General features: G+C 32.5%; 4 protein-coding genes across 4 annotated transcripts; 2 read left to right on the plus strand and 2 right to left on the minus strand.

Annotated features, from left to right (window-relative positions):
* Positions 1-16,613: 16,613 nt before the first annotated feature.
* On the minus strand, positions 16,614-19,452 carry LOC120076028 (putative UDP-arabinopyranose mutase 2). Its single transcript, XM_039029813.2, has 4 exons — positions 18,758-19,452; positions 17,510-17,760; positions 17,238-17,406; positions 16,614-17,147 (listed from the first exon to the last, which is right to left on the minus strand). The coding sequence occupies exons 1-4, from the start codon at positions 19,079-19,081 to the stop codon at positions 16,815-16,817; spliced, it is 1,077 nt and encodes a 358-aa protein (XP_038885741.1). The 5' UTR covers positions 19,082-19,452; the 3' UTR covers positions 16,614-16,814.
* An 8,539-nt stretch (positions 19,453-27,991) lies between these two features.
* Positions 27,992-30,301, plus strand: LOC120075220 (cytochrome b5). Its single transcript, XM_039028430.2, has 3 exons — positions 27,992-28,189; positions 29,800-29,866; positions 29,947-30,301. Exons 1-3 carry the CDS (start codon positions 28,103-28,105, stop codon positions 30,186-30,188), a joined length of 396 nt encoding a protein of 131 aa, XP_038884358.1. The 5' UTR covers positions 27,992-28,102; the 3' UTR covers positions 30,189-30,301.
* A 23,999-nt stretch (positions 30,302-54,300) lies between these two features.
* On the plus strand, positions 54,301-56,588 carry ATE1 (ATPase E1). The gene is made up of 2 exons (XM_039028480.2): positions 54,301-54,706; positions 56,120-56,588. The coding sequence occupies exons 1-2, from the start codon at positions 54,406-54,408 to the stop codon at positions 56,332-56,334; spliced, it is 516 nt and encodes a 171-aa protein (XP_038884408.1). The 5' UTR covers positions 54,301-54,405; the 3' UTR covers positions 56,335-56,588.
* Positions 56,589-69,462: 12,874 nt separating this feature from the next.
* On the minus strand, positions 69,463-71,827 carry CYP78A5 (cytochrome P450, family 78, subfamily A, polypeptide 5). Its single transcript, XM_039030359.2, has 2 exons — positions 70,781-71,827; positions 69,463-70,425 (listed from the first exon to the last, which is right to left on the minus strand). The coding sequence occupies exons 1-2, from the start codon at positions 71,762-71,764 to the stop codon at positions 69,793-69,795; spliced, it is 1,617 nt and encodes a 538-aa protein (XP_038886287.1). The 5' UTR covers positions 71,765-71,827; the 3' UTR covers positions 69,463-69,792.
* Between the last annotated feature and the right edge of the window lie 262 nt (positions 71,828-72,089).

The raw sequence follows: 72,089 nt of genomic DNA on the forward strand, positions 1-72,089 counted from the left end.
GACTTAGATCATAATCAGTAGCCGGATTGTCTAGGTTAATAAACCCCTAGGTAGAAATTCAGTGTGAGGTTCTTGGGGCATTTGATGTTTCATTTTCACCTCTCGCGTTTCTCCCTCATAGTCTACACCGTGAGATTTACCCTCGGCCTCGAGGCATCTTTGGGTAGGTCAATATCAAGGTGGATAGAGAGAGTGTTCATAGTAAGTGGGAATGGGAAGTGCGACAGCATATCCCTCGATCTCCCTCGTTGGATTGAATAAAGTTTCTGCACATCACCTCGTGGCCTCCTGTGTGTGTCCCCCTATAGGATGGTTTTTTTGCGCGTTTCTTTATTTGATCTCCTGTAAGAGGATAAGGTTACTTAGTCTCTTGTCCTAATCTGTTTTTACCCTATGGTAAGCGCATTAGAGCAGGACTCTGGGGCCGAAATGAGGGGTTACACTTACGCGGGATTGTTAAGGGTTAACTATTCTGGACCGAACAAATGGTGGCTATTAGGTTTAATTCTAAGAGTTGGTTTTGGCTAATGAATGAGATTGTCTCATCCCAGTGAAGGGTCATCCGATCACCCTACCGATAACGTTTGTCCTGCCTCATAAGGGCATCATTGCAAAATAGAAGTCTTTTCACTTAAGGTACTTGGAATCTGTTTTGCTAAAAATTAATTGGTTAATTAAAAAGTGGTTTTTGTAAAGTCTTATAAAAGGTTATTCGTTTTTTTTTTCAGCAACGGTTTTTTAATGGCATCAGCCACTATCAATTTGTTTAACGCCGAAAAACTGAATGGCTAAAACTATTCAAGTTGGAAACATATGCTCATGATGATACTCATCATCGAGGATCTGAAGTTTGTCCTTACGGAGGAATGTCCTCCTATTCCACCTTAGAACGCTACTTGAAATGTTTGAACAGCATACGAGCATTGGATATGGGCAAATGAGAAGGCCCGAGCCTATATTCTGGCCAGTCTAAGTGACGTTTTGGCCAAGAAACACGAGTCCAAGGTCTCAGCTTGTTAGATCATGGAATCCCTGCGGAGAATGTTCGGACAGCTGTCTAGACAGCTCAAGCATGAGGCTCTGAAACACATCTTCAGCTCCAAAATGGAGGAAGGCACCTCTGTTCGTGAACACGTGCTAAATATGATGGTCCACTTTAACGTGGCAGAAATGAATAGGTCTAAAATCGATGAGGGTAGTTAGGTTAGCATTATCCTGCATTCATTGTCGGAGAGTTTCCTCTACTTTGTCAGCAATGCGATTCTTAACAATGTGGAATACTCCCTTACCACTCTCCTCAATGAGTTGTAGACTTACCAATCCTTGCTAAAAAGTAAGGAGAAAAAGGGAGGTGAGGCAAATGTTGTCTCGTCCTCTAAAAGGTTCTATCGAGAATCGACCTCAGGAACAAAATCTGCACCTTCCACTTCTAACTCTGGAAAATGGAAAAAGAAGAAGGGTGGTAAAGGGAAAGGGAATGCACCTGCTAACCCGCCACCTATCGCCCAGAAGAAGCGTCCACCATCAGTTGAAAAAGGAAAATGTTTCCACTGTAACTAGGACGGACACTGGAAGAGGAATTGTCCTCGTGATCTGAAAGAAAAGAGGCTGCCAAGGCTAAGGCCAGGGCAGACAGAGGTAAATATGATTTATTTGTATTAGAAACTTGTTTAGTGGAGAATGATGATTCTACTTGGATATTAGATTCGGGCGTCACTAATCATGTATGATCTTCTTCTTAGAAGGTTAGATCCTGGCGACGGTTGGAGGCTGGTGAGATGATGATGTGAGTAGGCAGCAGGGCATGTCATCTTAGCTGTAGCAGTGGGAGATATCCAGTTTACTTTACGAAATAGGTTTCTTATATTAAAAGATATCTTTGTAGTTCCTGAAATTAAAAGGAACCTTATTTCAGTAAAGTGTCTGTTACAATACAATTACACTATTGAATAAAGTGTTTATTCGTAAGGATGATGTTGAAATTTGTACAGCTATACTGGAAAATAACTTGTATGTGCTAAGAACTTTAGCCGTAAGTTCCCTCCATAACATAGAGATGTTTAAAACTATCGTAACTCAATCTAAATGTCAACGAATTTCTCCAGAACCTTGTTGGACATGGTTTGTTCGATGATGAGTTACGCTTCCTTACCAGACTCGTTTTGGGGTTTCGCAGTGGGGACTGCAGTATACATTCTTAATTGTGTTCCTTCTAAGAGTGTTTCAAGAACACCTCTAGAGTTGTGGAACGGATGTAAAGCTAGTTTGCGTCACTTCCATATATGAGGTTGCCCAGCACATGTACTTAAGGCAAATCCCAAGAAGTTGGAATCACGATCGAAGTTGTGCCTCTTTGTACACTACCCCAAAGGTACACGAGGAGGTTACTTTTATGATCCATCTGAAAACAAGGTGTTTGTTTCCACAAATGCTACTTTCCTGGAGAATGATCAATTCAGGGAGCACAGTCCACGTAGTAAAGTCGTACTAAATGAGCTTTACAAAGAAACTACTGTAACTTCAATAAGAGTTGTTGAAGGACCTGATTCATCAAATAGAATTTTCGATGATAGTTCATCTAGTAGGTCGGTTCCACCTCAAGAGTTGGGGAACCTCGACGCAGTGGGAGGGTTATGATGACGTTAGTTCTAAGCTTGATGACTAAAATTAGTGGGATGCAATATGCGATGCATATCTTAAGCTATACGTTGGTTCTCATACATCGGTGGTCATGCGTTGAACTATGCAATATGCGATTATAAATGTATGTGATGACCATGCATTCCTGTCACAAGTTTTCTTGCGCTCACACCAAGTCTAACGCGGATGCAAGTTTCTCGAGTGATCCGAGGTCGAACTAAGGGACTTGTAGCTAAATGTATGCAGTGATGTGTTTACGGCAGATGAATAAAAGAATGATGGGGGTTGTAATCTATAAACTACTCCTACTCCTAACTAGCAGAGTAAGCGGTGAGAATATGATTGAGAGGTAAAGACACGACAACTGTTGACGCGTAGTAAATGTATGGAAAATATATAAAATTTGTGGATGTCTTCATCGCAACCCTAAGCTTGACCGCAAGGGAAACCCCAGCCAATGGAAACTAATGCGATCATGCCATACACGCCCGCCGCAAATGCACGTGATTTGTAATAGCAAACGGAACTTATTCCTAAGTCTTCATTCTTGCTCATGCGAACTTAATCTAGCTCTCCCGAGCCTCGATTCTAACCTAGCTCTCTCAAGTCTTAGGCTCTTTCTTTAGACTTTCTCTCGAGTAGCTCTAAAGGTGTGATGGACGCATACATAAGACAAGGTAACCGCAAAAGCCTGGTTGACATAAGATTATTCATATCTCTAGTGAACACTTACTTACACTGCTTAATGCGACCAACCACTTACCCTCCCAAGCAGTTAGTTGTTGCTGATTTTACTTATAGACAAGCATTGCGTCAGCTTATAGACAAGCGTTCCTACAGCTTCACACTAAGCAAATAAGGTTTTCTCACACACTCACGCAACGCACACCTCTCGATGGGTTGCTACATGCTTCATATTCCTATGCCGCATGATTAAGTATGTGATACTCTAGCAATCTTACTTAATGATGCAATGAAAGTTAAGGATGATAAGTAAAGGAAGATGGAGATGAAATTGAAGGAAATATAGAAATGCATTGATCATAAAATGTATTAATTCCTTAAGCCAAAATGTAATACAATACAATATAAGGAAAGAAGAGGAAATGAAAGGACCAGCTAGAAGCAATGTCTTGCTTCCAGTAGATGTGTGTCAAGGCTGCCGATGGTGCCATGGAAGGGCGGTGGAGCAGAATCTCTTGAGCTCTGACTCCGATGAAGGCTCATATCGTCACTCGGAATGGATGAAGGAGATGAAGAACTCTCAAGCTTTCTTCTAATGCTTCTGGTATGGATCATAAGGATCCACCCTCGGGCAGAAAACCTTGGATGAAATGAAATTCTGCCCGTCCGCTTCTATTTATAGAGCTTGATCGCCGATAACATTAATGGACCTGCTCTGATTCTGACATTCGCGGCGCGATGGTCCTTTTCTGAATCTTTGCTGCTAATAGCGTGGTAGGTGAAATGTCAACATCATCTTTTAATTCTCCTGAGATATGCATTCATGTTTCCATTCCACCAACCTTGCGTTCATCCTTCTATTATGGTTATCATCGTGTAGCCGCAATCTTGCGATGATCGCATTCGCTTGATGACCGCAACTTCTACGCGATGACCGCAATCGCTTGGCGATCGCAACTTCTATGCGATAGACGCATGTGGTTGATGGCCGCAACATCCATGCGTCGAACATATGTGTCTGCCTTTGCGATGGAGAAATTCTCCACATGCAATCGTATTTGCGATAGCCCGACTTCCGCGTATGCGTTCGCTTCTTGCGTTAGCTACAAAGATAGACAATTGAATGCATAATAATGGGTTAGCCGAGATTCTTAATGCCAAACAATGCAAACTCATTTTCTCATGAATTCGTAACATATTCGTCGCATATTTCACTTAATAATCCTCATAATTCTAAATAAAAAGCCTAAGATGACGTGCATTTGTGCCCGTCATCAAGTTACGAACTCGCCTGATCTTATTTGGGTTTCACAAAAATCCTAGCTATGGTGACAGATGGCGACGTTAAGGATCCGTTGTCCTATAAAAAGGAAATGGAGGATGTTGATTGGGATGAATAGGTCAAAGCCATAAATCTTAAGATGAAGTTGATGTACTTCAACTCGATATGGGATCTTATAGATCAGCCTGATGGGGTAAGACCTATAGGTTATAAATGGATCTATAAGTGCAAACGGGGTGTTGATGGGAAAGTGCAAACCTTCAAGGCTCGACTTGTGGCAAAGGGTTATACCTAGGTGGAGGGAGTCGACTATGAGGAGACTTTCTCACCTGTTGCTATGTTAAAGTCGATCCGCATGATAGTGCATCGAGGTGGCGTGATCGTCACGAAGATCACCTCGGAGAAAAATGTTGCTGATTCGTTTACGAAGGCTCTCACGGCTACAGTGTTTGAGAGTAACCATCAGAGCATGGGTCTACGGGACCGCCTGCGGCTGGACTAGGACAAGTGGGAGATTTTGTTGTACTGGGTTTTTATCCCCTAGTTTATTGTTTTGTGCCTATTTACTTATACTCCCCACTTCGCTTTAGGACAAGTGGGAGATTGTTGCATTTTGTGCCCTAAAGTCTCGTGTCCAGTAGTTTGTAAACAACTTTGTACGAATATTTGTGATGTATAATATAAATGATATTTACTTTACTATTTGACTTTGCACATTAAGATGTTTTTCATTTTACCACAAACCAATAAACTTAAAATCCCTAGTTATCTGTATGTAACTTAAGCATGTTTGTGGTAACATACAAGTGGATCATGTCTTGAGTGATAACCAAAATGGTCTATAGTATATGGATATAGGAGGGAAACCTTATCCTGGTAACGCTATGAATGCGACCCGCTTTTTGGAATGGTCGCAAGTGTTGTGACTTATCACAGATGATCTGATCCTGATCATTCGTGTAGGGGAGCGGGGGCGTCCTATACAAAGAGTTTGTATAAGACCTTACCACGAAGTGTTAATGTCTCGTTATATAACACTGTTCATAACTGAGACTTCACTTCACTAGGATGGTCATAGGTAACATGACCCCAATCCTGAGTGAGTTGGGAGCTTCTGCCATTGAAGGCGGTCCTTTGATTTGCATGGGTGCGAGTGGCTAGAACACCGACTCAAACCTACCATTTTAGGGTTTCGTCTAATTTGGGAGCTGGAAACTCAGCCACACAAGATGAAATTCACTCCTTCCCCGAGGTAGGGGTAAGTAGACAGATAGCTCCCTTAGGGGCTGATTCCAGAGCTTGAACTATATGGTGCCACATACCTTCTCTTGGCCCGAGAGGTGTTCACACATAGTTGGACTATGTTGTACTGTTCATTAGAGGGATTAGTGGTACTTAAGGAGGAATATGTAATTACAGGGGCAAAACGGTAAATTGGCCTGCTATAATTACGAGCATCTGTGAAGGGTCATCGTACTAATATTTGGTTATATCTAATGGATATAGAAATATCTATGGCAAGAAGAGTTCAATTATCAGTCTTTAGTGGAATGCCTGGTAGTTAACGGATGGTGGATATCGTAACTAAAGAGTTTAGTCAGCTATTCACGTACCGTTGAAGCTTCGAGCCATAGGTCCATAAAGTCCCCTTGGTAGCTTGGATACAAGTTGAGAGTCAGTTTTTGGGTCAATTTGAAATGTTCAAATTGACAAGAGGGAGTTCGATTAGATATGATATAATTGAACGAGTTAATTAAATATGATGTAATTAACTTTATATATGAGATACATTAATTTGGAGGAAATTGGATATAAATATGATTTATATCTAGTAGAGGAAAAAAATATTATAATTAATATTTGATATTAATTTATAAGTTATGAATGTGATAAGATCACATTAATTGGACGGTTATAAAGGAAATGAAAAGGCGCCTCTTCGTTTAAAATAACGGAGGAGTGCATTATAAATAGCAGACAGTATGTTGATCTCGGGGTGCGCGAGTATTATGAAAAAGATAGTATCATCATTTAGAAAATTAGTACCTATATGATAGGACTGATCGCTTATATATACGATATTGCTAAGCGATCGCACACCAATTGCACCATCGTGCGCTATTATCTAAACGAATGTTTACCTTTTTCCTAAGCGATCGTTTAGCTCCTAGTATTTACTAAACGATCATATAGACAATCGCTTAGTTTTTCCTACGCGATCGTTTTGTACGATCACTCACCCTTTTCCTACACGATCGTTTACTTTTACTACAGGATCGTATACTTTACCTAAACGATCAAACATATTGTCTATGCGATAGACGACCACATCTCCCACTTGCTTAATCGTTGTGTACAGTCGCTCTTCCTCCTTCCCTCTACCAAATCCGAACAAAGTCCACACTTTGGATTCTCACTCCAAGAATACTGAAGGCTCTAAGTGGTGTTGTCTTCTCCGATTCCTTCTGTTTGAATGATGACTATTCGAGGTAGATGGTTGGGCTTCAGATTCGAGAAATCTTCATCTGGTATGATTTCTTGATCCCTTTAGCATTATAAAAGTATGTTTGAATGTATATGCTGTAATTCTGTCACAATGAATTAGAAAGATCCGTTTCCGCTCGTAGGTACTCTTGAATAAGAGTTCCTTCAAAACAAGCATCTAGATTTTGGAATATAAGATTTGGCTTTCATCAGAATATTGATGAGCCTTTGTGTTTACAAGAAAATCATCAACAACTCAGTAGCTTATCTTGTGCTGTATGTGGATGATATCCTACTCATTGGGAATCATGTAGGTTTTCTTACTGACGTTAAGAAATGGCTAGCTGCCCAATTCCAAATGAAAGATTTGGGAGAGGTGTAGTCTATTTTAGGGATCCAAATCATAAGGGATCGTAAGAACAAAAGGTTGGCCTTGTCTTAGGCATCATACATTGACAAGATGCTTGTCTGATATTCGATGCAGAATTCTAAGAAGGGTTTATTACCTTTCAAGCATGGAATTTTTTTTGTCTAAGGAACAATGTCCTAAGACATCTCAAGAGGTTAAGGAAATGAGACGGATCCCTATGCATTGGTTGTTAGTAGTCTTATGTATGCAATGTTATGTACTAGACCTGAAATTTGCTATGCAGTAGGGATTGTCAGTCGATATCAATCTAATTCAGGATTAGATCACTAGACGACGATCAAAACGATCCTCAAGTATCTTCAAAGAACGAGGGACTATATGCTCGTGTATGGAGATAAAGATCTGATCCTTACAGGATACAGAGACTCTGACTTTCAGACTGATAGAGATTCTCGAAAATCAACATTAGGTTTAATGTTCACTCTTAATGGAGGAGCTATAGTATGGCGAAGCATCAAGCAAGGATGCATCGCGGACTCCACTATGGAAGCCGAATACGTAGCTGATAGTGAAGCTGGTAAAGAGGTTGTTTGGCTTTAGAAGTTCCTTATTGATTTGGAAGTTGTTCCAAATATCTCCTTGTAATCTCATAGTTTGTAACTCTGTAAACATATTGTTATTAATAAAATAAGTGTTATTTTATAAGCATTTATTTAATCCAATAAACTAAGATCCGAGGTTATTTTATGTAAATTTAAACAAGTATGTAGAGACATACATGTGGATCTTGTTTAAATAATAACCTAAATGGTCTTTAGTATATGGATAAAAGAGAGATACCTTATCTTGGTGATACTACGAATACAACCCACTTTGTAGATGTTACAAGTGTTGTAAAGTGCTACAAATTATCTGATCCTGACCATTCATGTGGAGACATGCGAGTGGGGTATCCTATACAAAGAGTTTTTATAAGACCTGACCACGAAATGATTAGTCTCTTTATATAACACTGTTGATAATAGAGACTTACATTTCACTAGGATGACCATAGGTAATATGACCTGAATCCTGAGTGAGTTGGGAACTCCTGCTCATGAAGGCAATCCTTTGATTTGTATGGATGAGAGTGGCCAGATTACCAACTCAACAAGCCTACCATTTTGGGGATTCGTCTGATTGGGGAGCTGGGAACTCAACTACACTAGACGAAATTCACTCATTCCTCGATGTAGGGGTAAGTAGATAAATTGCTCCCTTAAGAGCTTATTCCGGGTTTTGAACATAGTGGCCACACCCTCTCTTGGAAAAGGATGACTCAGTCATAGTGGGACCGTGACTTATTGTTCATTAGAGGAATCAGTGGTACTTAAGAAGTTAGATGTAACTACAGGGGCAAAACGGTAAATTGACCTAGTTGTACTTATGAGCGATTTTTGAAGAGTCATCACAATGTTGGTTGGTTATATCTAATAGACACAGAAATATATCTATAGTTCGAAAAGTGCAACTGTCGGTCTTTAGTGGAGTGCCCGACAGTTAACGGATGGTGGATATCGTGATTAAAGAGTTTAGTCAGTTATTCACGTACTGTTGGAGCTTCAAGCTACAGGTTCATAAGATTCCCTTGGTAGCTCAATGGATTCAAGTTGAGAATCAGATTTTGGGTTAGTTTGAAGTGTTTAAATTAACAAGAGAGAATTTAATTATATATAATATAATTAAATTGATTCAATTATATATGATATAATTGATATGATGTATTTGATACATTATTTGATTGGAGGAGTTAATATATATATATATATGATTTATATTAAATACCATAAAATTGAAAAAGAACTATGGTTTATATGTTGCATATGATGCACTATTAAAACTATAGGTTATAAATATAATATGATAAGTTAGTTATAAATATAATATGATAAGTTAGTTATTATATGTATTTATAATTTATTAATTATATGATAATTATTATTTCTTTTTCTCAATAACCAACCTTGGTGGATGGTTATACACGGTTTTATGGTAACTGTGAGATAAAAGGAAAAATTATTTTTCAAATCATTCGGTCAAATCATCTCATAGAAATCGCTATCGGATTACTCGTCGAGTGACTATGCGATAGCACCGAGTATACTAGACGATAGCTTGAGAGACTACATGATCGAGTATCAAGTCTATACGATAGACTTCTTCTTCTATGTGATCGAGTATCAAGTCTATATGATAGGCTTCTTCCTCTATATGATTGTTCATCGCATACTCGATCGTTTTCTTCCTCCATCCCTCTATCCAAAATCATATAGAGCCCACAACCCCTGAATTCTCACACTGAGAATACCAAGGTAACCTTGTGGTGGTGTCTTGTTCTGTTCGTATTAGAAATGTCCTAGAATTCATAGTTCTTAAATTTTATGTTAAACATTCTATTTATCAATAAAATATTATTGAGTATCTTATTCAATAAAGTAGTTGATTGCATTCTATTATGAAAATCCAATAAACATATCCGTGGATATAGTATGAATACTTTAACTTTATTTGGTGACATAAACAGGATCAAGTTAATAGTATATAGCATAAATGGTCTATAAGTATATGGATGAAATTGGGTATCTCATCCTAGTAACACTATTGGATGTGGTCCATTTTTTATAGGTAATACAGATGATGTGATCCACAGATCATTCATGTAGAGACGTGTGAGTGGAGGCATCCTATGCAATGAGTTTGCATATAGACTGGACCACGAAATAGTCAGTTTTCTTTATAACGACTGTTAACTGCTAAAACTGACTATTTCATACTTAAGTAACCTAGGATAACTCGATCTTAATCCTAAGCTAGCTATGAACTCCTGTTTATTCGAGATTATCCTTTGATCTACATAGGTGAGAGTAGTCCAGCAGCACTCTCAATAAGCTTTCCATTTTGGGGATAAGACCAGATGGATAGCTGGGGACATAGTTCTGCCAGATGGAATTCACTCCTATGCATTTTAAGGTTAGCAGATAGGTTGTTCTCTTAAGTGCTGATTCCAGGTCTTGAATAATCGGGGCCCCGCCTTCTCATGATAAAGAAGGACATGATTCATAAGTAGTATTATGAATCAAAATTGTTCATTAAAGTGTCAGTGGGAACTTAAGGAACAAGATGTATTTACAGGGGTAAAACAGTAATTATGACCTAACTGTAAATACAAACAACGTATGAAGGATCGACTTACTGATTATGGTTTATATGGACAGAAATATATCTATAGTGAGGAGAGGTAACTATCAGCTATAGTGGTATGTCTTGATAGTTAACGAATAGTAATTAATTCGATTAAAGAGTTTTAACAAATTAGTTACAGATCATTGGAGCTCATGATCTGTAGGTCCATTAGGTCCCTCTACTGGCTCATTAAATTCGAATAACAAATTGAGTATTGACGTATGAAATTCGGGTTATGAATTTGAAATGTTCAAATTCAATTTTAGGGTTTTCGTTTGATTGTATACGATACAATTATAAACGTTTAATTTAATTGAAATTAAACGAAATTGAAAAATCAATTAATATTTAAATTATGATTTAAATTTAAAATTGATTCATTGGTGATATTAATATTTTATTAATTTAATATTTCGATATTAAATTAATATTATTAAAAATCAATTAAAATTATTTTTATTTAAATTAATTTTATAAAATTAATTTAAGTAAAATGATTTTTTGAAATCATTTCAGGTTAATGGGTTTTTCCATTTTTGGGAAAAACCTACTAACACATTTGTTGGATAATCACCAAATTCCATTTCTAGATTTAATGATCTTCAAGCTAGAGCTGTTCTTCATGCAATCCTATACATTTGCATGAATTCTTCATATATATAGAAGCTCCATGCAAGAAGAACAAAAAACAATTCTGAGTTATACGTTCTAAAGTGATAACTCGAAAACCCTACATTTGTTCTTCATCAATTCAACTTGATTTAGTGTTTCCACCACACATTCCAGCTTGAGCATAGTAGAGAAGATCTCGATGGTAGTCCTCTCAGTGATTCAAGCTCTATCTTGGTGGATTTCAGCTAAATTTGTGGGGAAATCTTCAAAGATAATATATATTTCAAACCCTCTTATGAATATCATATGAACAGTATGCTTAAACTCAAATTAAATGTAGTTTAAGTGCTTAATGATTCTGTAGTCTTCCGTTGCATGATATATCATTCCTTCAGTTCGAGCATTGAGGATCGAGTTTAACTAGCTGGTGATCGAGGATCTTCCAGTTGATCGTTGCATTCGTGCTGTTTGGACGCGTTGGAGACTGATCGAGGGAAATACGTGAAGAAAGAATTCTTCAAAGGTATTATCACTCGATCCTTTGTATTTAATTTAAGAAGCATTTTGTAATTTATTCTTTATGCATAATCGTTTCTGAGTGACTATAAATGCATGTGTTCTTTCTCAATGGAGTTTAGAACGATTCGCTTCCGCTCACTGGTTCTCTAGTTTTAGAGTTTCTTCAACCTTATCCTAGTGACACTATGAATACCACCCGCTTTGTAGATGTTATAATTGTTGTAAAGTGCTACAAATGATTTGATCTTGATCATTCACGTACAGACATATGAGCAGGGGTGTTCTATATAAAAGAGTTTGTATAAGACTGGACCATGAAATGAATAGTCTCATTATATAACACCATTAATAATAGAGACTAACATTTCCCAAGATGACCATAGATAATATGACTTGAATCTTGAGTGAGTGGTGAACTCCTTCCTATGAAGGCGGGCCTTTGATTTTTATAGGTGAGCGTGGCCAGATCGCCAACTCAATAAGCCTACCATTTTGGGGATTCGTCTAATTGGGGAGCTAGGAACACAGCTACACAAAACGAAATTCACTCATTCCCTAATGTCGGGATAAGTAGATAAATTGCTCCTTTAAGGGTTGATTCCAGGGCTTGAACAAATGTGGCGCCACACCCTTTCTTGGTCTGCGAGGGGTTTGGTCATAGTTGGACTATGACTTATTGTTCATTAGAGAGATCGGTAGTACTTAAGAAGTTAGATGTAACTATAGGGACAAAACGGTAATTTTAACCCAACTGTACTTATGAGCAATTTGTGAAGGGTCATCGCATTATTGATTGGTTATATCCAATAGACACAAAAATGTATCTGTAGTGCGAAGAGTGCAGCTGTCGATCTTTAGTAGAGTGACCGACAGTTAGTGGATGTTGAGTAATTTAATTAATAGAGTTTAATTAATTTTTCAAGTATCATTGGAGCTTCAATCTACAGGTCCATAAGGTCCCTCTATAGCTCAACAGGGATTATTGAGAATTAATTTTGGATTAATTTGAATTGTTCAAATTAATTGAGAAAATTAATCATATGTGATATAATTAATTTAAATTAAATATATGTGTGATATAATTAATATAATATATTTGATACATTATAAAACACAATTTATTAAGAGAGGAATTAAATATTTAAATATGATTCAAATTCTAATTATATGGATGAGACTCGTATAATTATGCTTAGTATAAATGTGATTTATATTAAATACCATGCATTAATGAGAGAATTAAAAACTATAGTTTATGTGTTATATAATATATAGTTATATATACATAGAATAAGTTAGTTATTATATATATATATATATATATATTAAATTAATTTTAATTTACTTTTTAAAATTAAAATGAGGAAAATAACTTCTCTCCCCTTAATCGTGGAAAGGGGAGTTTAGTTTTTTTTTTTTTTTTACATTTTCTTCTTCTTCCCAATAGAGAACAGAACCTTCTGTAAGTTTTACATAAAATCTTCCCGGAAACTTTTCCTCTCAATTTTTTCTCTCCCTCTTCCAAAAGAAGCAGAGCCTACACCTTCTACCAATTCTCTTCCGCCACAGAGAATACAGAGGTCTCACTTATGGTGGTGTCTTGGTTTTAGTTTGAATTTCGAGAAAGGTTCGTGACCGGATCTAGGAGGAGTTTCACGAAGAATCAGTTCTTCAAGGGTATGTAATTCCTAACCCTTCATCATTTCCTCTTATCCTAAAGCATGTTGTAAATTATTATGTGTATATGCATAATTTGTTTGTACTGTAATTCTAATTACTATGAAAAACGAAATTGGGAAAAAATCGCACTTTTGCATCAAACCTCACGGTTCCTTCAAGCATATACTCTATTATCTCCGATGAATGATTGATATGGATTTGTTTTATTCAAACAAATCAAATTTTGATCCAGTTGGTTATGCAAATTCTGGATGTTTATCTGATCCACAGAAAGCTAGTTATCTATTCACATGTGGAGAAACTGTTGTATCGTGGCGGTTAGTTAAACAAACCATAACAGCTACTTCCTCAAATCATGCTGAAATTCTTCCAATTCTTGAGACTAGTCGAGAATGTGTATGGCTAAGATCAATGACTCAGCTCATTTGTGAAATATGTAGTTTGTCTTCTAATAAAAATCTTCTAACGATATTATACGAAAACAACACAGCATGCATATCCCAAATCAAAGGAGGATATATTAAAGGAGATAGAACGAAGCATATTTCACCAAAGCTTTTCTACATTCATGATCTTGAAGAACATGGTGACATCTCTGTACAATAAATTTGTTCGAAAGATAACATGGTAGACTTATTTACAAAGGCATTGCTTATCATAATCTTTGAAAAACTAGTGCACAACATTGGAATGCGGTGACTCGGAGATCAAGTGATGTTTCCATATGAGGGAGTAAATATACTTTTTAGGAGTATAATTATATGAAATATGAACTCTTTTCCTTTCACTAGGATTTTTTTCCCATTGATTTTTTCCGAATAAGGTTTTGATGAGACATATTTTATATATAATGAGCATCTAAGGTAGAGTATTATAAATTTTATAATATAGATGCCCATTAGATGTTCATGCTTAGTGTCCATTGACCATGTATCATGCCCCAATTTTCTAAAAGGTTGTCCATGTGTCTCAATGTTACACATTATTAGTATTCATGTAATCTATTTCCTACTTACCAAATTGTTTATGTTTAAATAGTGGCATTGTGTGGGTTTTAGAAGACATACATTGGACAAAGTCCATACTGTAAATTAAAAAAATGGCTTACTCCAATAGATCCATTGCTTTGCGCTTCTCAAAAGTTTGTTTAAACACCACCATGGCACTGCGGCTTCGCCTCCGTTCTCTGCCGCCACCGCCCTTAACTGCCTCCGTTTCACAAACACTTTCTAGTTTTTCTTTCCACCATTTTTTTTGGACAATTGTAAATATGGTTTTTTTTTTCTTTTTTTTTTTAGAATATGTAAAATATGGTAATTTGACGACCTAAAATAATAAAAAGTTAATATAAACTAAAAATATTTATAGTTACAGTATAATTTCAAGTCAACTCCAATTAGACTTGTGTGATAGTTAAAATGTTCATCATATCTCAATATCTAAGTCCATTAGTGATCTATCAATGATAGTGATTGAAGTCAAATCAATGATAAACAACAATAGTAAATGACTAGGAATTTTACATTTCTATCAAGATAGTGAAAAATCAACATTAAAATATTTATATTGACATTGTGTTGTTGTCATAGATATGCTAATTATGTCACTTTTTACTGTCAATAATATCTTGATCACGGTAATATTTTGAGTTAACAAATGTCATACAATGACACCTATTTATCGTCATAGAAATTATAATGTAATATTATCAATTAATTACATATATGATAATTTGGTAAAGGTAAAAAAACGCTTATAATGACAGATGTTTGATACCTATCTTTACACATGTTTTCCATAATAAATTAATCTAAACATACTAGTAAGCAAACATGCAAACAATTAATCAAGTGCTTTCTGGGTCGTCTCAGACCTTGTGATGGGGCTTTAGCCCCCAAAAATATTGATACTTTTTACATCCAAAGGTATAGATGTTATAAACTTAGTCTCTATACACCTTTATTATTAATGGACTTCAATCATTATCATTGATAGACCTCATGGCTAACATTGATAGACGTTTGATACTTTTTTTTATGGTCGATTCAAGGACTGAAAAGAGAGATGAAAGATAATTTTGACAATCTGTAAGTGTCAAGAATCTCTATTTTGTTTTAGTAATAAGTGATACCTGTTATTAACTTTTTTAAAAAAAAAAAAAACTCAACCTTAATTAGATTTTAATTTTTCTATTTAAGGATGTGTTTTGAGCAAGGACTATCCTAAAACTATAATAATTATCTCTTGCTACAGTAAATACTATTTTTGTATTTTCCAATTTGCTACAATCAACACTATTTCAAAACTCCTATTTGCTACCTTTTTTTATTCTTTGTTATAGTGTTTACTATTTCCTTTTCAAACTAAAATAGTTTACACCTCAAACATATACTATTATAATCCAAACTAAAATAATGTATACCCCAAATATAAACTATAGTAATCTAGAACTATAATAGCTAACTCTTTGTCTCAAATGCCCCCTAAATGTTTTATTAATGGTAGAATTCACAACTACAAACACAATATGTCAAAAAGTTCAAAACAAAATTAGATCAGAAAATCAAGGAAATAATTAAACCATGATGAAAGAAAGCAGGAACAAAGATGTCTACTTGAGTGGTGATAGGACATATGTTCTTGATCATAAGATTTGAATCTCCACCTCCACGCACTATATACATATAAAATCTGCAATGTGACATATTTTCCCAAAAATTTAGATGTCTTTATCATACACACATGACACATCAAACTTGCGTGCTATTTCCTTACAAATTTTAAAAGAAAAGGTCTTTTATCCCATCAGATATCAAACTATAAACATTGCAAATATAAAGTGATTTCCTTTGCTTAATTTTTGTATTCAAATGTTATAGTAGCGGTAGTAGAACTTAAATGAGGTATTTGGGGGCAAAGAGTTTAAAATTATGGACCCAGAAGTTGTAAATAAAGCATAAATCATGAAAATAAATATAAATGGAAAACAATAAATAAGAGAGAGAAAAGATTTCTCCTTTAGACGGGTTAGATGTTTAGATATTCTGGACCTATCAGAAACTAACACGTGACACAAACAGCTAATACTTAGTAAACCATTCCATGAGGAGCACAACAAAATTAACAAAGGCTACCCATGTTATTGATCTCAATTCAATGTTTCGCAGAGAAGGATACACAAAACAAATAACAGCAACATTCTTCTAAGATTAAAATTATACTGAAGGGCGAAAATTATGGCAACGTAAATAAGAAAACTAGCAAAAGACTCATCAAATCTATTGCATCCAAATGTGTTTCCCTTGTTCCTTACAAAACCAACTACTTCTTGGCAGGGCCATTGGAGTCATCTCCAGCAGGGTTGAGCTCATCCCAAGCTTCAATCCAAGTGACCATTGCCTCAGACAGCTTAGCGAAGTAAGGATCGATGGGGCCGAGTTTCTCCTTCACTAGCTTCGACAGTTCGATGTAGCATTTCTGAACCGTTGTGCATTCTTTCGGGAGGACAACCGACTGGAAGAATGGGATTATGTCTTCTTGCCAGAAGATCCCTTTGTATTCCTTTTTGAGGTTGGTGAATGGGTTGCTGGCTTTGCTGTGCCATATGTAGGGCAGCCCTGTTTTCACTCCCCACCCCAAATGGTCACAAATCACCTGCAATAAGTTCATCAACCAATACTTTAGCTCTGCATTTGGCTAGAGATGAGAGAAAAGGGTCACATTTTGGGTATATAATGTATATACCTTCACACACCAACCAGCCCACATATCGTCGTATCTTCCAATCGGCTGGCCATCACCCATGAGTCCAAAATACATAGCAGGTCCAATCAGTTCACGGTCGAATGCAAGATTCATTCCACACATGGGAAACAAGGTTCCCTTGGGAATTGTCAAGACTGCATCTACATACCTATACAAGATTTACAATGACATCTCAATAATGCAAGCATATTGGAACTTCTTGGTGTTCAAGTTAAACTAATTGAAACACAACAGCAATAATCCACACACACCTGGAGTTTCTTTCACGAGGCTTAACGAGCTGGGTAGGAGCATCGTAGTCAGGAATGTTAAGCCAAAGTCCATGAGAAACCGCAGTCGGGACACCCTCACGGAGACTGAAAGGGTATCCACGGACAAAGTCTGCACCTTCTCTATATGGATCATACAGAGTGTTGAAGAAATGTGGGGTGGCAGGTGATAGAAGGTTCTTTATATGCTGCTCGAGTGCGTTGATATCTTTGTTTGAGGGGTCCTTCGCAACCTGTAAGGATGGATTTACAAGAAACCATCAAATCTTGATCATCCTTTAACCCTACTTCTTTCCCATTTTCTCAGTCAGTAACAAGGACTCCTCAACTTCTAATCAGTTACACTAATGTAAACCAGACGGTTGTATAGAAGGCCAAATCATCCACTAAATAACCATTAAACCAAATGCTATTGCTGCTTAAACGAAAAGATTATGGTAAATTCATCTTCCTAATACCATTGACCAGAGGATAAAAGGGGTTGCTTAGGACTCATTTAAAGAAAATTATATTTCTCTAGATCAAAAGATCTGTTTCAAACAAGCAAGCATTTCCACAAGATCTGTTCCTCCCCTGGTATATACAAATCCAACACCTGTTTACAGTTTGCCAGAAGGAGAATTGAGTCGACTACACAAGCCATCAATCGATAGACTAACCTATTTGATAATCATTTAGTTTTTAGAAATTGTCCGAGTTTTCTCACCAGAATTGAGACAACCGCACAAGCCATTGATTGATAGAATAAAAATAGATAGATTCAATGGCATTTCTTTCTTTAATACACGTTTGAATTCACAACCAAATTCTAATAACAAAAACTACTTTTTAAAATTTATTTTTATTTTATAGCTTTTATAACTTGGATTTTAAATATTTGCTCCCAAAGAGCTACTACATGGGTAAGTGGTGTTTATAAGCTTTTAACTTTTAAAAACAATGGAACACGTCAATTCAGAAAACAAATAACATAATCTTTAAAAAGAACGAAAAGGAAAACTAGAATTGACCCTTTTCAAACAGCAACCAGATGAAGAACTCAGAACAAGAAAACGAAGACCCTCCCCCCACCCAAAAAAAAGTTCAGTGCAACAAAACAAGCAAACAAGTAGATCTGCAAAAAAAACTGGGCATCTCATCAACACAGAATCAATTGTAATTCAAGGAATCAAGCACAAGAAAACCCCCCAAAAAAAACGAAAGTCAACAGCGAAATCAAGTAGATCTTACAAAGCAATCATCATCAATTGTGTAGATGTACTTCTTCTTGGAAACCATATAGCCGAAGCATCGACAAGCAGAATCCTTAAAAGAAATGCAAGAGGCCTTTGGACCCAGAATCCGATTGATATCATTCCGATTGTAGAGTTCATAGTCGAATCCTTCTGGGACCTTGATAGTCTTCGATGGGTCACCATCTTGAACAATGATCAAATGGTATTGCTCGAAAAAGGGTCTCCACATCTCCAAGAAATCGAGGTTTCTAATCGTTGGGATGACGATATCGAGTTCATCTTTCAAAAGGGGGGTGGGTTTGACCGAAGCTCCCGCCATTGTTAACCAATTGACAGAGCTGCAGAAGCTTCAATCAGAGAGAGGACTTGGGTTAGACTTGGAGCGAAGAGAATGGAGAAGACGATTATATATACATAGAGAGAAAAAAAAAGGGATATGTTTGGAGTAAATTTGAGATTCTTCTTGGGGCGTTTGGACAATTGGTTCTGGATCTGGATCTGTCAAAGCTTATTTATGTATTTCACTAAAAAAATAAATTAAAGTTAAATTAGAAGTTGATCCTATAGTTTATAATTAAAATTTAGTTCTTATATAGGGATAAAATTCTCTTAAACGGTTAATCGTGGAACTATAGATATTATTTATGAGGTTTTATAAAATCATGGGACTAAATTTTAATTTTTAGAATCAAAGACCTAAATTCTAACGCTCTTCAAACTATATCTATCAAATTGTAATTGAGCCATAATTTAATGTTAACAATTTAGTTTATATATTTTGAAATTGGTATAACGATTTAAGGTGTATTTGAAATGCATTCTCAAGTGTTTAGTTTAAAAGAATATGTCATTTTAGAAAAATAAAAAATGAAATGTTTGACAACAACTCATAATATTTTCAACAATTTTTGTCAAAAGTGTTTAAATAAAAAATAGGTTTTTTAAAAAAACATTTTTTCTTAAGGTAATCCAAACGGACCCTTAGTCCATGTACGTATGTAATAATTTAGCCCTTAATAAGAAAAATATGATTAGGATATCATGAAATTTCTTATACATGTATATTGATAAATTCAATAGGGATCAAATTTTTGTATCGACCATAAAGATGAACATGCCACTTAATAAAAATCGATACTTAGTCTTATTAAGATTATTGCCGTTAGAACTAAATCATTAGGAAAAATATTAAGTTTAGAGATTAAATTATTATTTTTTAAAGTTTATAAACTAAATTGTTTTAAACTTAATAATATAAAGACTAAATTATTAGAATGTAATTTATAAATTTAAAGATTAAATTATTTTTATTTTATTAGAAGGAATAAATGGTTAAATTGATGAAAGTTTAGAGACTATAGTCTGTAATAGGTGCCCTTTCCATTTGACTTTAAATTGAATTAGGAAATGATGACCAATGGAGTAAGGTTGTTTCCATTTAAATGGAAATTTGTTCAAATGGATTTAATGTGATGATTTGAATGTTTTAGATTTCGAAATCCTCTATTTATGGTGCAATTGGAATGCATTTTCAAAAAATTATTTTAAAAAATAAGTCATTTTAAAAGAAGTTGGAGTATTTGAAATAAATTTTGATGCGTATTTTCAATAATTTTTATCAAAAATGAATTTTTGTTAAAACATATTTTTCTCAAATTAATTCAAACAGACCCTTAGTATAAAATAAGGCAGTTCAATTCTTCTTATCTAAAAAAATATTACATTGCAAATGTAGAGTGTAAGATTCTAAAGTTTTATATCAAATCGAACATAATTTAGTAGATAAGATATTTATTATCATATTTAAATATAGATACTCTTATTTGATCTCCCACATTCGTAATTGTGGAACGATTTAAAAAAAAAAATCCAATTTCGAATTTAACAATTTGAACTTTGCTTAAAGGGCATAATTCAATATAAGTCTTTCATCTATTTTAAAATTATAAGTCCAACAAAATAATTTAAATATTGGAATGAATTTAAATCGATATTTTATAATTTGGGCTGATTTCCATGCATTTCAAACATCTATGTTAATTTTTGTACAATGTGTGTTTTAATTTTAATTTCTATATTTTTAAAATATTTATTTTCATCCTCATAATTTTAAAATGCGGCTAATTTGGTCCACATTAATGAAATTCCAACACAAATTATATACATGGTAAAAAAAACCTCTTTGATACAAACTTATGTTTATAGCTCATCTATCAAGAATAGTGTCTCGGTTAAAATTGTGATAAAAATGGGGAAAAAAACGGCTGAAATGGAAAAATAAATAAATAAAGAATCCAGCACCAACACACATCGATATATTTCAAAATATATGGACAAAAATAATACAAATTTAAAATATAAAAGTTAAATGATTACTAAGCCTTAACATTTTTCAAAAAATATATTATAGTTTAGGTCTTTGTTTTACCAATTATTTATTTAAGTTATCTCTCAAAATATTTATTGTAACGTGGAACATTTATTTCTTATTATGAATTTTTTATGGTAATTATAAATTTGAAGATTAAACGTAATTGAGTAATTGTTAAGACATTAATTTTCGATTAAAATGTTATATATTTGAATCTTCACTCTACAAACATAGATGGTTTCAATCGTTATTTTCTTCTAATAAATGTATATTCAAGTTTCACATAGTTGACCACAAACAACCATCAAGAAAAAGTTTTATTGTGAGGTAAAATAATTGTAATAATCAAATCGGTTAAAATGTTTAAAGTTGAGAGGATTTGAAATGGTCATTAATTTGAATTTAAATATTAAAAAAACATGCAAATATAAAGACGAAAAGGCTTAAAATCAAAATGAAAAATGAAATAAAATATAGATTAGAAATGAGAACGTACACAAATGGGTATGTGAAAGTCAATTATGTTGACAATTCGTATGACAGCTATAAAACTGCCGTAATAAACAATGTTTTCTTTTTGAAAAAGAAATATTAGGGTTTAGGTTAGGATTAGGACAAAAGAGAGAAAAAATTGGCACAATTCACCCTTAAATTATGAGTAACCACCAAAAATTATATTTGTAACTCACGAACCGGAGTAAATGTAAAATTTTAATATTAATTTCTAAGTGTTTTTTAAATTATTATTTAATTACAAATTTTAGTTTTGTTTTTGCATCTTTTTTTTTTCTTATGAATTTTGAATTCAGTCAAATGTTATTTTAATAAAAAAAAAAAGTTTAAAATATTTATAAAACTCAATAACAAGTGTAATGGTAAAATTTTAACCAACATAGGATTGATTACAACAATTAAGAAATTACATAAGGTTAATTGATCAACTTAAAAGTTTAGAAGTGTAATTATAATAAATCACAAAATTTAGGAGATGATCAATTAAAATTAAAAGTTCAAAAGTGTAATTATGCCAATGTAAGGTTCAAGTTTAAGAGAGGTGAATGAATCAAGATTACATCCGAATAAGAGGGATCTTAAAGACATGAAAGTATGGTTAAGAAAGACGTAGAAGAATTGGTAACTACTATTTATATTAACAAGATGCACATTGCTTTTTAGTCGCTTAATTATAGGAAGTTCGAAGTTTAAACGTGCTTAGCTTAGTACAATTTTACGTTGGTTAAAGTATGTGAGTGAGGATAAAACATACTGAAAAAAACTCGTGTTAGTTTTTTTAGATAATCTTCACTCTCAGAAGGCGTTTGGGGGCACCAAATGAGCTTCGTTCCTAAAATCCTCCGAGGCACGACGTTTTTCATGGTTTTGATGTATTAGATCCATTTCATGCGATTTGTTTGGAAAGTTCGTGCATGAAAATTGGGCCTCATGAGTAACCTGGATAGGCCCAGAAACTATTTGGAGCACAAAATAAGCTTTGTTCCTTAAATTTTCTGAAGCACGATGTTTTTTCATAGTTCTGACGTGCTGGGTCTAAAGTAAATAAAGATGATATTATCAAGTCGGAAAACAAAAATATTGGGACCATGAATTGTAAGACTGGAATTTAAATCTTGGGTGGTTAGTATAATTTTATTTATTAAAAAGGAGGGGGGAAGAATTTGAGGGATAAGGCTTAGAACGTGTCGGACACCCTTACCGCAGCCGCCGCCAGCCAGAAAGGGACAAAGGGTTTACGTTGAAATGGAATTTTAGACTGCCCCATTCGAGGCGCCAACTTTCCTTCCACCACCTTTTACGTTTTCTTTTTTTTTTTTTTTCTTTATTCTCTTTCACAATAAAGCCCCTTCCCCAATCCCATCATTCCTCATGTGATGTGTCCTTATTCTTCTTCTTCCTCTCCCTTTCCTTTATTCATTTTTCTTATTTCATTTTATTCTATTACATTTTTGTTTTTTTTTAATAATTGTAATGATCAATGCAAAAATCCGACATGAAAAAGAACGACTCGAATGGTAAATTTAATTAGGGGAGAAAAGAACGCAACTTGTAAAATTTAGAAGAAAAAAATCTGCATATTAGTGATTGTCATACACACTCTAATGCAAAGTGAGATAATGATAAGTGCAATAAATTAAGAGTGTTTTATATGTAGAGAATGAACTTATAATGATGTATTTATCGAGAAAAATGAAATAGATTATCTCAAGTAGGGTTATGGAGTTAAATCATGATACCATTTCAACTCACTAGGGTGGAAGCATGCCTCATTGGACATTTTGTTAAGCTTGATCGAAGTCAAGACAATTGAATTTGACCAAGATCCAAGCTAACTCTCTCCCCTTAACCAATTTTGATTAAGTGTGTTATGTTTAGCATGAATCTTGATATCTTCTCGGTCCTCTTACCTCTGATCTTATTTGATATCGATTATACCATTTGGTCCAAAATGATCCACAACGATAATAAACAAGATTAATACTAGAAATTTAAAATTACTAATATGAGCATAATTCAATTGATGAAGATGTCAATCACTATTTTAGAGGTAAGTTGATCCCCCATAATTATCAAACTCAATAAAATATTTAATTGATCCCAAAATGTTGATTTTGTGTTGGAGTTGTGGTTGTCATCTCTCGAACAATGTTTCCTAGCTTCATGCCCTTAAGTTGACCTTACTTGTGACCTCATTTCGAGTATGGTTGTTGACAACGATTATCGGGAGTGAAAGTAGTGTAGGTATTTTGTGCATTAAAAGTTAGGAGAGTTTTGCAATCAACACACTTAAAAGACCTTTTATATATATATATATAATCATAAGTGTTTATCTCAAAAAGCTTATATCTAACTCTCTCTTTTTAAAAGAAAAAAAATCATTTTTTAATATTTATCAAACATTATAATTTTTTTCCAAATCGACTTATCTAAACAATAAATATCTAAAAAAGAAAACCAAACAAACCCACCCATGATTTGGTTACGATTGAAGTTTTGTTGAGATTGTTTTTGTACAAGAAACATGGTATGACTAATTGAACCTTCGATTTCATGTCGATTTTCGCAAAGCTATGCTCAATTACTTTGTTGGGATGTGCTAGTTTGGATTCCTTAAAAGATGAGTTTATGTAACATGTATGTACTCTCAAAAGGTATATATGATATTATTTAACAATTATTTAAGATCTGTCGTTACCACTTTTTTTTATACTATGGTTACCATTTATTTCATCTAAAAAATATTTACATAATCAATATTTTTTTTACGTCAATCAAATGAATGATGATGTAGATTATGTTACGTATGTCTTTCAAATTTTACATATTAGCTATCATATCAATTTTCTTCTTATTTATCTACAAGAACTCTCCAATGCTATTATTTAAAACGAATTGAGAAAAATAAAACATTTCACAGTCATTGACAAAAATAATATTTTGGATTTTTTAAATAATGTTATTTTAAAAAATATTAATAAAAATAGGATTGGGTTGTAACTATTGTAAAAAATAGAGTTGTGTAATCGTGGAACCAGCACACGATTAACCCTAAATCCTATACTCAGTACACAACTTCCTACAGAGCATGTGAATCTGCCACACCTGGCAGTGACCTGGCACGCGCAGACTGCCACATGGACAGTCATGCAACGTTGACCAAGTAATCGTGGATGGGGTCCATGATCATCCTAAGTCGTGTATTGGGCACATTATTTAGTGGTCCCAAATACGCCCTCTTTCCCTTTCCACCCATCCAAAACTTTCCAACTTTCTTCCTTTCTCTCTCACAACTGTTGGTCCGACTGCCCACTGATCTAGTTGTTGTCGTTCGCCAATCTATCGCTTGCTATCCTTCTTGCAGCCAATCTACCCTCCGCCATAGGTATTTTTTTTTTTCAAATATATGAGATTGTACGTAAAAGAATAGATTTTCCGCCATAGATCTACCATTTTGTTTTCATTTGGACTGATTTAAGTGTATGATCCATATGGATCAACTTTTTTTTTTTTTTCATTTGGCTGATTTAAGTGTATAATCCATAGATCTCAGATTCGGGCTGCTTTTCTTTTTTTTAGTTGAATATCATAACTTGGAATGTTATAACTTGGACTATTGACTTTTTTAGATTTTTTGGGCCAATTTTTTGGATTGTATCATAACTTGAATTTTTTTTAAGTGACAACTGGAAAATATTTGGACTAACTTAGGAAAATATTTGGATTGATTTCTTAGACTTTTTTGGGTTGACTTAGGAAAATATTTGGACTGGTCATAAAAAAAATATTTAGACTGTTTGGAGTATATATTTGGACTGCTTAAAAGAAGAAACGGACTTTTTGTTGTATTAACATATTTTTTGTCAACTATTATAGTTGTAAAAATTGAGTAAATATGTCAATGCATCCTAAATATTTAGTCATTCTTGAACCTGGAAATAATAGAGACAGTGATATTGATGTATAATTTGATAAATTATTTGGAAACGATAGAAGTGGGAAACATGATATTGAGTTGGTACCGTCAGAGATGTTCACACAAATAGATTGAAAAATTACTAATCCAACCTGTGAACTAGTTTTGGGTTGTCGGAGAAGGGAGACATTTGCACAACATACCATCCTGTTTGATCCACATATTACTCCTTACGTACAATAGGTTATTTTTCTTGAGGTTGCACAGATTGGATTTATCCAACTTGGTTGGCACCTCATTACTGCGTTAATAGAGAGTTAAAGACTAGAAACTCACACATTTCACATGCCTTGTAGGGAATGTACAATTACGTTGCAGGATGTTGCTATTCAGTTTTGATTACAAGTGGACGGAGAACTCTTCACAGGTTCATTACAATATGATTGGAAAACTGTTTGTGATGAGCTTTTGGACGTTCTACCAGATAATCTGAAAGGCTCAAGATTGAGTATCTCGTGGTTAGCATCCCAATTTCCAGAATTGCCTCCTAATGCCGACAATATTAGCGTACGTAGGTATGCAAGAGCATATATTATGTAACTTATTGGAGGATTTTTGTTCGCTGATAAGTCAAACACTTTGGTACATCTTATATTTCTCCATCTACTGCCTGATTTCAAGCATGTTGGTACGTACTCGTGGGGTGGGGCCTATCTTGCATAGCTATATAGAGAACTTTTTCGGGCTACTAATGCACAAGCGTTGGAAATAACGAGGCCATTGATACTATTGTAGGTATGAGCTTATGATAGATTTAAAATTTTAGCAACATAAGTCCAGTTATAGGCCCTAGGTCATTGTCCACTCAGTATTAGGTATTATTTCATTTATATATTTATTCTATTATCATTTTATGTAAGAATATAAATTAATTATATATTTTTTTTATATAACTTTAGATGGAGTGGTGTATTAGTTGTCTTTGAACAGTCAACAAATATGTTACTACTATACCGACAAATATTTGATAGGTTGATGCACAATCAGGTAACAAATCTATATATAACATGAATATAAAAAAATTTTGGGTGTCTAATTATTTTTTTTTTTTTGTCAAATTAATTGAACGCCATACATGTAAGATATTTGGTCATCACTACCTGATTACTGTCGTGATGGTCACGAAATCTGGTCGATCGTTAGCCCTTTTATATGTCTCCATATAGTAGAGTAGCATCATCCAGATCGTGTGTTAAGACATTTCGATCTACAACAAACGATACTTTCATTGTGCTATACACTGCCAAGACTGCACCAGATTGATTTGAGAGGTAAGCACAACCAAGACTGGCACCAAATTCATGCATAATATATATCATATTGGCATTCACGTCATGATCGTTGTGCATAAGGAGAAATAACAAACGGACCAACTGTATCAGATGATTATTTTTCCTAGTATGATTCAATCACTAGGTGATTTATCACACCTGACGACGCTTACTATTACTGCATGGTAAGATATTTATTATCTTACATTTCTCAAATATATGATATAAATATTATTTAATATTAATTTTTTTCATAGTACAAAATAATTTTGTCTATGATGTACAACAATATTCAGTACAACACAATTTATCAGAGTTGGGTTCAATGTGTGACCAAACAATGGTTAATGTAGAAAATATTATTTAACAAACAAAATGACTCAATGTTGCTAACACTGATCGAAGACGTATTCGTCATAGACGACAATGGCAACAAGACGAAGCTAATTGAGAGGTACACGAAGATAACCCCATTGTAGGATAAGTGCTAGGGGGTCGTCTTTTAACTTCATGTAAACTTCTATTTTGAAATTAAAGAATTAATTTCTCTTTTTCTAAAGTAGACTCTACCATATACAAAGTTCTATTTTTTTTTCATTTGTAGAGGGGCATACTACTTAGTCAAGTCAAAATTTTATTTTTAATATGCTAAAAACTACACAACATAATATATAATTAAGTTTAGTAGAAGAAACTTGTTAGTTAGAAATTAAAAAATTATCAAATCGTGGATTCCGTCCACGAATTTGGCTTTGACCAAGTCCACCAACGCGGACATGACGCTGACTAGATTAAAATCTAATTGTATATCGAGTACACGATTATCTTTCCCCCAAAACCTACCATATTTTCATCAATACTTTGCATTCCTACTCTTTTTTTGAAAATTCTTTCCTATCTACCTCATTTTTGTCATGAGTTTTAAAAACCACAATATTCTTGAACTTTATCCAATATTTTGACATAAGAAAATCTTACCCGCAAATTCAGTAGGAAAAGTTTAAATTGGGCCAGTCTTCAGGTTCGGCCCATGATAGCTATCCTTATGGGCCAGCGAAGGAATGGATGAGGCCCAAAGCCCACCAAAAAGTTTGATATTTTGAGAGCGAGTTCTTCCAAAAAAAAAAAAAAAAAAAAAAAAAAAAGCCATCCGATTGTGTCGAACCAACCCGCAGCGGCGATTAGTCGACCAATCGCCAAAAGGGATCGATGCCGAGCATTTCGGCCCTCTATTCCATTCAAGAAGTCTCACAGCACAGTTCCAACGACGACTGTTGGATCATTATCGATGGCAAGGTACGTCCCTGACAATCTTCATGGCGTTACATCATTTTCTTTCGCAAATTATTGTTCTGTTCGTCGCCCTTATGATCCTTTCTTCATGTGTTTGCTTTGCTGTATGATTCTTATGTAATTTCCTTTCTGGGTTTTTTTTTTTGGTTTATGTTCGTGTTTGTTCTATTTGTGATTCTATGAGATGCGTTCTGAATTGTGGTTGGAATTTTTTTAAGACGCCTTCGAGTTGTATTCTGAATTCAATTTTGATTGTTGATGATTGCTTTTTTGGGTTGGCGGGATGGGGACTTGATGCTATAGTTTGGCTGGAATTAGCTGAATTTGTCATGTGATGGTGAGAAAAGAAGCAAACAAGCATATCATGTTCAGATTCTTTGATTTATGTTGTTGATAGTTTGTAGGTTATCTGGATTTTAGGTAAGTGTTCATTATGATAGCTGTAATTGATAAGGATGGAGACTTAATTTTAAATGAAATCCTGTTTTATTTAGAATAAAGTGGTTGTCTGTTGTTATAGGTTTGAATTATAAACTAGTTTAAGAGTCGAGATCTGAGAAAGTCTATTGGCTTGAACATCTCCTCTCCAATTTGTTTTGTTCCCAGTCTTGGAGGCAGAGTAGAGATAACCGGATTCGGTGCTTTAGAAGGTCCTCCTGGGGCGCGCCTAAGGGGTGTGCCTTTTGTGGGGGCTTTTTCATTTTTTTAAAAAACTAGTAATAATTAGGGTTTTTCCATCTTTATTAACTAAAAGCAATATGATTTACTATGCCTAGCTACAAAAATTCTTGTGTGAGTTTTTTTCCCTTCATTGTCCCATTTCAACTATGCTTTCTATTCTTTATGTAGTATTTTATATGTAGTGTGTTTCACAGAAGAAAACCCACACTTTGTTACACTTAAGCCCGAGAAGACTATTGCATTTAAAATGACCAGATTAGAGTAGAAAGTAAAAGAATAGGAGGATGGGTGGAAAACACAACACCATGGCTTAATCAATAGATTTATTGTAATGCTCAATTCATTGTCACGTCAAACTTTAAGAATTAATAATAGAAAAGTAGGGGGTTACAGTACTGAATTCAAATAAGACTAAAAGTTCCAATCTCCTCATAGAACTTATGTTAGTGTTTGAATCTGAGAATTTGCATGAATGGATATGTCAATTTCCATGATTTGTTGATTTGAAATTCTTGAGAGGTAATTAACGTTTTTCGTTGGGTCTTTGAAACATTGGCCCACCATTTCCTTTATCTTTTTAAAAAATTTATGTGCTCATTTTCTTTATTGCAACCTTTCAGTCAAGTCATCTAGTTTGTCAAAATTGTGAATGTCTTTTCTATGAAAGAATTGTGTTTGAAGATGATAAGGATGAGTCTTGTCACTCCTATTTTTCCTAACTCCCCATCTTTGCCTAAAAAAGTGGTACTTTCAATTCTACTTTCTAATAAAATTGAGGTCCATGATCGACTTTTTGTTGACACTATTCTCCATTGAGACCATTCTACAACATGTCCACCTCTAACCGTTGTGTGTGTTTTCTGTTATCGTATTTTGTTCAAGAGGATGAACTCTAACATTGCTTTATAATAATGACATGTTTTCATTCTTAGGTATACGATTTGACTTCATATTTGGATGAGCATCCCGGTGGAGATGATGTTATCGTGGCTGCAACTGGTATGTTCCTACTTTGTAATGTATACTTCTCTCCCAAATCTGAACAGTGACAGATATGTTTTTATTTTTTCCCATCAAAGGCAGAGATGCCACAGATGATTTTGAAGATGCTGGTCATAGCAAAGATGCTAGAGAGTTGATGGAGAAGTTCTATATCGGCATGCTTGATACATCTTCCTCAGATAGCTTAAAACTAGAAACGAGTCAAGTAGACGGTTATGCAGCTCGGGTTCAGGCCTCGACAAAGCAATACTGGAAGGCCCCTGTTGCAGTACTTGGTATTTCTGTGGTACTTGGCTGTTTATACTTGCGCAAAAAATGATTGCAATGCCAATTAAAAGGCTGTTAGCTTGTTGAGTTGAGAGAGTTGGTCACATTTTTGCTTCTTACAAAACTTCATATTTGATTCAATATATTCATACTATGATTGTGGTAGGTTATTTGTTCCTTAGTAGTAGTATTGAAGAAAGAATTCTTTTCTTGTTCACTGGTAGGTTTGTTTATTTGTTTCCATTGTTTCATTGGATGGGAAGTTGGGAGTTGTGGAAATTGGTTGGGTCGTCTGCAACTTGAACCGACCCGAAACTGACCTGCTCAAACTGAATTTAAGTTTATCTGGAAGGTTGAAGGTCCCCAAATGGACTTTGACCATCTTCATTGCCTCCTTTACCAAACTGTACAAATCTCTACATGCAGCAATTTCTAAACTATGAATATGAAGACACTTCACATCTTATACCTCTACAGAAAGATAAAGCAATCCAGTGAGATTAAAATACAATCTATATGCTTCACTGAATCAATCTTAATCGATTAGGTCTCATTTGATAATCTTTCTGTTTTTAGTTTTTTTTATTTTTGAAATTTATGTTTGATTTTTCTCAACTTTTTAGCTACAGTTTTCATATTTCTTAAGAAAGATCATTTGAATTTTTAGTAAAAATCTAAAATAAAAACAAGTTTTTAAAAACTACTAAAACTTTTTTAAAAACTACTAAAACTTGGCTAACTGGAAAGAAACTTAGAAGTATGTTGGTTGTTGAAGCTAATCTTCACTTAATTGAGGGAAAGTTTAATTTTGTTTATTTCATATTTTATATTAAAGTTTATTCTATGAGTGTGAATGATTATATACATGGTATATATTTAATTAAGCAGATTTTCACATTAACAGTAACAGGAGCAATATGAATGATTAAACTTATTTAGTGAGGTATGAATTTATTATATAATGAATATTTGATTAACACAATATATGATGTATAGTGGTGGTAAAGTTGGTATGGACAGAAGAAACTTTGCCCAACAATTCTCTGTATACATATTCCAAATTTGAAATGAGAGATTTGTGAATGAAGACAAAAATAAAATATAAATATAAAAAAAATAAAATAATAAATAATAAATAATTGATACCTAAAATTGGGTAGGGTAAACTTATAGTAAATAAAGGCTGAAATGTGTTGTGAACTCAGGGAGAACATTGGGAACACGGATATTAATAAAATATCATTAAAATAAATATAATATAATAATAAAATAAATAAATATTAAAATAAATTAAATATAATATATAAATAAAATAAATTAGTAAAATATAAAATAAGAAATTTCTTTAAATTCTCTATTTTTTCTAATTTTCATGAATTTTGTCCAATGTGTCTTCTAAAACCCACAAAATGTCATTATTTATAGGTAATTAGCAAGTATGAGGTGAATTACATGGACCATAATATTGTGTAATCTTGAGACACATGAACAACATATGGAATAATGGATAAGTGGCGTATGGTCAATGAACACTAATAATGGACATCTACATTATACCTAATTTAACATATTTATAATATCTCTCTTAGATGCACATTATATATGAAATATTCTCGTTAAAACCTTACTAAGAAAAACCCATTGGAAAAAAATCTCAGTGAAGGAAAAAAAGTACATATTTCATATTATCTGATACTCTTAAAAAGAATATAGTATATTTACTCCCCCTCATGAAAATATCACTTGAGATCTCTGAGTCGCCGCATTCCAATGTTGTTCACCATTTCTCAAAGGTTGCAGTTGGTAATGATTTTGTAAATAAGTTTGTCAGGTTATCCTTCGAACAAATTTGTTGTACAGTGATGCCACCATATTCTTCAAAATCATGAGTATAGAAAAGCTTTGGTGGAATATGCTTTGTTATATCTCCTTTAATATATTCTCTTTTGATTTGGGATATGCATGTTGTGTTGTCTTCGCATAATATTGTTAGAAGATTTTTACTAGAAGCCAAACCACATGTTTCATGAATGTGTTGAGTCATTGATCTTAGCCATACACATTCTCGACTAGCCTCGTGAAATGCAAGAATTTTAGCATGATTTGAGGAAGTGGTTGTTATGGTTTGTTTCAGCGATCGCCATGATATAATAGTTCCTCCACATGTGAATAGATAACCTGTTTAAGATCTAACTTTGTGTGGATTAGATAAATATCCAGAATCTGCACAACTAACCAGATCAAAATTCAATTTATTTGAATAGAACAAACTCATATCAATCGTTCCTCGAAGATAACGAAGTATATGCTTAATTTCATTCCAATGTCTTTTTGTTTGAGAAGAACTATATCTTGTTAATAAATTCATAGAAAATGCAAAAAGGTTTGCAAACTTCATTGGTCCATTTATGGATTGAAGCAAGCTTCTCGATCTTGGAATATAAGATTTGATACTGTGATCAAATCTTATGGCTTTGATCAAAATGTTGATGAACCTTGTGTATACAAGAGAATCATCAATAGTTCAATAGTTTTTCTAATGTTGTATGTAGATGATATCCTACTCATTAGGAATGATGTAGGTCAATTGACTGAAATTAAGAATTAACTAATGACCCAATTTCAAATGAAAGATTCGGGAGAGACACAATTTGTTCTGGGCATTTAGATCTTTAAAGATCAAAAGAATAGGACGCCAACCCTGTCTCAGACATCATATATTGACAATATGCTTGTCAAGGTTTCGATGCAGAACTCCAAGAGAGGATTACTCCTTTTCAGGCATAGAGTTATATTGTCTAAGGAACAGTGTCCTAAGACACCTCAAGAAATTGAGGAAATGAGACGGATCACCTATGCATTGGCTGTTGGTAGCCTGATGTACGTGATGTTATGTATTAATTTGACATCTGCTATACAGTGGGGATAGTCAATAGATATCAGTCTAATCCAGGATTTGATAACCGGACCACCGTTAAAAACATCCTCAAGTATCTATGGAGAACGAGGGACTACATGCTCATGTATGGTTTTAAAGATCTAATCCTTACATGATACACGAACTCTAATTTCTAGACTGGTAAGGATTCTAGGAAATCCACATCAGGATCGGTGTTCACTCTTAACAGAGGGGCAATAGTCTGGAGGAGCACCAAGCAGGGGTGCATTGCTGACTCCATTATGGAGACCGAGTACGTGGTGGCTTGTGAAGCTGGTGAGGAAGCTGTGTGGCTTAGGAAATTCCTGACAGATCTGGAAATAGTTCCAAAGCCAATCACCCTTTATTGTGATAATAGTGGTGTTGTGGCTAATTCTCGAGAGTTTAGGAGTCACAAGTGCGGGAGGCATATAGAGCAAAAGTATCATCTCATCTGAGAGATTGTGCATCGAGAGGACGTGATTGTCACGCAAATAGCTTCGGACCACAACGTTGTTGATCCCTTTACAAAGGCCCTTTCAGCTAAAGTGTTTGAGGGTCACTTGCAGAGCATAAGTCTATGGGACAGGCCACATTTAGTCTAAGGCAAGTGAGAGATTTTTGTACTAGGTGCGTATTATGTCCTAGTTTATTATTTTATGTATACTTTTCTATCAGTATGACTTTTATGATGTACATCCCTCTAACTTTAGAACAAGTGGGAGATTGTTGGAGTTGATATCCTAAATCTCGTGGGTCTTGTAGTTTGTAATTGTAATATACAAAAAATTTATTTATTTAATAAAATATGAGATGTTTTATTCAATATTTAGTAGTATTAACCCATAAACCAATAAACTAACATCTAAGGTTATCATCTATAGCTGAAACATGTATGTAGAGACATACAGGTGGATTATGTTTAAATGATAATCCAAATGGTCTATAGTAGATGAATAAGGTTGGTTACCTTATCCTCTACCTTATCTTGGTGACACTACAAATATGACCTACTTTGTAGATGTTACAATTGTTGTAAAGTTTTACAAATGATCTTATTCTGATCATTCATGTAGAGATATGTGAGCAGAGGTATTCAATACAAGGGAGTTTGTATAAGACCGGACCACGAAATGACTAGTCTCATTATATAACGTCGTTCATAATAGAGACTTATATTTCACCAGGATGACCACATGTGACATGACCTAAATCTTGAGTGAGTTGTGAACTCTTGCCTATGAAGGCAGTCCTTTGATTTGTATGAATGAGAGAGGCCAGATCGCCGACTCAATAAGCCTACCATTTTGGGGATTCGTCTTATTAGGGAGCTGGGAACACAACTACACAAGACGAAATTTACTCTTTCCTTAACGTCTGGGTAAGTAGATAAATTGCCCCCTTAAGGGTTGATTTCGAGGTTTGAACAATGTGGCGCCATACCCTCTCTTGGTGGGGAAGAGGACCGAAACATGCCACTGAAAGACTCTACTGAGACAAAGATGGGCTGTCAAGAACGTAGAATGTCATAACACGTCATATCTGTGTACGTTTCTTTAGTTATCGATCCACCCGGTTTGTTTAAGTCTAATATGGTGTATTGGTGTCTTTTAAACCCTTTTTCATGCAAAGCTGTATTTTTCAATACAATAGTTATAGAACAAGTGGGTCGTTTTATGGGATAACTTCACCCTCGAGCTTGAGGTTTTAATTTTTTCACAGTAGTACCTTGATTGACTTCTGCTTTACTAATGACTAAATCTCTTGGTCCAAGAGTGGTTTGGTCATAGTTGGACTATGACTTATTACTCATTAGAAGGATTAGTAGTACTTAAGAAGTTAGATATAACTACAGGGGAAAAACGATAATTTTGACCCACTTGTACTTATGAGTAATTTGTGAAGAGTTATCGCACTATTGATTGGTTATATCCAATCGACACAAAAGTATATCTGTAGTGCGAAAAATGCAGTTGTCAGTCTTTAGTGGAGTGACCGACAGTTAAAGGATGTTGAGTATAATTAAAGAGTTCAATTAATTATTTAAGTACCACTGGAGCTTCAGATCTACAGGTCCATAAGATTTCCTCTGTAGCTCAATAAAGATTATTGAGAATTAATTTTGGATTAATTTGGGATTAATTTGAATTGTTCAAATTAATTGAGAGAAATAATTATATGTGATATAATTAAATTAATTATATATTTGATACATTATAATATAAAGTTTATTTGAGAGGAAATAAATATTTGAATATGATCCAAATATTAATTATATGGATTGGATTCATATAATTAAATTTAGTATAAATGTGATTTATATTAAATACCACAAATTAATGAGAGAATTGAAAACTATAGGTTATATTGTATTTGATACAATATAAAAACTAGAGCTTATATGTATTTGATATAACATATATATATAATCATTTATATTTGTTTTAAATTTGAATTTCTCTCAATTAATGTGGAAGTGGGACATTTTGTTTTACGAAGAATGAGTTTTTTCAATTTTATCTTCTTCTTCTTCACAGAGCTCTCCCAACCTAAGAAAAACTCTCTTTGGAATTTTTCCTAGAACTCTTTTTTCTCTCTCTCAAAATTCTTTTTCTTCCCTCTTCCAAAAATCTCAGAGCCCACACACTCTTGAGAGATTCTCATCCCAAAGGAGAATACAGAAGTCTCATTTTTGGTGATGCTCATTGGAATTTTATTTGAAGAGTTCGTGACCAGATCGTGGAGAAGGGAATCAGTGAAGAAATTGTTGTGACCTTCAAGGGTATGTATGAATTTCTTCTCCCTTTTTCCTCATCAACGGATGCTGTAAATTTAGAATTAATGCATATTTTTTTTGTTTGATTTATGTAAATTTGTTATTCTGTAAAAAAATTGGAAGTTGGGTTGATCCTCACTTCCACTACGAAACTTCACAGTTCCTTCAATATCAAAAGCAACACTATATGCAAAAATATTGTCAATAACTAGATTAGTTTGGTTCAATCTTTTTTCTGTCCCAACATAATTTATTGAAATCTCATTACTATCTTTAGATATTTCACCTTCTTCATAAACTTGATTATCAGTCTTGTCCAAGATTTCTCCATGGATATTTACATCCTCAGCCAACTCTTTTTTACTATTAATTATTTTTCGTTTTCGATGACTTTTATCTTTGGAACCCACTAGTCTACCACGCTTCTGGCGTGTTCCAGATGCATTGGTGACAACTTGTTGTGTTGAGATATCAATTTTCGATGGAAAATTTGCAGCTGGTATAAGTGATTTAGTTATTTTCTTTGCATCTGTAAATGCATCTAGTAACTGATTTGCTATATTTTATAAATGAATTATCTTATGAACTTCAAGTCACATTGATCTGTACGAGGATCTAAATGAGACAATAACGATGCATTCCATGTAATTTCTTTTTCCAACTTCTTAATTCCTCTCCATGATATTGGAAAATTTGTCTCATTAAAATGACAATAAGCAAATCGTGCAGTAAATACTCATATATTTGTCTCATAAAATGTCTCATTAGATTGAAGAATCTTCAAGCTCTTCAATAAGTGTCCATTTGAATTCTCAATAATTATTTTCATCATTATAGACCCTGGATGACCTAATCTGTCATGTCAAACTGTAAATATTTCTGGATTCATGAACTTCAAGTTCACTGTTGCATATGTTTCAATTACTCATATATGAGTATAATATAATTCAGAAGATAAAGCAGGCAACTCTTCCAATATACGTTTTTCATATGAGACAGTAGATGTGATATAAAGATACTCCATATTATTTTCTCTATCAGTCTCAATATGATAACCATTGCAATGTATATTTTTAAAACTAAGTAGATTCCCCTTTGATTGACTAGAGATCAATGCATTGTCAATTGTAAATTATGCTCCTCTAGACAAAATAATATTTGATTTTCTAAATTCTTCCATCAGGTTTGCAGAACCTGATATTATATTGACTTTTGCTTCAAGTATTGTTAGTTTGAAAAATTATTTTATACTTGTAAGTATTTTATGTGTAGTTTCATTATCTGCTAGACATAGATCTTTTTTACTCATTTTTTAGTCACCCAACATATGAAAATGATTCAGGTTTCTTTATGACCTACCTTTAGTGGAGAAAACGATAGGAGCTCACGCTGATAACGTATTGTGAACTTGAGGAGCACAACGGGAACACTGATATCACATCGAGCCCTACTTGTCATGCCCTCATTTCTCAAAGTGTTGTCTATGTGTCTCAACATTACACATTAATAATGTCCATGTAATCTACTTTCTACTTGTCAAATTGTTTATAAATAGTGGCATTTGGTGGGTTTTGGAAGACACACCTGGGGCAAATTCCATTTTTCTCTATGCTTTATTTGCAAGCTAAGTATAATTTCTAATCTTATAATATTTTTCATAGTAACACTATTACAAAATATTATATTTATATTAGAAATTTAATATAAATCAAATATGTAAAACAACATTTAATTTATTAATTACAACAAAGAGGGAAAAACCGACATACCTATAGAACCTACCTTCAGAGAGAGAAATGAAAAAGCTCGTGCTGATAACGTGTTGTGAACTTGGGGAGCACACCGGGAACACGAATATCAATAAAATATATTAAAATAAATATTATATAATAATAAAAGAAATTAATATTGAAATAAATTAAACATAATATATAAATAAACAAAATAAAATAAATTAGCAAAATATAAAATAACAAATTTCTCTAAATTATCCATTTTATCCAATTTTCATGGAATTTGTCTAATGTATTTATAGGCAATTTGGCGAGTAGGAGGTGGATTACATGGACACTAATAATGTGTAATGTTGAAACACATGGGCAACACTTTGGGAAATGGTTGTATGACACATGGTCAATGTACATTAAGCATGAGCATCTAATTGCTGGGTTGAAATCCCTAGCACAGTGGAAAAAAAATACAGACCATTTTCAGATTTTAATAACAAATTAACAGAGGAAATAAAGTTTAGGATCCCTTATTTTCGTTGGCGACTTTGGAGGGCTTCACCAACCATTGGATCTACGATCTTAACTCCTTTGTTGCAAATAAAATGAATACCACCAAAATGGTTTCACCAATATTCTCCTTGGGCTATTGAGGTAGAAGGAGGTGGATTCTTGGAGGAAATTTTCTACAAACAAAAAATCTCAAAAACCCATAAGCCCAAGTAAGAAAAGAATATGCATATCACTTTTTTCTTTTGTGTAGAGAACTAACTAGAGAGAAGAAAGTTGGGTGAAGATCTCTCTCACTCCTATATAACTCCACATGGGGAGTTTATTCCAACAAATTTATTTAAATTTTATTTAACCAATAAATTAAATCAAATTTAATTTATTAATTAAATAACAATAAATTCATTTAATTTAAAAATTAAATTAAATCAAAATTCAAATTATTAATATAAATAAAATAATTATTAATTAATCAAATTAATTAGTAATAATTAAATATCTCATATTTAATTAAATGTGCATTAGAATCATATTCTAATACATCCCTTTCTCATAATCTATAGTTTTAATTAAATTAATTAATTAATTAATTCCCCAATAAATTAATTATTAAATTAAACATCACATATTTAATTTCACCTTATAATTGAATCACATTATTTTGTTCACATATTACCTCTAGTGTTAATGTGTATCGAATGCATATTAGTTTTTAACCTATAGTTTTAATATGAACTCTATTCATATCAAATTTAATATTTTAACTATTTCAAATATTTAAATCTCCCATAAATTAGTTTTAAATCAAATTCAAAATAAATTTATATTATAAAGCTTAATTATAATGTATCACCATACATTATATTTTTTTCCTTAGTAAATTTGAACATTTCAAATTACTGTAATTACCTCAATACCCTTTATGAACTATTAGTGGGATCTAATGGGCCTACATATCATAAGCTCCAATGATAAAATCAATTGGCTAAACTCATTAACTAAGTTAATCAATATTCCTTAACTATGGGTACACTCCACTATAGACCCATAGTTACACTTTTCTCACTGTAGATATATTTATATGTCCATGAATATTGATCAATAACTGCAAGTTAGTTCTTCATTAGTGTTTGTAACACCATCTGGTGTCAAATTACCATTTTACCCCTAAGTTACCTCTACATCCATAAAGTATTAGTGTTCCTCTAATGAACATCTTGTTTGTGGTCCAACCATCAAACAAAAATCCCTCTCGAGCCAGTGAGAGGGTAGGGTCCTTTATTCAAGTCCCGGAGACACCACTCAAAGGAATACTCATCTACTTACCCTAAAGTCTAGAAGGAGTGAATTCCATCTCGTGAAATTATGTTCCCAGCTCTCCACTCGGTCTTGTCCCCAAAATGGTAGGGTTATTGAGTCTGCAAACTGGCCACTCTCACCTGTACTAATCAAAGGACAATTCCTTATGTAGAGGAGTCCATAACTCACCCAAAATTAAGACTAAGTTGCCTGGGTTATCCTAGTGAAATAGAAACCTGACTAGTCAACGAAGTTACATCTAGTGGTTACTTTTTCGTGGTCTGATCTTATGCAAACTCATTGCATAGGATACCCTCACTCGCATGTCCTCTACATGAATGTGTTGGATAATGGCATTTGTATCAAATACAAAGTGAGCCGTATCCATAGTGTCACCAGGATAAGGTACCCAACCTTATCCATATACTATAGACCCTTTAGGCTATATCTTGAACATTGATCCCCGTATGTCTCCACATACAGTTCAAAACTCATACATCAGTCTGGAATGTTAGTCTATTGGATCAGTGTTATTTAGGCAAGACAAATACAAGATGAACAATAACTATTTATTATAATAAACATTAACAACACTTTATTAATGATTAGTTAAATGTTACATAATATTTACTAATGGGCATCTATTATCATAATATTTATAATACTCTCCCTTATATGCCCATTACATATATGAAATATGCCTCATTAAAACCTTACTAGGAAAAAACTCAATGGGAAAAAAATCCCAGTGAAGGGAAAAGAGTATGTATTTGATATAATTTATACTCCTAAAAGGTATATTTACTCCCTCTCATAGAAACATCACTTGTGATCTTTGAGTCTTCGCATTTCAATGTTGTACACTAGTTTTTCAAAGGTTGTGGTAGGTAATATCTTTGTAAATAAGTTTATCAGGTTATCTTTCGGACAATTTGTTGTATAGTGATGTCACCATTTTTTTCAAGATCATGAGTGTAGAAAAGCTTGGTGAAATATACTTTGTTCTGTCTTCTTTCATATATCCTCATTTGATTTGGGATATGCATGTTCTGTTGTCTTTGTATAATATTGTTGGAAGATTTTTACTAAAAGACAAACCATATATTCCACGAATGTGCTGAGTCATTGATCTTAGCCATACACATTCTCGGCTAACCTTATGAATTGCAAGAATTTCAGCATGAATTGAGGAAGTAGCTGTTATAGTCTATTCCTCCACATGTGAATACATAACCTATTTGAGATCTAGCTTTGTGTAGATCAGATAAATATCCAGAATCTGCATAACCAACCAGATCAAAATTCGATTTATTTGAATAAAACAAACTCATATCAATCGTTCCTAGAAGATAACAGAGTATATGCTTAATTCCGTTCCAATGTCTTTTTATTGGATACGAATTATATAATGCTAATAAATTTACTGAAAATACTATATCTGGTCTTATATTATTAGCAGATATATAAGAGCACCAATTGCACTAAGATATGGTACTTTAGGACCAAGAAGTTCTTCATTATCATCTCGAAGTCCAAATATATCTTTCTTCACTTCTAGTGAACAAACTTCCATTGAAATGTTCAATGGATGTGTTTTGTCCATATAGAACCTTTTCAAAAAATTTCTTGTATAAGTTAACTGATGAAAAAACATCTCATCTTCTAAATGCTTAATTTCTAAGCCAAAGCAAAATTTTGTTCTTTCGAGATCTTTCATCTCAATTTCTTTCTTAAGATATTTTATTTTCTTTGAAAGCTCTTCAGAAGTTCCAATTATATTTAAATCATCAACATACATAGTTATAATAGTAAACCCCGACTGTGATTTCTTTATAAAAATACAAGAACATATTTGAGGGATCTCTAAAACTAGAGAACCAGTGAGCGGAAGTGGATCATTCCAAACTCCATTGTGAAAGAACATAAACATTTACAGTCATTCCAAACAGTTATGCATTAAAGACTAAATTACAACATGCTTCATAATCCAAATACCAAGGACCGAGTACAATACCTTTGAATAACCCTTTCTTCACGTATTTCCCTCGATTAGTCACCAACGCATCAAACAACACGAACGCAACAAGCACTGAAAAATCGTCGATCACCAGCGAGTACAATTTGATCCTCAATCCTCGACTAGAACTTAACACTACCACTCAATTACCTTGGTATACTCGGTGTCAGAATCCATGAGTTGTTGGCTCTATATGGGTTCGGATAGAGGGATGGAGGAAGTAGACGATCGAGTATGCGACAGAAGGAAAAAGTCTATCGTATAGACTTGATACTCGATCGTGTAGAAACGAGTTCTATTGTATAGAAACGAGTTCTATTTTATAGAAAACTCGAGGCGATCGTTTAGTCTCTCTAAAATAATCAGATTACTTGTTACGTGTAGTGTGTAATGAATCTAAAAAATATATTTTCCAACTTTATCCCACAGTTAGTTATAAACCGTGTATAACCACCCACTAAGTCGATTATTGGAGAAAACAAAATATTAATTATCTCATAATTAATAAATTATAAATAAATACAATAATTAACTTATCATATTATATTTATAACTTATTGTTTTAATATTGCATCATATGCAACATATAAACCATAGTTTTTTTTTTCTTTTATGACATTTAATATAAATCACATTTATATTAATTTCTCCAATCAAATAATAATGTATCAAATACATTAAATCAATTATATCATTTATAATTGAATTAAATATTCCTAACCTCATTTGAGGATCCATCTTAGTACGTTATAATGGACTACGGAGCAATTGGAACATATACGGCACATCCAAAAATTCTCAGATGGGAAATATGTTTGGTTGTATGTATAAAAACCCACAATTTTTAAACATTAAACATATTCTATTTGCAAAAAAAAAGATGTTATTGAGGTTTATTCATTAAAGATGTTATTGAATATGTGAATTGTACTTCTAAGAGCCTAAATCCAATAAACTAACGAACCCCTGGCTATAGCATGAATACTTTAACTTTATGTGGAGACATGAAAGAGAATCAGGTTTGAGTACATAGTCAAAATGGTCTATAAGTATAAGGATAGGGTTAGGTACCTTATCCTGAGGACACTATGGATACGACCCGCTTTGTATTAGATACAAATTATGTGATCCCAAAATCGTTCATATGGAGACATGCGAGTGGAGACATCCTATGCAAGAGATGTTTGTATAAGACCAGATCACGAAATAGTCACTTTTCTTTATAACGTCATTTATTGTTGAAACTGACTATTTCAATCGATGACCTAAGGTAACTCGATCTTAAGCCTGAGCTAACTATGAACACCTGTTTATTCGGGATTATCCTTTAATCTACCTGGGTGAGAGTGGCTCAACATCGCCACTGAATAAGCCTCCCATTTTAGGTGTAAGACCGGTTAGATAGCTGGAGACATAGTTTTATAAGATAGAATTCGCTCCTACTCACTTTAGAGACAGTAGATAAGTTGTTCTCTTAAGTACTGACTCCTAGTCTTAAACAAGATGCCCCACCCTCTCTATGACTGAGAAATACTTGATTTATTGGTTAGACCACAAACCAATTGTTCATTAGTGGATCAGTGGAGACTTAAGGAGCAAGATGTATTTTAGGGGTAAAACAGTAATTTTGACTCAACTATAAATACGAACAATCTATGAAGGATCGACTTACTGATCATGGTTAAATCAAGTGGACAGAAATCTATTTACAATGAGGAGAGTGCAACTACTGGGCTTTAGTGAAGTGGTCAGGTAGTTAACGAATGTTGGTTAATTCGGTTAAAAGTTTTAACCGATTAATCTTGGATCGTTGGAGCTCATGATCTGTGGGTCCCTTAGGTCTTTATACTAGCTCATAAATGGATTAAACCTTGGAATAGTGTGTTGAGAAAATTTGAAACATTCAAATTCGAATTAGGGTTTGGATTATTATATATGATATAATTAACGTTTAATTATCGAATTAACCAAATTTGGAGATTTAAAAATATTTAAATTTGATTTAAATATTATAAATATGAATATGGATTCATATGGATTCATATTTAAATTAGGTGTTTTATTAGTTTAATATTTTATATAAATTAATTTTTAAATTAATTAAAATTGTTTAATTAATTAATTACTCAAAAAATAATTAAATTTATGAATATTTGTAAATTCATTTTTTAATTACAATTGAAATTAAATTAAATTAATTTAATTTAGAACAAATAAACAAAATAAAATAGAAAATGAGATTATCCCACTTTTCTATTTTAATTACACCTAAATTATGTTTAATTAAATGGAAAAATATGTGTCAACTTGAAAATTAATTGATTTGCATGCTAATTTTCTATAAAATAGAAGGTTTAATATATATTCATCTTCTTCATGCATTTTAAAGTTGAATATTTATCTGTTTTCTGATTTTTTTTGTTTTTCATCTCCAACTCAAAAACCATCTAAACCCATCTCAATTTGGGTTCCGCCATCCAATCTAAGACCAAGAAAATAATAGAAAAGCTCTTGTGGTTTTCTACACCAAGGTTCCAAGAAGAAATTCGCAGTGGATTGAATTAATTAAGAGAATTCTTCAAAGGTTCTATATACTAACCCTATTTTCTAGAAATTTGATGTTGTTGAAGGAACTCTTATACAAGAGTACCTCTGAGTGGAAGCGGATCTTTCCAAAGACATTGTGACAGAATTACCACATTTACATTCAAACAAACAAATATGCATCAAACTATAAATTATCGACATGCTTAGAACAAATAACCAATAAAAGAACGAATACATACCAGTTGAAGACTCTTTCTTCATAGCAAAACTCGTTCTCTCCAAGGGAACAGGTGCTCTCGCTCTCGCTGAAACGTCAAGCTATCGTTGAGCAACACCACCGGTCTTCTACCACAAACGACCTCCACACGAACAGAAGAAAGATGGGGACGACAACACCACTTGGAACCCTCGGTATTCTCGGTGTGATAATCCAAAGAGTGAGCTCTATTCGGATTTGGTAGAGGGGAGGAGATATGAGGATCGTATACAACGATCAAGCAAGTGGAAAAAGGTTGCGTCTATCGTATAGACAAAATTCTTGATCGTTTAGGTGAAGTACACGATCCTGTAGGAAAAAGGTAGCGATCGTCTATACGATCGTTTAGTAAATGCTCGGACGCTAGACGATCATTTAGTAAAACGTAGACAATCATTTAGAAGATGCACACGCATGTATGCGACTATGTAGTAAAATTCGAGCTATTGTATGGTCTCTCAATTTACTAAGCGATAGGTAGCACACTACACTTAAGCGAATTTCGTGATCTCTTGCAAAATGAAAACGATTTTCATTTTATTCTTCAGTTATGAAAACTGATTGGAACTTCCCACTAACACATGGTTATAGAGAAAACAGCGTCCAATTATCCTATAATTGTCAAAATAAAATAATAAATATAATCATATTATATTCATTAACCTATAGTTTAATATCACATATCAACCATAGTGTTTCTCCTCCACTAGATATAAATCATATTTAGATCTAATTTCTTGAAATTAATGTACCTCATAAATAAAATCAATCATATCAAATATAATTAACCAGTTCAATCATATCATATATAATCAAACTCCCTCTTGTCAATTTGAACATTTCAAACTGACCCAAAAACTGATTCTCAACTTGAATCCATTGAGCTACCAAGGGGACCTTATGAACCTATGACTCGAAGCTCCAACGGTATGTGAATAGCTAACTAAACTCTTTAGCCACGAGGTTCACCATCTATTAACTGTCAGACATTCCACTAAAAACCGACAACTGAACTCTCCTTATCACAGATATATTTCTGTGTCCATCGAATATAACCAATCAACAATATGATAACCCTTCACAGATGCTCGTAAGTACAGCTGGGCTAATTTACCATTTTACCTCTGTAATTACATCTAACTCCTTAAGTATCACTGATCCCTCTAATGAACAATACAACATAGTTCTACTATGTGTGGACACCTCTTGGGCCATGAGAAGGTGTGTGGCGCCCATCGTTCAAGTTCCAGGATCAGCCCTTAAGGGAACGATCTATCTATTTACCCTGCTTCGAGGAAGAAGTGAATTTCATCTTGTGTACCTAAGTTCCCAGCTCCCAAATCAGACGAATCCCCAAAGTGTAGGTTTGAGTTGGCGACCTGGCCACTCGCAGCCATGCAAATCAAATGATCGCCCTCGAAGGCAGAAATTCCCAACTCATTCAGGATTGAGGTCATGTTACCTATGGTCATCCTAGTGAAGTGAAGTATCTGTCATGAACAACGTTATATAACGAGATGTTAACACTTCATGGTCAGGTCTTATACAAACTCTTTGTATAGAACGCCGCCGCTCGCACGTCCTCACATGAATGATCAGGATCAGACCATCTGTAGCAAGTCACAACACTTGTAACTATTCCACAAAGCAGGTCGCATCCGTAGTGTTACCAAGATAAGGTTTCCCTCATTTATCCATATACTACAGACTATTTTGGTTATCACTTAAGATATGATCTACTTGTATGTCATCACATACATGCTTAAGTTACATAATAACAACCAGGGATTTTAGTTTATTGGTTTGTGGTAAAGCAAATAAAACATCCAATGTTCAAAGACAAGTAGTGAAGAAAATATCATATATTATACATCACAAGTGGTCGTACAAAAATGTGTTTACAAACTACAGGACACGAGAGTCTAGGGCATCTTCCCCAACAATTGCATTCTACTTTACTAAAATTAATGTAGTTAGAGTGCTAAGATCTAAATTGCTTCCATTTGTTGAATGGCAACACTAAAATAATATTTGGCTCCAAGTCATAAGCTAATTGTAATGGCGAGTACTTATGATAAACTATTGGTCTAATGCGTACAAGTGACATTGCATGAAAAACAACATGTTCCATACAGATGAAGGAAGCTTAGCTCTCATAAGCAATGGTTTTGTAATTAATTGCAAACGTTTTATAAATAATTATGCTAAACCATTTTATGTATGAACATGAGCTACAAAATGTTCAACACTTATCCCAATTGACATATAATAATTATCAAAAGCTTGAGATGTAAATTTACCAGCATTATCAAGACGAATGGTCTTAATTATATAATAAGGAAATTGTGCTCTTAACTTAATTATTTGAGTAAGTAATCTTGCAAATACAAGATTTCAACTTGATAATAAGAACACGTGTGATCATGTGTTGGATGCATCAATTAATACCATAAAATATCTAAATAGACCACTTGGTGGATTAATAAGTCCACATATGTCACCATGAATTTGTTCTAAAAATGCAAGGGATCCAATTCTCATTTTGGCTGGTAGTGGTCTAATTATTAATTTTCCTTGAGAGCAAGCATCACGTGATAATTCATTAGCTTGAAGAATCTTCTAGCTCTTCAATGGGTGTCCATTTGAATTCTCAATAATTCTTCTCATCATTATAGACATTGGATGACCTAGTCTGTCATGCCAATTTATAAATATGTCTGGATTCATGAACTTCAGGTTCATTGTTGCATATGTTTTAATTACTCGTATATGAGCATAATATAATCTAGAAGATAAAGCAGTGAACTCTTCCACATTTTTCATATGAGACAGTAGATATGATATAAAGATACTCCATATTATTCTTTCTAACATTCTCAATATGATAACAATTGCAACGTATATCTTTAAAACTAAGTATATTTTTCTTTGATTGACTAGAGAATAATGCATTGTCAATTGTAAATTTTGTTCCTTTAGAAAAAAATAATATTTGCTCTTCTAAACCCTTCAATTAAGTTTGCAGCATCTGATATTGTATTGACTTTTGCTTCCACTATTGTCAGTTTGGAAGAATATTTTCTACTTGTAAGTATTGTATGTGTAGTTGCACTGTCTGCTAAGCATAGATCTTTTTAACTCCTCTTTCAATCACCCAACACATGAAAATGATCCAAGTTTCTTCATTAAAAGAAAATAATTACAATAAAAAAAACAACATTTGAAATTTACAAAGGTTAACATGTACTAAGAGGAAAAAAACATGGAGATGAAAAAAGAAATTAATCAAGATATTTTCAAATTCAAAGGAAACACTGGATATTCCATCAATTCTGCCGATTTTCTCTTCAAAAGATTCAAAGAAGTCCGCCACATCCAAATTTATCGTATGGGATGGGTCAAATATGTCATTATCCTAGTATGCATAATTTGCTTCCACATTTTTTTCTTTTACCTTCAAGGATGCTTGATAGAGATCAACTAAGTGTTTTGACGTATGACAAGTACAAGACTGATGCCCAGTCATTCTGCATCGAAAGTATTTATTTTCAACACTTTTTGAACTCTTATCTTATGGAGTTTTTCCTTCGTGATCATCATTTTATGTGGTTCTTTTGAAATTTCAATGATTAGAATGACCACTACGAAAATAGTAATTATTTATTCCTTTGCCACGGTCACAACCTCAACCACGACTCGACCAGGACTATTATTAAAATTCACATCATTCACTTTAGGGAATGTTGTTGTTCTAGTTGGTCGAGATTTATGATTTTTCATCTATGACTATTAAAATTTACAACATTCACTTCAGGGAATGTTGTTGCTCTAGTTGGCAGAGATTCATATATTTTTTTTAATCAATAATTCGTTATTTCATTCAGCCACGAGAAGACATTAGAGGAGTGCATAAAACTTTTAAATATTTCTCTTGATATTACTACTGTTGGAACATATCCAAAATGTAGAAAAATGTTTTCTCTAACATATTGATTTAAAATTTTGGAGCCTCAAGTGTATCCATTTACGAAAAGCTTTAGGAAAAAAATTATTTTTCGATGATCACATTTTTATGGCATCCAGGTGTATTTTGACATCAAAAACTAATGACAAATAATTATTACCATTAATATCAAATACTACAAATTCTAATTTTATAATATTTTTCACAGTAACACTATTACAAAATGTTATATTTATATTAGAAATTTAATATATATCAAATATGTAAAACAAAATTTAATTTATTAATTATAACGAAGAGAGAAAAACCGATATAACTTTAGGACCTACCTTCAGAAGGAGAAATGAAATAAGCTCGTGTTAATAACCTGTTGTGAACTTGAGGAGCACAACGGGAACACGAAGACCAATAAAATATATTATTAAAATAGCCTACCTTGAAAAAAAAAAGTGGAAGCAAATTTTGCATACCAAAATAATGACACATTTGACAAATCCCATATGACAAATTGGATTTAGCACATTTTTTTTCACATCTCCTAGAGAGAAAATTGTATGCAAAAATGTTGGACAAATGATGTACTATTTTAGCGGGGAAAATGATAAGAGCGTCGTGTTGATAACTTGTTGTGAACTTGAGGAGCACAACGGAAACACGGATATTAATAAAATATAATATTAAAATAAATATAATATAATATAATAATTAAATAAATAAATATTATAATAAATTCCACATAATATATAAATAAACAAAAAAAATTAGTAAAATATAAAATAAGAAATTTCTCTAAATTCTCAATTTTCTCCAATTTTCATGGTATTTGCCCAATGTGTGTGGGTTTTCCAAAATCCACCAAATGCCACTATTTATACGCAATTTGGCAAGTAGAAGGTGGATTATATGGACACTAATAATGTGTAATGTTGAGACACATGGACAACACTTTGGAAAATGAGGGCATGACACATGGTTAATGGACACTAAGCACGGGCATCTAATGAGCGCCTATTATCATAATATTTATAATACTTTTCCTTAGATGACCATTATATATATGAAATATGCCTCGTTAAAACCTTATTAAGAAAAACTTCAATGGGAAAAAAATCCTAGTGAAAGAAAAAGAGTACATATTTTATATAATTTATACTCCTAAAAAAATATAATTACTCCCCCTCATGGAAACATCATGTGAGATCTCTGAGTCACCGCATTAAAATATTGTGAACCAGTTTTTCAAAGATTGCGGTAGTCAAGCCTTTGTAAATAAGTCTGCTAGGTTATTTTTCGAACAAATTTGTTGTACAGTGATGTCGCCATTTTCTTCAGGATCATGAGTGTAGAAAAGCTTTGGTGAAATATGTTTTGTTCTATCTCCTTTAATATATCCTCCTTTGATTATAGATGTGCATGTTGTATTATCTTCGTATAATATTGTTGGAAGATATTTACTAGAAGACAAATTACATGTTCCACAAATGTGTTGAGTCATTGATCTTAGCCATACACATTCTCGACTAGCCTCAAGAATTGTAAGAATTTCAACATGATTTGAGGAAGTAGTTGTTATGGTCTGTTTCACTGACCGCCATGATACAATAATCCCTCCACATGTGAATAGATAATCTATTTGAGATATCCAGAATCTACACAACCAACCAGATCAAAATTTGATTTATTTGAATAAAACAAACTCATATCAATCATTCCTTGGAGATAACGGAGTATATGCTTAATTTTGTTTCAATGTTTTTTTTTGTTGGAGAAGAACTATATCTTACTAATAAATTTACTGAAAATGCAATATCTGGTCTTGTATTATTAGCAAGATACATCAGTGCACCAATTGTACTAAGATATGGTAGTTCAGGACTAAGAAGTTCTTCATTATCATCTTGAGGTTGAAATATATCTTTCTTCATATCTAGTGAACGAACTTCTATTGGAATGTTCAAGTGATGTGTTTTGTCCAATATATAGAACCTTTTCAAAACTTTTCCTGTATAAGTTGACTAATGAACAATATCCCGCTACGAAATTCTCAATTGCAAGCCAAGACAAAATTTTGTTTTTCCGAGATCTTTTATCTCAAATTCTTTTTTAAGATATTCTATTGTCTTTGAAAACTCTTCAGAGTTCCAATTATATTTAAATTATCAACATGTACAGTTATAATAGCAAATCTTGACTGTGATTTCTTTATAAAAGTCAATGAACATATTGGATTGTTTTGATATCCTTCTTTACTCATTTTTTAGTCAGCCAACATATGAAAATGATCCATGTTTCTTCATTAAAAGGAATTAATTATAATAAAAAAATAACATTTGGAATATACAAAGGTTAACATCTACTGAGAGAAGAAAAAAAACATGGAAATGAATAAAGAAAACAACATTAAATCTAGATATTTTCAAAGTCAAAGGAACCATTTAATGTTCTATCAATTCTGCCGATTTTCTCTTCAAGAGATTTAAAGAAGTCTGTAATATCCAAATTCGTCATATGGGATGGGTCAAATATGTCATTATCTTAGTATGCTAAATTTGCTTCCACATTTTTCTCGTTTTCTTTCAGAGATGCTTGATAAAGATCAACTAAGTATTTTGACGTACGATAGGTATGTGACCAATGCCCAGCCATTCTGCATCGGAAGCATTTATTTTCAACACTTTTTGAATTGTTATCTTGTGAATTTTTTCCTTTGTGATCATCATTTTGTGTGGTTCTTTTGAAATTTGAATGATTAGAACGACCACCATGAAAACAATTATTATTTCTTCCTCTGCCATGGTCACCACCTTGACCTCGACCATGATTATTAACATTCATAACATTCACTTCAGGGAATGGTGTTGTTCCAGTTGGTCAAGATTTATGATTTTTCATCAATAACTCGTTATTTTGTTCGACTACGAGAAGACATGAAATTAGTTCAGAATACTGTTTAAAACCTTTCTCTCAATATTGCTACTGTAAGAGCTTATCCGAAATGTAGAAAAATGTCTTCTCTAACATATTGATTTAAAATTTTGTAGTCTCAAGTGCATCCATTTACAACGAGCTTTAAGAAGAAAAATTATTTTATGATGATCAAATGACATCCAAGTGTATTTTGGCATTAAGCACTAATGACATTACTAATATCAAATGTTACAAATTTTAATTTTGTAATATTTTTCATAGTAACACTATTACAAAATATTATAGTATATTATATTTTATTGATATCCTTGTTCTCATTGTGCTCTTTAAGTTCACAACACGTTATCGGCATGAGCTCCTATCGTTTTCCTCGTTAAAGTTAGTGAAGGAACTCTAATTACAGAGGGTGTATGAGTTGAAGCGGATGATCCAAACTCCATTGTGAAAGAACTCATACATTTACGGTCATACTAAACAGATTATGCATTAAGTCATAAATTACAGCGTGCTTCTTGAAATAAATACAAAGGAGAGAGACAATACCTTTGAAGAATACTTCTCCAAGTATATCCCTCGATCAAACTCAAACGCCCTCGAATAGAAACAAGTATCAACCCGATCCTCGAACAGATCCAGACACAACCACTAGATTACCGTGGTATTATCGGTATGAGAATCCATGAGTGGTGGGCTCTGACTTATTTTGGATTGAGGGAAGGATTGGAGTGAAGGAGGAGACGATCGAGTAAACGAATGAACGTATTGTATAGAAGATGGAAGTCTATCGCATAGAACGATACTCGGTCATTTAGTCTCTTAAGCTATCATCTAGTAAACTCGATGCTATCTTATAGTCACTCAATAGTTAATAATGCAATCCGTGTGAGATTTTTTAAATCAAATTTCATTTTATCCCATAATTTCCATAAAATTGTGTAACCACCCACTGAGGTCGATTATTGAGAAAAAGAAATTTTAATTATCAAATAATTAATAAATATGATAACTAACTTATCATATTATATTCATAACCTATAGTTTTAATATTGCATCATATACAACATATAAACCATAGTTTTTTTTCTATTTTATGACGTCTAATATAAATCATATTTATATTAAATTTGATAACTATGAATCTAATTCATAGAAATTATATTTGAATCAGATTCAAATATTAGTTCATCCAATCAAACAACAATGTATAAACTACATTATATCAATTATATCATATATAATTGAATTAATTGAATAATATCATATATAATCAAATTCCTTTTTGTTAATTTGAACATTTCAAACTAGCCCAAAAACTGATTCTCAACTTGAATCCATTGAGCTACCAAGGGGACCTTATGAACCTGTAGCTTGAAGCTCCAACGGTATGTGAATAACTGACTAAACTCTTTAATCACATTATCCATCATCTGTTAACTGTCGACACTCCACTAAAGACCGACAACTGCACTCTTAGCACTACAGATATATTTCTGTATCCATTGAATATAACTAATCAACAGTACAATGATCCTTCACAAATCACTCATAAGTACAGTTGGATCAAATTACCGTTTTTCCCCTGTAGTTACATCTAACTCCTTAAGTACCACTGATCTCTATAATAAACAATAGATCATAGTCCAACTATGACTAAACCCCTCTTGGGCCAAGAAAGGGTGTGGCGCCACATTATTCAATCCCCGGAATTAGCTCGTAAGGGAGCAATTTATCTACTTACCCCTACTTCGAGGAAAGAGTGAATTTCATCTTGTGTAGCTAAATTCCCAGCTCCCCAATTAGACAAATCCCCAAAATGGTAAGTTTGTTGAGTCGACGATCTGACCACTCTCACTCATGAAAATCAAAGGACCGCTCTCATAGGCAGGAGTTCACAACTCACCAAGATTAAAGTCATGTTACCTATGGTCATCCCAGTGAAATGAAAGTTTCAATTATGAACGATGTTTTATAACGAGACTAAACATTTCGTGGTCCAGTCTTATACAAACTCTTTTATATAGAATATCCCCGTTCGCATGTCTAATACATGAATGATCAGGATCGGATTATTTGTAGCACTTTACAACATTTGTAACACCTACAAAGCGAGTCACACTCGTAGTATCACCAGGATAAGATATCCCTCTTTATCCATATATTACAGACCATTTAGGTTATCACTTAAAACACGATCCACTTTTATGTCTCCACATACATATTTAAGTTACAACGATAACAATGAATCTTAGTTTATTGGTTTGTGGTTAATGTAACTAAAATATCAAAATTTTCATAAACTGAAGTGAATAAAATATCATATATTATAAATCACATAATATTTGTTCATACAAGTATTTACAAATTACAGGACCCTACAAGATTTAGAGCATCAACCCAATAGGTAGGTCCTAAGGTATATCGATTTTTCTCTCTTTATTATTATTAATATTTAATATGTTAATACAATATTAATCACAAAGTATATATTATACTTTTAATATATGTAAATATTTATTATTAATTAATTTTTAATATTACATTATATATTAACTTACTTTATAATAATAACATCATTTTATTATTGTCATTATAGAAGAGAGTTTTTCATGTTCGTGTTAATAAATATTATATAAATAGTGGCATTTTGTGAATTTTATTTAGGACTTCTCCAACTTATAATATTATGCATTCCACAGATAACGTACATTTATTGATCTAGACATATGGATTTTATATGGACCAATTAAATATACATTTAATTTATTGTATAAAGTACATTACTTGTTTTAATATTATATTAAATAAAATCTTAAAAAATAAATAAAATAAATTAACACAATATAAAATAAGAAATTTCTCTAAATTCTCAATTTTCTTCAATTTTCTTAGACTTTATCTAATGTGTGTCTTTCAAAATTCACCAAATGCTATTATTTATAGACAATTTGACAAGTATAAGATGGATTACATGGACACTAATAGTGTATAACTTTGAGATACATGGACAACATGAGATAATGGATAAGTGACACATGACCAATGAACACTAATAATGGGCATCTACATTCCACCTAATTTGACATATTTATGATAAAATCTAAATATATAAAGTTTCAAATATTTGGGTAATTGTGAAATTAAGGTCGGGGAAGGGTCTATTTGGTACATATCTCATTTTCTTACGAAGTGTTTTAGGCCCATATTTCCTAAAATGGCCCAAGAACGCAACAAACCCAATAGGCCCAATAACAAGACAACAAAGCGAGAAAATTACAGAAAAGAAGAAGACGAAGAAGAAAGAAAGAAAGAAAGAGCATAAACGGCTCTAATGGCGCAGGCCGTTCAGAAGAATACTCTGTACGTCGGCGGTTTAGCGGAGGAGGTGAACGAATCTATTCTACACGCAGCTTTCATTCCCTTCGGCGATATCAAAGACGTCAAGACTCCTTTGGATCAAGCCACTCAGAAGCACCGTTCCTTCGGCTTTGTTACTTTCTTGGAAAAGGAAGACGCATCCGCCGCCATGGATAATATGGACGGTGCTGAGCTCTACGGTCGTGTACTTACTGTCAACTATGCCCTCCCTGAACGTATCAAGGGTGGTGAACAAGGATGGGCAGCCCAGCCTAGTAAGTACCCTCATTCCTTAAACCCTAATTCTTCTTCTCTATTCATTCCCTGCATTTCCAAAATGTCGTTCGTGTTGCATCTCATCGTTCATTCTTAGGCCTATGCAAATTTGAATTTATGCAATACATTCGGTTGCATTGCATATAGTAATGGTTGGTTGTTCAGGTGAACTTGTGTGTGTTCTAGATCTTTAATTTTCATTCTTTAAATTTCAAATGTTTTGTTTATGCAATAAAAAATTCAGACCAGCTGATTTCTAATTCGATGTCAAATCAAATGCATGTATCGTAAAACACTAGTCCGGATGCAATACTTAAGTTTAAATAACAAATTATGCAAACATCAGAGAAGGAACCAAAGCTAATAATATAGAGTTTAGGGTGGAAATTAGATCTAAACCTTTAAATCTATTTTGATCCCAAACTTGAAACCTTAGGATTTGACATGTACATGATATGGCTATGTGCTTAAATCTCTTGCCTTGGATGCTGAATTTTGATATGAGAATGAATCGGGTATTGCAATCTATAGAATTAGCGTGCTGATAGTTTCTTCCATTCCTGCTAACATGAGCCTAGTTTAGTAATTCGCACTCCTCCATTTGTTGTTTTTGTACAAAACAAAAAGTTACTCCATTTCCTTGGCTGTTCTTTTATTTCTCTTTTACCCCAATACTGTAGTGACCTCCGGCATCATCACTACTCGTTTTGTATCTTTTGTGTGTTGAGAATAGAGTGAAGAAGTTTTTCTACATGTTTATGATAACGACAGCAGAATTTCCACCTATATTCACAATAGTATGTGTGATATTGTCCACTTTGAACATTAAACCCTCATGACTTTATTTTTATAACCACCCAGAAGGCCTCATACCAATAGAAATAATTATCCATACTTATATACCCACAATCGCTTTCTCTCGTATTCAATGTGAGACTTTGTTTGCAGTCCCTAACAGTTTATTATTGAGTGGCTGGTCCAATCTGATTGTCTCAATGCTTTGTAGTTGTCTTCTTAGTACTCAAGGGACTGTTTATTATTGGATGGCTGGTCCAATCTGATTGTCTCAATGCCTTGTAGTTGTCTTCTTAGTACTCAAGGACACAACTCTACAACCTATAGAAGAGGTCCTATCGAAGAAAGGTCATGTCTCAACTCTTGGAGTTCAGACCGTGTCTTGGCAATTGTGAATTATTGAATAGTGTTAAGGTCTGCTAACTAGAATTAGTAGCCTTTTTCACTTCTCAATGATGTCTTCTATACTTTGTCTTCCATCATTCCTTTTCCATTTCACAGGACGATTTTGTATTATTGACATATGTTGCATTGCAATATTGATATTGCGAATGGGTTGGAGTGAGTTGTGCTTCCCCTCTTCTTGTCCTAATAATTGATTTCGTTTAATACTGTAGTTTGGGCGGATGCGGATACGTGGTTTGAAAGGCAGCAACAAGAGGAGGAAATGCAACGCATTCAAGCTGAGAATCGAGCGACTATGGAGGCTGCGGAGGAGCTGCACAGGAAGAAACTAGCCCAAGAACGAGAAGGCGAAAAAGAGGAGGAGGTAGACACCAAGGATGATCCCATGGCTAAGGCTGAAGCTGAGGTTTTAAGACAGAGCAGTTAAAGAGATGGACTTGATTGAGATTTGAACTTGCTTCTTTCAATCCAAGTGAAAAGAAAGTGAGAGGCAAAGCCATTGATAACCTGCCATTCTCTGAGCTTCCTCTTCACAATGGCACATTCTTCTTCTGTTCTTGTAGTTAATTTCATTCACAAAACATAGTTTGATAAGCTGAAAAATGTTTACCTTTGCTGAAAACTTGTAATTTTATTGAAAGAATAGCTTAGAAAATAGGATTTCTTTTTTCTTTTTTTTAATTCCCTTGCTTTCACAGGATGAAATTTTTTATCTTTTATTTTTTTTTATTTCGAAAACTAACCCTATAAGCACAATCTTCATCTATTAATTTCTAAAGCTAAGTCTACTTATAGAAACTTTAGAAAATAAAAATTGGCTAAAAATTTAAATGATTTTCTAGAAAATTTGAAAATCATATTAGAAAGTTGTGTGAAACCAGCACAATGTTAAAAAAATATAAATAAATAAGATCATATCATTCATATTAATGGATATCATTTTTTACATTATGCAAAAAAAAGAAAAATTTATAGTAAAAAATAATTTGAGGAGTACAACAAGAATATAGATATCAATAAATATAATAATAAAATAATAAATATTAAAATAAATTGAACATAATATATAAATAAAATAACAAAATATAAAATAAGAAATTTCTAAATTCTCCACTTTTTCCTATTTTCAAGGAATTTGTTCAATGAGTGTCCTTCAAAACCCACCAAATCCCATTATTTATAGGAAAAAAATGTGGCTTACATGGACACGAATAATGTGTAATGTTGAGATACATGGACAACATTTGGAAAATGAGGGCATGACACACGGTCAATGGACACTAAGCATAAGTATCTAATGTGCATCTATTATCATAATATTTATCATACTCCTCCTTAGATGCTTATTATATATATGAAATATGTCTCGTTAAAACCTTATTCAGAAAAACCCCAATCGGAAAAAAAATGAGCGAAGGGAAAATAGTACATATTTTTATATAATTTATACTCCTAATAAAATATATTTACTCCCCTTCATGGAAAGATTTCTTGAGATCTCTGAGTTGCCACATTCTAATGTTGTGCATCAATTTTTCAAAAATTGCGGTAGGTAATGCCTTGTAAATAAGTCTGTCAGGTTATCTTTTGAACAAATTTGTTGCACAGTGATGTCGCCATTTTTTTCAAGATCATGAGTGTAGAAAAGTTTTGGTGAAATATCTCCTTCTTTGATTTGAGATATGCATATCGTGTTGTCTTCGTATAATATTATTGGAAGATTTTTACTAGAAGACAAACTACATGTTCCACGAATGTGCTAAGTCATTGATCGTAACCATACATATTCTCAACTAACCTCGTGAATTGCAAGAATTTCAGCATGATTTGAGAAAGTAACCGTTATGAACTGTTTCACTGACCGCCATGATACAACGGTTCTTCCACATGTGAATAGATAACCTGTTTGAGATCTAACTTTGTATAGATCAGATAAATATCCAGAGTCTACATAACCAACTAGATCAAAATTTGATTTATTTGAATAAAACAAACTCATATCAAATGTTTCTCAGAGATAACAAAGTATATGCTTAATTCTGTTCCCATGTCTTTTTGTTGGAGAAGAACTATATCTTGCTAATAAATTTACTGAAAATGTAATATTTGGTCTTGTATTATTAGCAAGATACATAAGTGAACAAATTGCACTAATATATGGTATTTTAGGACCAAACAGTTTTTCATTATCGTCTCGAGGTCAAAATATATCTTTCTTCATATTTAGTGAACGAATTTCCATTGGAATGTTTAATGGATGTGTTTTGTCCATATAGAACCTTTCAAAAAAAATTCTGTATAAGTTGATTGAAGAACAAATACCTTATCTGTTAAATGCTCAATTTGTAAGCCAAGTCTAAATTTTGTTTTCCGAGATCTTTCATCTCAAATTCTTTCTAAAGATATTCTATTGCCTTTAAAAGCTCGTCAGGAGTTCCAATTATATTTAAATTATCAACATCTACAATTATAATAACAAATCCCATTTGTGATTTCTTTATAAAAACACATGGACATATTGGATTGTTTTAATATCTTTTTTTCAACAAATATCCACTCAAACGATTTTACCACATTCGCCTGGATTGTTTCAATCTATATAGCGATCTTTGTAACTTTATTGAATATAGTTTCCGAAAATTTGATGTATATGTTCAAGTACCTTAAATCCTTATGGGATTCTCATATAAATATCATTATCAAGAGATCCATATAAATATGCTATGACTACATCCATAAGATGCATGTCCAGATTTTCATACGCAGACAAACTAATTAAATATCTTAATGTAATTACATCCCATCATCGAAGAATACGTCTTTCATAATCAATACTAAGTCTTTGTGAAAAATCTTCTGCAACTAGTATTGTTTTATATCTTGTGACCACATTATTTTCATTTCTTCTCCCCACAAATACTCATTTGTATCTCACAGGTTTGACACTTTCTGATGTTTGAATTATTGGTCCAAAAACCTGACATTTTGAAAGTGGGTTTAATTTTGCCTCGATTGTTTCTTTCCACTGAAGCCAATCTTTTCTCTATCGACAATTTTCAACAGATTTTGGTTCAAAATCCTCATTTTCAAATATAATATCAAGAGCAATATTATACACAAAAATTTTGTCAATAACTACATGACTTTGGTTCCATCTTTTTCCTATCATGATATAGTTTATCGAAATCTCATTATTATCGTTAGGTATTTCACCTTCCTCACTAATCACTTCAATGATTTCTTCATGGGTATTTACATCCTCAATTAAGTATTTTTTATTATTGATTATTTTTCTTTTTCGAGGATTTTTATCTTTGGAACCCATTGGTCAACCATGCTTTTGGCATGTTTCAAACTCATTAGTGACAAATGTGTTGGGATATCAAGTTTCGATGGAACATTTGCAGTTGGTACATGTGATTTAGTTACTTTCTTTGCATCTATAAATGCATTTGATAACTGATTGGTTATATTTTGCAAATGAATTATCTTCTAAACTTCAAGTTCACATCGATCTGTACGGGGATCTAAATGAGACAATAACGATGTATTCCATGTAATTTCTTTTTCCAACTTCTTAATTTCTCCCCCTAATGTTGAAAAATTTGTCTCATTAAATGAAAAGTAGCAAATTTTGCAGTAAACACATCACTTTTAAGGGGTTCAAGATATTTAATAATTGATGGGTATTCATATCCAATATATATTTCTGACCTCATTTGAGAACTCATCTTAGTATGTTGTAGTGGAGCAATTTGAACATATACTACATATCCAAAATTCTCAAATGGGAAAGATTTGGCTCATGGCCATAAGTTAATTGTAATGGTGAGTATTTATGATAAGATACTGTCGTACAAGTGGCACTGGATGCAAAATAACATGTCTACATACAGATGAAGAAAGTTTAGCTCTCATAAGCAATGGTCTAGCAATTAACTGCAAACATTTTAGAATGATTCTACAAACCATTTTTAGCTACAAGATGTTCAACACTTATTTCGATTGACATACAATAATCATCAAAAACTTGGGATGTAAATTCACCAGCATTATCAAAACGAATGATCTTAATTATATAATCACGAACTTGTGCTCTTAACTTAATTATTTGAGCAAATAATCTTGCAAATGTAAGATTTTGACTTGATAATAAACACACATGTGACCATTTGTTGGATGTGTCTATTAATACCACAAAATATCTAAATGGTCTACTTGATGGGTTAGTAGGTTCATATATATCACCATGAATTCATTCTAAAAATGCAGGAGATTCAATTCCCACTTTGACTGGTGATGGTCTAATTATTAATTTGCTTTGAAAGCAAGTATCACATGATAATTTATTAGATTGAAGAATCTTTTGGCTCTTTAATGGATTTTCATTTGAATTCTCAATAATTTTTCTCATCATTATAGATCCTGAATGATCCAATCGGTCATGCCAAATTGTAAATATGTCTAGATTCGTAAACTCCAGGTTCATTATTGCATATATTTCAATTATTCATATATGAGTATAATATAATCCCGAAGATAAAGCAGACAACTCTTAGTATACGTTTTTCATATGGGACAATAGATATGATATAAGATACTTCATATTACTCTCTCTATCAGTTTCAGTATGATACCATTATAACGTATATCTTTAAAACTAAGTAGATTTATCTTTGATTGACTAGAGAATAATGCATTGTCAATTGTAAATTTTGTTCCTCTAGACAAAATAATATTTATTTTTCCAAACCATTCAATTAGGTTTGCAGAATTTGATATTGTATTGACTTTTGCTTCCAGCATTGTCAGTTTGAAAAAATATTTTTTACTTTTAAGTATTGTATGTGTAGTTGCACTATTTGCCAGACATAGATCTTCTTTACTCATTTTTTAATTGTCCAACATATGAAAATGATCCAAGTTTCTTCATTAAAAGAAAATAATTACAATAAGAAAAACAATATTTGGAATATATAAAGGTTAACATCTACTAAGAGAAAAAGAAACATGGAGATGAAAAAAAAAAAACATTAAATCAAGATATTTTCAAAGTCAAAGGAAATACTTGATGTTTCATCAATTCTGCCAATTTTCTCTTAAGGAGATTCAAAGAATTCCGCCACATTCAAATTTTTCATATTCGGGTCAAATCTGTCATTATCTTAGTATGTAAAATTTGCTTCTACATTTTTCTCTTTTTCCTTCGGGGATATTTGATAGAGATCAACTAAGTGTTTTGACGTACAATAGATATGTGACCAATGGTCACATTCCGCATCGAAAGCATTTATTTTCAATACTTTTTGAACTCTTATCTTGTGGAGTTTTTTTTTTTTTTTTTTTTTTTTTTTTTTTTTTTGATCATCATTTTGTGTGGTTCTTTTGAAATTGAATGATTATAACGTCCACCACGAAAATAATAATCACTTCTTCCTCTGCCACGGTCACGAACTCGACCATGTCCATGACCTCGGCCATGATTATTATTAAAATTTACAGTATTCACTTCAGGAAATGGTGTTGTTCCAGTTAGTGAAGATTCATGATTTTTCATCCACGATTGTTAAAATTTACAATATTCACTTCAGAGATTGTTATTGCTCTAGTTGGCTGAGATTCATATTTTTTTAATCAATAACTCGTTATTTCATTCAACCATGAGAAGACATCAGATGAGTGCAAAATACTTTTAAAATATTTCTCTCAATATTGCTACTGCAGGAACATATCCAAAATATAGAAAAATATCTTATCTAACATATTGATTTAAAATTTTGGAGCATCAAGTGCATCCATTTTTACTAACTTTAGGAAGAAAATTTGTTTTCTGATGATCACATGTTTATGACATCCAAGTGTATTTTGGCATTAAGTACTAATGAAAAATAATTAATATCAAATGCTACAAATTCTAATTTTATAATATTTTCATAGTAAAGCTATTATAAAATATTATATTTATATTAAAAATTTAATACATATCAAATATGGAAAACATCATTTAATTTATTAATTATAACGAAGAAAGAAAAACTTATATACCTTTAGGACCTATCTTTAGCAAAGAAAACAATAGGAACTCGTGCTGATAACATGTTGTGAACTTGAGAAGCATAACGGGAATATGGATACCAGTAAAATATAATATCAAAATAAAGATAATATAATATAATAATAAAATAAATTAAACATAATATATAAATAAACAAAATAAAATAAATTAGCAAAATATAAAATAAGATATTTCTAAATTCTCCACTTTCTCAAATTTTCATGGAATTGCGCAATGAGTGTGTCTTCCAAAACCCAAAAATGTCATTGTTTATAGGCAATTTGGCAAGTAGGAGGTGGTTTACAATGACACTAATAATGTGTAATGTTGAGACACATAGACAACATTTTAAGAAATTGGGGCATGACATATGGTTAATGAACACTAAGCATGAGCATCTAATGAACATCTATTATCATAATATTTTGTGATAGTTCTTATGGTTTTGATGGAGTTAGAATTCATTTTTATTGTTTGATGAAACCTCTAATATTTTAAACCATAAAGAGAAAATCACTTTTTTAGGTTCCGAATTTTGAAGAATGGGTGGGTTTAGTTCTTGAATTTTCAAAATATAAATTTTTAGTCTCCAAGTTTTTCTAGAATAGATACATTTGGTCCCTAAGTTTTTAAAATGTAATTATTTTAGTTTCCAAGTCTTTAAGAATATGTTTAAAAAGTTCATGAAGTATTATTATTATTACTATTTTATATAATTTTTTGACATTTTGAATCATAAAAATAAGTTTAAAAATAATTTTTGATAAAAGAGGTAGTTTTTTAGAATTAATTTTTGAATCATAAAGTAGTAAAAAATATTAATGAAGGGTCCTTTTAAATTTATTCTTAAAAAATTTATGGACTAAAAAAGTACATTTTGAAAATTAAGAGACCAAGATTACCTGTTTTAAAAAACTTGGAGACCAAAAAAGTATGTCTTGAAAAGTCATAAACTAAACGGACATATTTTTCAAACTTAGAGACGAAAAGGGTAATTTGTTCAAGACTGAATTTCAACTCTCTTTGATAAAACTTGAAATTTAACTTACATTTATGCCAATAACACGTCGTTGTTAGTACCATGATTTAGAGCAAAATCACACATCTAAATGTCACATCTATAATAGTTATGACGAATAACACATCGTTATTAATACTACAATTTAAAGTAAAATCACACATCTAAACGTTTGGTTTGTAACACATATCAAAATTATGAAAACTAAAAAGTGAAAACCATCTAAACACGTCTTGATTATTAGAGAAAAAATTGTGTACGACTGGAGAATAAAATCAGATTATGTCTCAATGCAATAAAGTTAAGAAAATAATAATGGTATTTTCTTTAATCCCAAAGCTTTTGTTTTTCTTTTTTCGAAAATTAATCCCAATTCTTTCAGTAACCGAATTCAGACAAAGAATCATCGAAAGCCAATTAAACAAAAGCATCCACGTGATATTAAACTATGTCCAACCAAATCAATATACTTTTAAATCTTATGTTAAAAGAAACAATTGATAATTTCAAATGGTTTGGAATACTCGATTTCCAATAAACACCAAAAAAAAAAAAAAAAAAAAAAACCTTTTAATATTTTTCCCACTAAATAAATTTAAATTATATATTTGTCTTTATATATATAAATAAATAAAATGAGCCGCCGGCAGCAATGAAGCATGGTTTGAATGGTTCACTTTCTTTTTAGTTCTCCCTCAAGATATGATTCTTTATGCATTAATATTGTTGTTTCTCATTAGAATAAAGCTTCTAAAAGAAACCTTTAATAATATAATAATTTGTTGATCTTAAAAAAAATAAATTATAATCTTTGTTTCTCTTTTTAATTTTGATTATTAAGATTTGCATCTTTTAAATATTTCATAAATCTATTATGGGTATGTTTCCTCTTTTTGGATACGGGATTAGTTTACTAATAAGGTGGCACAATTTATTAAAGATAGATCGATTTTAAAAGTAGGTTGTGTACTTACCATTTTCTTTTATTTACTTGTTTATTGTCTTTTGACTATTATGTCATGTAAACTCTATCAATTATTCAATCATTTCACATGTTTAACAGTCGATGTCAAATTTTGTACATGGATAAATGCATCCGACCTTCACGTGACATTAATAGTGAATTTGTTTGGACGGGAGAAGAACAAAAGAGAAAACCTACACTGATGTGGTGCTGCCACATACACGATGCTTAAGGTCAGAGAATGAAAGAATATGGAAGCTGGAGAGTTTGAAAGCGTGACTCAAGTTACCTCTTATGAAGTTATAATGATGTGTTTATAAGCATGATTCAAGTTACCTCATATAAAGTTATAATGATGTATTTATAGAGAAAGTTGACTTAGCATGTTTTCTAGGGTTTTTGAGTCTTCTTAGGATAAGTAGATAACCTACTGGGTTAAGGGGTGTCTCAGTTTCATGTTTGGCTAAGATCGGCCTCAGTCATATCTCGGGCCTAAAATGTGCAAAGGTCAGCTTCGGCCTCGGTCAGACCCAAGCCAACCTTTTTTCTAGGCCCATTTTGATCTTTAGTTGCCACTTTTGGCCCGTATCACACTTCTTTTTGACTTTATCATTTCTAAATGTCAATTACACCCTTCGATCCACAATCACCCATAACATTATAATTATTAGTTATATAGAATTTTAATTTTAAGTTTATGAATATAATTGAAATTTTTTTAAGTTATGTTTTAAATTTTAAGATTTATTGGAAATACTAAAACTAAAAATAATCAAGTCTAAATTTACAAGGATGAAAATAATATTTTAACTTAAAAAAAAAAAAAAAAAATACAGTATTCTTATGCTTACACATACATCTTTTTAAGTACAAATGCGTATACATATCTACATGCATATGAATTACGATATATCCCATATTTTCATGTAAAGTTCCGGTGAGGATCAAATGGAGTGTTTTTTTTTTTTTTTCAATGAATTTATTTAAATCTAAATTAAATTTATTGAATTAGAGGGTGAAAATGGAGGAGAAATAAAATAAAATAATTTACACAAGTCTGAGATGGGTCCCCATCTTCAATGGTACCTATAGTTACTATACTGAAGGTTTTTTTTTTTTAATATATATTTATGAATGTCCGAGTGAACTTCCATGTACCTCGATTAATCTCATGAAACAATCCGCCTGATCTTATAACATTTTGATGTCAAAAAAATTTAAGAAATTAATTCTTAGATAGATGATCACCATGAATTGAACCTTTAACCTTTTAATCATTTATTGGGACTATACTAAAGTAAGAGTTATATATATGTTTTGGATCTGCTCGTTTGAATGATTTTTTTAGTGTAAAATTAGACATTAATTTATATTTGGAGAAAAAAATTAGTTTGATTTGGATAGTAGTCAAAACTGAACATATGGTATACATACGATGAATTGTATCATTATATTTTAATTAATATGGTTTATATTTTTTATTTAAAATTAGAAAAACCAATTATTATTATCTAAAAGAAAACTAACAAAAAAAAATCTCAATTTTAATCTTAACAAAAAGGTCAAATTTTAATTCAAATATAAACGTCCAATTCAAAATAAAAGTCGAAATAAAATTTTAAAAAAATTAAAAAGAGGAAGAGAAGGAAGAAAATCCCCACTTTGGCTAAAATTGAAAACCAAGCTAATAAAAAATTGAACCATTGATTTTGTCTTTTATTAGATATCATGTTAGTTCTTAATTTCACCAAATATCAGAAAACCAAACTTAGTATAAAAAATTATATTATCATGATTGTATCTACCTACTTGCAAAGTGAATCTTTTTAATTCGATTCTATCTTTATTTATATAAAAAAAAATGCTAGCATATTATATAAAATTGACATGGAATATATTATATAGTTGGATAGTACAAAAAGGAAAAAAAAAAATTGAAAGTTGTATTAAATAAGTTAGCTTAGACAGTTAAATGGATAAGTGTGTGATATAATATAGTTGAGTACAAGAAGTGTAATCTTATAAATGATATACACATAAGTGGTTTTGACAAATTGAATAACATTTTTCTTTGTACCCCTTTATTTGGCTCTAGGTTTCATCATTTTGATTAACAATATTTTAAAAATGGAATGGGTGCTCCATTCTTTCTTCATAGTGGATTGGTCAATCTTAGCATTTTACTCTCAAAAATATTTTCTCATATAGTTCTATTTATTGGTCTCTCATATATTTTATGTTGGTTGAAAAAACCTTCACATAATCTTTGAACCATTCATCTAGAATTGTCAAAGTCTTTAACATGATTTCATCTTTTTATAAAATGAGATAAAAATTTCATTCCATTAAAAAGTAAAAAAAAAAAAAAAAAAAAAGAAAAAGAAAATAAACCTGTTTCATATGTTCAAACACATCAGCTTAATAGTATATTAGCTAATTTGATGCCACTTATGTAATGATAGATGGAATATTAATTCATACCCTAAATATATGGTCTATAACCCCTAAGACCTCCCACTTTATTAGCTGATGAAAAGTATCAAGTCTTAAAAATAATCATAATCGATTTGTATTGATTAATCAAATAGATTCTCCTAGACTTATGTATATTTTTGCACTTAACCTACTATTTTGTTTGATAATAATTTTATACTTTCTTTAGTCGAGAATCAAATATTTTGCATCAGATCTAAATACATTAAGATTAAACTATTACTTTGTGCATGAGAAGATATTATGAAAAAGATGATATATATTCGAGATGATTTTATTTGATGGAGATCCTAAATTTGAATCCAAAATTTGTAGGAAAAATACAAACCCAAAAGGGATGCCAAAAGTTGATTAAAAAGAAAATGACCAAAAAAAAGGGGAGTGGGAGCAAAGGTGAGAGTATAGATGTGTAAATAAATTGGGAATACTAGGAGAATCAAACAAGAAATGTGGGGTGTGGCTATGAATAAAATTTAATGTGGGGATGAGAATCAAATTGATGATTAAAATTATATATATAAGGTGGAAAGAAAAGGACTTCCACTTGTGGGATGCACAAAAAGTGATGGTTTGGATATCCAAATATGAATTGCATCCAAGTTTTTACCTAAGGGAGGAAAAAAGGTGTAAACCTTTTCTCCATTAACTTCTATTCTTTTTCACCAAAGGGAAAATAAATGACTAGCATATTTCAACTATTACTATATATGTCTGTTTCTTTTCAAATTTGTACTCTAGTTAATTTGTGATATTTTTATGGGGAAAACTATACCTTAACTCAAGTTAGATTAAGTTACTCTACCAAAGATCTAACTATCATACCTTTATTTCTATTTTCTACCTCTTAGCCAGGCCACCCATAGCTTTGGAAGGTTTGAAGTGAGATACTTTCAAAATTAACCAATCCAGGACCTATTAGAGGTGCTTGTTTGGTCTACCAACTTAAGTTGACCGTTTAAAGTTCGTTAAAATAATTAATTACTTATTTGGCTCATATACTTCACAACATAGTGTTAAATAATTCCATACCATTAATTTCTTTGACACTAATAATCGTTGAAATCCACACATTTATCAACAAATTATATCTTCCTCTCTCTCTTCAACTTCAATATGCTTATCAAACTGGGATTTTTTTTTATTCAAATTATAATCCACTAAATTTTTCAAATATAAACCAAAAGATTAAGTTAGATAAATTTTGAATTTTATATAATTTGAATCAAATTGAATTTGGACATGATCAAATTTTCACCCCAAATCAAATTTCACTAAGTTTAGCTTTATATTGAATTAAAAAAAATAGTAAAAAAAGTCGATAAACAAAATTTTAAATTCTAGATTAAACAACTTGCACCTTAAACACACACTTTAACTTTATAACTCAAGCTATTTATCAAATAGACACTATTATTTAACTTGTCTAAGAGGGCATAAGAAATTATAGATGTATATTTCATTCGATAAGATCAAACTCAAAACTAGAAAGATTTCTAATACTATTATAGATATCGAAAGCTCATGATCTTATTTTCAGATGAGGAAATTAAATGATTTGAATTTGATATTTTTTATCATGTGTGATAGAAGATCAAATCTCTAATCTTAATCATTGATACATGTTTGATATTAATTCAGCTATGCTTATTTTGACGAATATAAATTTAATTTTATTATGGAGTGTGGATTCTTATTCTAGTATGATTGGGGTGGGATCAACAACATATATTCTATGCAAGTATCAGAAAAATTGAAAGAAGCAAAAGATTTATGCCCCCAAAAAAATTACCCATAGAATCTAATTCCCCTTCAATTGTTTGGGAATCACTTCTACCTCAACATCAATACAACATATCTCATTCCTTCCCATCCATTCCCATCATTTTTATATTAATATATAAAAACCATTCACTAACATTATTATAAACTTATTAAATGTATTAAATTAAAGCGACTTAATTAGAGTTCAATTGATATTTTTTAGTAAGTAATATAGATTCAAACTTACAGCCTTTGTAAGAATTAAGTAGAGATATCTTATATAATTGTTATGCTTAAGTTGACATATACATTAAAAAAATAAAATGAATCTCCACTTCAATATATATTTACAAAAATGAAATAATAAAAATTACAAACCAGAGTAACTAAACTTTAAATAATTTATAAAATGAAAACCCTATAACTCTTGAAGTGATGAGGGGAAACTTTAAACAAAGATCTGACAACATGCCCATTAGTTAACAATTAAAATATTTACTCTTTTCTTTAAAACCAAATATTCCTATGATTGCATCAGTCTATTTTTCTTTTCAAGAGATAATATAATCACTTGATGAAATGAAGTTTTTTTTTTTTTTTTAATTAATTAAAACTAACATTCTCTCCCTAAAGTATGAAGGAAAATAAAGTAAATGGCAACAACACCAATCCATATAATATTTTTGATACTTGATAATTGTTTCAAAATTAAATGACCCTTCCTGATTCTTCATTCTCACATAAACATGAAACATGCATGGACATAATAAACCACCAAACGAAACCCTAGAAACGATGTCGTTTACTTGGGTTGCTCAGTCTCACAAGAACGGCTTGTGTCAGTTCACTTTTGGGTGTTCATAGCTCTTCTCTTTTTGTGGAAGACGATAATGGCTTCCATTTTTAACCATTTGCTTTCTATCAAAGGTCATAAAACAACCTCCATTGCTATATTATAATCAAATATACATATATATATATATATATATTTAGGCATATCTATCTCGAACATCCCTTACTTATCTTTATATCCTACTAAATTATCTTATCATAATTTATCTGATAAATTTTATTTTTTCTTAATATTTTTATGAGTGGTAAGAAGATATGCACAAAAATAAATGCATCTCCAAAATTTCAATCTCATCATAATGCTTAACTTGAACTTAACTTGAAATTCCCACTAGAGAATCTGTATTTCTAAGACAACTTAATCACACCATTGAAACATAATAATGAAGATAAGTTGTTCCACAGACAGAAAGAGAGGATAAAGAGGGTTTTCTTTGTTGTTTTTTCATTTTTTTTTTAAACACAAGCATAAGATTCCATTAGCATCATCAACCACTTGGTTTCTGAAACAACTGACCCTAAAAACCCTAACCACAGAGAGAAAAAGACACAATATCATTGCAGCTCTCTCAACAAAAACAAACACAAAAGAAACTTCTATCCTTCACCTTCCCCACCAAACAAAACAACCACCAAAAAAAAAAAAAAGAAAAAAAAAAGCTCATTTTTGTGAGCTCAAAAAGAAAAAGACCCCTTAACTAAATCCACCCCATCCTCCCATCCTTATCCTCTTGCTGTTGTTTCAGTCCTCTCCCCAACCAGCCCTAGGAACAGCTCTGCAAACCAATGGAGTTTTCATCTCCATGGAGAGTTTAAGGCACTCTGACAAGTCAACACCATTATTAATGGATTCATCAGAACAAGGCATCCATTTGTAAGCTTGAAGCAACTGAGCCAACCAGAGATGGACAGTAGCCAATCCCATTGCTTTTCCAGGACAAACTCTTCTTCCTGCCCCAAATGGAGCCAATCTCAAATCACTTCCCATAACACTAATTTCCTCTTCCATGAATCTATTTGGATCAAATTTCTCTGCATCTTTCCATACCTTCTCATTATGAGTTATTGCCCACATGTTCACCATCGCCGTCGTCCCTGCCGGTATCACTCTCCCATCGACGTGCACGTCCGCCACCGCTAGCCTTGCCCATGACAGAAGTGGCCCTGGAGGATGCATTCTTAAACATTCCTTCACAATGGCTTGAAGAAATGGAAGTTTTTGGATATCAGCATCTGAAATGGCTCTCCATTTCTTGCCTATTACTGAATCAATTTCATTTTGGGCTTTGGTTTGGATATCTTGGTGTATTACCATTCTTGCTAAAATCCATTCTAGAAGTATGGCTACTGTGTCAGTTCCTCTAAATATCATTTCCTGTGTAAAGAAAACAAACAAAAAAACAAAAAGATGAATGTTGTTATGTTTAGATGTATTAGTCCAAAAGTACCAAATAAAAACAGACTCAGCCGTTTTGATCTTTATGAGAAAAAGAAAACTACCCCCTAAAGCACTTTTGATTCCTCGATAAAGTAAGGATGTTGTGAAAATTTAAACTGCTAATCACTATTGCATACTAAACTAAACTTAAACGGCTTAAAAGGGATTTTAAAACGGTTCATTATGTTTTTAACGTTTGATTTAACACCTTTAAACATGATTTTCATACCATTTTCAAAAAGCTTCTAAACATGCAGCCTAAGATATGGTAAGAACAAGAAAAGAAGCATACCCAGAGAACAGCAATCATGTCAGAATCTGAAAGCTTATCATCCTTCTCCAAATCAAGCAGAACATCAACAAAATCTTTATTATGTTCTTGTTCTTGTTCTTGTTGATGATATCCCTTGATTTCCCTCTTCATTCTATGTTCTTCAATGATTTTTCCCACAAAAATATTAACCTTAGAAGCCAAACATCTACCTCTTTTCCTCACACCTTGTAAATCCAAGAGACCCAACAAGGGAAAATGGTCACTCCAATTGAAGATCCCAAGCAAATCATACCCTTCTTTAACCAACTCCTCAAGCTCAACCCCATCTCTCTCCCCATTACAAAACTCATAACATTTCCCAAAAACAGTCATCATAACATTATTCAAAGACCCAAAATGAAGAATCTCTTTAACCCTCACATCCCCTTTTAAAACCATAGATTTCTCAATTTCTCTCACCATCTTAATCCCAACTTCCTTCCTAAACCCTTCAAACCCAGCTATTCTCTTAGGACTAAACATAAAGGTAGCTGAAATCCTTCTCAAGTTCCTCCAATACTCACCATAAGGAGCAAACCCCATTGCTCTGTGGAAAAGCAGCTCATAAGCAGACTCTTTCACAGGTCTATCAGCAAAAGAAGGGCTATTAAGAATCTCTTTCGCAACATCAGGATTACTAGAAATCACAAATCTAGTTAACCCAACAGAGAAAGCCATTAATGGGTATGCTTTAAATCGATTAGCAAGGGCAGAAAGGGCTCTGTGAGGAGTTGAAAAAGTGAAGACATGGAAAAGTCCGATGAATGGGAGGCCGGAAGGGCCAGGGATGGCGGTGGAAGCGGTGGTTTTGAACTTGGAAATGGCCCAAGCGAAGCCACCGGGATGGAGGAAGAAGGTGAAAATGGAGAGGAGAAGAAGGGTTAAAAACAGAGCTTCGAAGCTTTGAGAAATGGAAATGGGGAAATGGAGAAACAGAGTATTGAAGGTTTGTGAAGAAGACATGGTGGGTTTGGCGCCAAAGAGAGAGGAGGAAAGAGTTGAATGAAGAGGAAGAGACGGGAGGAAAAGAGTGTGGGAGAGAGGGATTAAATAGGAAAAATGGGAGAGAGATTTTTTTTTTTTTTTAAACCATGGTTAGAAAATGAATTAACTGTGGTTAAAATTATTGGGTGGTGGGTGAAAAGAGTGAGGAGGTTATATTACTATCATCTTATTCAACTTTTAAAAGTATTTAATAAATTTTCCAATCTTTAAAACATAGGTTCGATTTTCATTTTTTTAAAAAAAAGTAATATCTTGTATTGAAAAAAATAAATATTTTATGGTT

This window comes from Benincasa hispida, chromosome 4 (genome assembly GCF_027475165.1).
Source record: "Benincasa hispida cultivar pf3 chromosome 4, pf3_genome.v1.1, whole genome shotgun sequence".
In the NCBI taxonomy this organism is placed as follows: domain Eukaryota; kingdom Viridiplantae; phylum Streptophyta; class Magnoliopsida; order Cucurbitales; family Cucurbitaceae; genus Benincasa; species Benincasa hispida.

Bases quoted from the DNA above. Each gene is read 5' to 3' on its own strand.
- CYP78A5 (XM_039030359.2), bottom strand. From the start codon at position 71,764: ATGTCTTCTTCACAAACCTTCAATACTCTGTTTCTCCATTTCCCCATT. The intron at 70,426-70,780 runs GTATGCTTCTTT...TTCTTTACACAG, and splicing joins ACATGATTGCTGTTCTCTGG to GAAATGATATTTAGAGGAAC.
- LOC120075220 (XM_039028430.2), top strand. From the start codon at position 28,103: ATGCCGAGCATTTCGGCCCTCTATTCCATTCAAGAAGTCTCACAGCAC. The intron at 28,190-29,799 runs GTACGTCCCTGA...TTTCATTCTTAG, and splicing joins GGATCATTATCGATGGCAAG to GTATACGATTTGACTTCATA. The intron at 29,867-29,946 runs GTATGTTCCTAC...TTCCCATCAAAG, and splicing joins TGTTATCGTGGCTGCAACTG to GCAGAGATGCCACAGATGAT.
- ATE1 (XM_039028480.2), top strand. From the start codon at position 54,406: ATGGCGCAGGCCGTTCAGAAGAATACTCTGTACGTCGGCGGTTTAGCG. The intron at 54,707-56,119 runs GTAAGTACCCTC...TTAATACTGTAG, and splicing joins AGGATGGGCAGCCCAGCCTA to TTTGGGCGGATGCGGATACG.
- LOC120076028 (XM_039029813.2), bottom strand. From the start codon at position 19,081: ATGGCGGGAGCTTCGGTCAAACCCACCCCCCTTTTGAAAGATGAACTC. The intron at 17,761-18,757 runs GTAAGATCTACT...CCATCCTTACAG, and splicing joins CAATTGATGATGATTGCTTT to GTTGCGAAGGACCCCTCAAA. The intron at 17,407-17,509 runs GTGTGTGTGGAT...AATCTTGTATAG, and splicing joins CCTCGTGAAAGAAACTCCAG to GTATGTAGATGCAGTCTTGA.